The sequence below is a fragment of the Polypterus senegalus genome, chromosome 14, assembly GCF_016835505.1.
Source record: "Polypterus senegalus isolate Bchr_013 chromosome 14, ASM1683550v1, whole genome shotgun sequence".
Taxonomy (NCBI): Eukaryota; Metazoa; Chordata; class Cladistia; order Polypteriformes; family Polypteridae; genus Polypterus; species Polypterus senegalus.
The window spans coordinates 92030129-92102217 of record NC_053167.1 but is presented as its reverse complement, the minus strand read 5'-3'; the positions used below and the strand labels follow the sequence as shown (position 1 = coordinate 92102217).

General features: G+C 39.8%; 2 protein-coding genes across 2 annotated transcripts; both read right to left on the bottom strand.

The window, feature by feature from the left end:
* Positions 1-22516: 22516 nt before the first annotated feature.
* Positions 22517-43651, bottom strand: elovl8b (ELOVL fatty acid elongase 8b). Its single transcript, XM_039735679.1, has 8 exons — positions 43107-43651; positions 37454-37532; positions 36528-36715; positions 36219-36302; positions 36033-36089; positions 27026-27140; positions 25584-25711; positions 22517-22684 (listed from the first exon to the last, which is right to left on the bottom strand). The coding sequence occupies exons 2-8, from the start codon at positions 37509-37511 to the stop codon at positions 22517-22519; spliced, it is 798 nt and encodes a 265-aa protein (XP_039591613.1). The 5' UTR covers positions 37512-37532; positions 43107-43651.
* A 5358-nt stretch (positions 43652-49009) lies between these two features.
* On the bottom strand, positions 49010-69135 carry selenop2 (selenoprotein P2). The gene is made up of 5 exons (XM_039734598.1): positions 69025-69135; positions 66456-66677; positions 66157-66369; positions 56822-56933; positions 49010-51672 (listed from the first exon to the last, which is right to left on the bottom strand). Exons 2-5 carry the CDS (start codon positions 66656-66658, stop codon positions 51385-51387), a joined length of 816 nt encoding a protein of 271 aa, XP_039590532.1. The 5' UTR covers positions 66659-66677; positions 69025-69135; the 3' UTR covers positions 49010-51384.
* Positions 69136-72089: the final 2954 nt, after the last annotated feature.

Here is a 72089-nt window from a genome sequence, read left to right as displayed (position 1 = left end):
TCTCAAGTTGTATCTAAGATACCACAGAGGTGCAGATTACATTGGTGAGTGAGTGGGCATCTCGAAGGACTGGGGGCAGGTCCACACCTGCTGTCACTTTACTGTGAGGGACCCATAATGGAATAAGAAGATCTGTTTAAGCTCCTTCTTTTGTCCTAGAACAAAATAGAATACATTTTAAAAAATTAAAAAAAGAGTCAATGTGCTGCATTTGTATTTCATTTCTTTAAAACATTTCCAAAGGTGGACCAAATAATTGTGGAGAAGATGCAGAATTATGGCGTCAAGGATTCAGTCAGGGCGGCACGGTGGCGCAGTGGTAGCGCTGCTGCCTTGCAGTTAGGAGATCCAGGTTCGCTTCCCGGGTCCTCCCTGCGTGGAGTTTGCATGTTCTCCCCGTGTCTGCATGGGTTTCCACCCACAGTCCAAAGACATGCAGGTTAGGTGGATTGGCGATTCTAAATTGGCCCTAGTGTGTGCTTGGTGTTTGTGTGTGTCCTGCACCCCTGCGGGTGTCCCAACTGAGCTGCCACTGGGGACCACTGGTGGATAGAATTGTTCCCAAGTTCTGGCTTCCATTGGTCGATCCGACATTTTATACTGGCTGTGCACGAAGTTATCTTTTCACCCATCTTTTCACCCATCACCCTGCCCAGGATTGGTTCCTGCCTTGTGCCCTGTGTTGGCTGGGATTGGCTCCAGCAGACCCCCGTGCCCCTGTATTCGGATTCAGCGGGTTAGAAAATGGATGGATGGATGGATTCAGTCATCAACCAGGTGAACTGGTACAGAGAGCAAGGCTGGGTGAGTCGAGCAACACTAGAGCAAATGTTTGGTGTGGTCCGCAACTCTTAACAACAAACTTTATAAATATATGATCTAATAATAATAATAATAATGCCACTCTTGCCGACATTGTTAGAGATGGCACCATTACAGAAACAATGAATTCCTGCACAGACCGTTGTGGGCCCTCCACAAGCCTAGACCCCAGGACAAGTGTGCCCCACACCCACACCCTTCTGTAATACAGTCAGTCAGTCATTGTCCAACCCACTATACCCTAACTACAGGGTCACGGGGGTCTGCTGGAGCCAATCCCAGCCAACACAGGGCGCAAGGCAGGAAACAAACCCCACCGCAGGGCACACACACACACACCAAGCACACACACTGGGGACAATTTAGGATCACCAATGCAACTAACCTGCATGTCTTTGGACTGCGGGAGGAAACTGGAGCACCCAGAGGAAACCCACGCAGACAAGAGGAGAACATGCAAACTCCACGCAGGAAGCGAACCCGGTCTCCTAACTGCGAGGCAACAGCGTTACCACTGCTCCACCGTGCCGCCTTCTGTAATACACTAATGGTAAATTGTTAAACCACACAGAATTTCTATACATAAATACACAAATTAAGTTAAACACACAGTGAAACATAAATGATCACAATGATTAACGTAAATGAACATGGTACTATACATTTATGGGGTCATTATTGTCACAAGTACAGAGAACAGTGGAATTTTTATTTGCACGTCGCTACTCTCTAGCAACTTTACCTTGAAACATTTTGTTGTTCTTTCCTTAAATAATGCCTGTTACATTATAATTATGGCTGATGACGAAGGAAAGCAAAAAATCCAGTCAGCAGCAATTCTAAAGAAAATACATTTCTATGGCGGTGGTTCCCAGCCTTTTGCCTGGTACCCCTAAAAAATGTTTGATTTATGTTCGCACCCCTCTGGCCAGTAGAGGGCGTCAGACATCACCCAACCCCAGACACAACCTCACAGGCACAAGTGCCGTCCAAATAAAACCGGTTTACAGTATTTATACTAATACCTTCTCCAGAGAATCCAGTAGTGCAATAAACACAACTCTCTTCACTTTCCACCTACTTTTCTCCTGTTCTAGACCTCCCAGGCGACCTTTGTCCATTCCCCTTACGACTGACTTGCCTGGATGAAGTCGAGTGGCTTCTTTTATCTGGGACCCAGGAGTACTTCTGGTGCTAGGGCATAGCCCGATTTAAGGACTTCTGGGTTACGTGGGGATGAAGAATACCTGTAGCATCCCTTGGTGGCCCCCACAGAACCTGACAAGGCTGTTCTTGGGAACTACAATATCCAGAGTGCCTTGCAGTATTTGGCAGAGGTAGCTTTGCCCTAGGGGGGTTGTCTCCCATTGTGTCGGGGAAGCCCATAGTCCTGCCAGGTTTTCTAACCCTTCTTTCCATTATGTTGTCATCCTCGCTGGGTATTATACCAGGGTCCAACCCAGTCGGAATGCCAGTGTACCCACTCTGGAATTGGCATCTTTGCCCTGTTCCTTCTGGTCACATAGGGTTGGCATCCCATCTACTTTGGGCTGGGACACCCACCCATGCATGTCACTCATCACACTCCCTACAAAAGTAATATTATATCTGAAGTTGAATAAATCACATTTCAAATTTTTTATTCACCTTCAGCACCATGGGTGAAAAAATTGAACTAAATAAAAATAATCTTTTAACTGAGTGCATAAAATTTATATATAAATAGAGAATTTTTCATTTAAGATTGAAAATGTTCTTGTAAAAGTGTCACCCGTGGTGCTTTGACACTAGACTGATGATACTGAGGTTGGGGTATGCTGCAAAAGCATCAAGCGCCATGAAGAAATGACACATGATCAACAAACGAGGGATCTGGGAAATCGGAGACCCCCATGAAGCAGCGGGCATCGGCACTCTGCTATGCAGTAAAACACAGTTGAGAGCTTTGTCCCCTGATAACACCTGCACTGCAATTTAAAAAACAGATGTGCCGCACTGTTATATTTGCTGCGTTACTGCCAGGACCACCAGAAGGAGAGATGGGCTAAATATAAACAGCAGGTGTTGCATCCGATTCAGTTCCCCACCTGCCACTCCGGGCAAAAATGTCAATCAAATCTCGAAATCAGTGACATTACAAGATCAGGGCTTACAGAGAATTCAATACCAGATCTCACCCTTCTCTACAGATCACTGCAAGGTCAAAATCGCATTCTTTTAAAAAATGTTATTCGCCTTCACGAACTCTGCACCCGCAGAAAAGAACCCACAAGAACGTGCATTTCTGTGGCCCATTCACACATGCGTGCTGTCAGAACAAAAGGACAAGAAAACAAAAAAAAGTTTGGGGTAGTTAGTCGTTAGCAAGGCAAAGAAAACAAGTTAAACTGAGTTCAAAATGGAACTCATACATAGGTGACAAAATGACGGTTTTAAACTCTGGCAGAAGAAATGAGGTCACTGGGGCTGGAACCAAAAGTGACATCATCGGGACCAAAACCGGACATGACATCATTGGACCTGGAAATGGAAGAGATGTCATCAGGGGCCAGGCAGGATTTTCTGTAACTGTTCTGCAGTCTGGTCTGGCGTGGAATTACCCTCATTCAAGCCCCTTAGTTGCCTACCACACGCACATGTGTGACAGCATGTAAAGAACAGGAGCATGAACTAATAAATGACCTACAAATGACTGCACACTGCAAGACATTGACTGCACCACAATAAAGTCGGACAATGCACCTCAGTCTAGTTTGGTGAATCGTCCTCTTTGGTGGTTGCAGCCAACCCTGTTTAGGAGCTCCTGCTCTATGGGGTCCATGTTCGGTTATAGTAGACAAAGTTAAAGTTATTTTCATCTACGCCATCTGGCTGCCCTCCCTGTCTTTGGCACCCTACAATATCTGATATATGTGCTGCACAGTTTAATAAGAAGGAGAGTGAATCTTTTCATTATCAAATCCAAAACTCTCTGCTGTCACTTCCCATGGCAAAATGAAGAGCTTTTAAATACAATACTGGCATTAAGTGACACAGCAGAGAAATGAAAAGAAACAGGATGGACAGGAATTGTTCATATTCACTGTCAAACCTGAATTTCTGTGCAAATCACTAGCAAATGAACAGCAGCTCTAATCGTAGAGTACTGGATCAAAGTAGTCGGTCTGGACTCCAATGCTGGGACCAACAGGACATCTCCTACATGAGCAGGCAAATCACACTACAGCTTTGGGGTCCTGCAGCTAAAACCTTGACCTCCCACTGTTGTTTTATTTATCCTTCAAAACTTTCCAAGTCTAGCATCTAACATCATCTTGAATGTTTCTCTACATACAACACGTTATTAATAAGTCCTGCTAAGTAAGTAAGGCCTTGGCCGCTTAAAGCTTTGAATTGTTAAAAGGAGGATTTTGAAATCAGCCCTACAATTAACTGGGAGCCAGTATAACAACTTGAGGACAGGAGTTATGCAGTCATCCTTTCTAGTTCTTGTAATGATCCTTAACACTTTTCAGTTATGTGCTCTGTTAGAAAATCAACTCCTCTGTATTGTGCATACTTGTTAAACATCTTGGTTTTCTAAATTGTAACTGGGAAACTCTTTCTATTACTGGTTAAAGGAATTTAACATTTTTATCACTGAGAACGTAGACCTAATCCAGGTCTTCAAAATTCTCAAAGGCAGCAATCAATTTGATTCAGAAGAATTCTGTTGGTTTAGCAGTGAATCAAGTAGTCAGAGAATTGCCCCCAAGACCCTATTCTAGCAGCATCCAGTGAAGTAAGTAACTGCAGACAGCAATACTTCAACACATCTACTTGATGGCATTCTTCTTGACACACATCCATTCCAAGCGGTCACTTGTGGGTGCTAATCAAGTGCATTGCATTTTCATTTCAACAGATGGGAATGCAGCCAATATTATAACTCAATACAGGAAAATGTAAACAAAAGAAAATGCCAGGAAATAAAAAAGACTGATAGAGGACTGCTAATCCAAATCAAGCCCATTGACTCTCACACAGAGTGAAGTAGCTGATGATATGACCACCATTAAGTTGAGGGGAGCCTCAGACTCGAGTCCTAGAAGGCCAGCAGGCCATTTATTTCTGCTCTCATTTTTCAGATCACCAAAAATATTAAATACAACGACAACAGCAACAATTTCTTGTATAGTCCAAAAAAGCCTTCATGGGCTTTAATAGGCCCTATTTGTCAAGACAAGAAAATAATCCCAAGAAAACCTTATAGGAGTAAAAAAAATGGAAGAAATCATGGGAAGGCCAATTCAGAGGGACAGAGACCCCATTCCAGTTAGGGTCTCTCTCTTTGTAGAGCTTGATGGCCAATCTATCCCAAATGTCGGCCTCAGTTGTAAGGCTTTTGGTGCTAATCTCTAGAATTAAAAACATTTTACTAGTAAGTGTATCACAAAACTCATTCATACACAAAGGTTAGGGCTGAATACGCCTGATTTTCTTAGTCTTGGATCTTGGATCTCTAAAGCCAATGTCACATTAGAACATCCTAGATGAGAACAGGCCATTCAGCCCAACAAAGCTCACGAGTCCTACCCACTTAATTCTTCCAAAAAAAAACATCAAGTCAAGTTTTAAAAGTCCCTAAAGTCCTTCTGTCTACCATATTACTTGGTAACTTATTCCATGTGTCTATGGTTCTCTGTCTGAAGAGAAACCTCCTAGTGTTTATGACATAATGGATATGTCAGACTTTTGGATTGCATCTGCTGATCTTGTTGCTGGGCATGTCACATTTAGTGGCTGCGTGCCGACCTTCCAGCTGCGTTGTACTCACCCTTTTTTGAGACAGCAGATAGCGTGCTGCTTGACGGAGCCGGTGCTGTACAAAGGGTTAACCAAATCTGTCATGATATGTGAAACATGGGACATCAGACAGATATGTTTCTCTTGCATTTGTAAGGTCCAGAACATCCCCATTGTATATTCCTCATCACTGCATTCTATGAATTGTACATTCATTGGTTGTCATCTCTCTCACACACACAGCCCACCATTCACTGCTTTACTGTAGCATGCCACCGACAGCCTCCTACTCGCTAAGATTATGTAAATGAACGTTTAAAACTGAAAATCACTGGAAGAGTCAACAAAAGTGATATCACCTTAATAACTCTCACTCAGCCTGTTACTCCAGTAGGTTGATCTTTATTTGTTATTCATTAAAATGACTGCCATTTATCCATCCATCCATCCATTATCCAACCTGCTATATCCCAACTACAGGGACACGGGGTTCTGCTGGAGCCAATCCAAGCCAACACATGGCGCAAGGCAGGAAACAAACCCCAGGCAGGGCGCCAGCCCACCGCAGGACTGCCGTTTATTTGACTTCTAAAAATACTGTAAAATCACCAGTGTAAATCAGAAGAGTGGGCGGTGCAGTGGTAGCGCTGCTGCCTCGCAGTAAGGAGACCCGGGTTCGCTTCCTGGGTCCTTCCTGCGTGGAGTTTGCATGTTCTCCCCGTGTCTGCGTGGGTTTCCTCCGGGAGCTCCAGTTTCCACCCACAGTCCAAAGACATGCAGGTTAGGTGCATTGGCGATTCTAAATTGTCCCTAGTGTGTGCTTGGTGTGTGTGTGTGTGTGTGTGTTCATGCCCTGCGGTGGGCTGGTTCCCTGCCAGGGGTTTGTTTCCTGCCTTGTGTCCTGTGTTGACTGGGATTGGCTCCAGCAGACCTCCCGTGACCCTGTAGTTAAGATATAGTGGGTTGGATAATGGATGGAAATCAGAAAAGTCCAGGAGAATAGTCAGGGAGCCATCCAGGCCACCCCATTTAATCCTGTACGAAAGAAAAACAAGTGCACGATGGCACCTGAAGAACAAAACAAAAAAGACCTTCAGTGGCCATCTTTTTCTATCTCAGCAAACTAATCTCTTAAAAGTAAGTCATTTAAAGCGGGTCGGGATGGGAGTGACACCTCCTTCCAGGGATGGTCGTTATTTTACAAGGCTCTGACTGGAAGGGGCAGTTCATATGCTATCACTGGATGTCTATTCAGAGTTGCAGAGGGATGAGACAAGACAGTTAGCAACAGCACCCTCTCTTGACCTGGAGTAGTATTACATGTCTTGGCTGAGCCATCCACAGGCACCCACTTGTGACATCGGACAATCGATGTGTCGCCAGTGACTTTAATGGGCTTGTCAATAGTGGCGTATGTGGACAAAGGTTGCAGCCAGAGGCGTCTCGCAGTATCAGGCACAAGGCCCCAGTCCACCACTTGCCCTGTTTAAAGGTAGAAAATGTGTAATGTTCTTAGTGGCAGTTCTTTATGGCAGAAGGGTTAACTGGTCTGCTATTTTAATGCCCATAAATAAATCAAAATAAGAGTAAGTTGTAAAAAAAAGTCATGTGAATAGTTTCATTAAAACACTGGGAATGTAAACATTTGCTAAATCTGTTCATTCATTCATTTTATAACCTGTTTATCCAGTTCATGGTCATGGAGAAGTAAATCCTAGCAGCACTAGGCACAAAGCAGGAACCAGCTCAGGATAATGCACCAATCCATCACGGCATTTATTTAATTGCATAAGTAACTCTTTGAAATGCCTCCAATCATTATCTCTTTGCTTGAACAATAATCAGAATATGGCAGGGAAAACAAAAAATATCTGACCAAACACCAAAGAACACAGAAAGGCACCTCCGTGATGCAGTCCTCTAAATCCACCCAAGCACAAGTCTCAAAGCCATTGTGCATTTAATTGAAGCAAAATGTCAGTGTCCTGAAATGGAGGGCACACCCTTGCATGAGGGTAATGCAGGTGTAAATCAAGGAAAATGTCACATACTCAATCTGACAGGAAGCAGACTATCCCCTGTGGGAGCCATCTATCCATCATCGATCCTTCTGTGTATAGAAAGGGATTAGATTGTGCAATGAAGCTTGAGCCGGACAACTGAGGGGAAAAAAGGGGAAACATTAGGAAAAAAAAATCTATCCTCAGGTTCATTTGTATGTTGGTTTGAAGAGTAGAAGCATGTCAACGCTCAGACGCAGTCATTTTCACAGGATTTATTCAGAGAAGCAAACTCACAAGCACCCATCGTGTGCCAGCAAACGGGTCAAAAAGGGCCACGACTGAGCATGACGGACCAAGGCATCCAGTCAGAAATTGAAGAAACAAATAAGAAGAAGTCAATACCACAGGAATATAACTGCTGAAGTAAAAACACCTAAAAGCCCTCCTGACTTGTTCATCTACAAGGGAAACTGGATATTCCAAAGACTGCCGACAGTAGCAGAGAGATAGATAGATAGATAGATAGATAGATAGATAGATAGATAGATAGATAGATAGATAGATAGATAGATAGATAGATAGATAGATAGATAGATAGATAGATAGATACTTTATTAATCCCAAGGGGAAAGTAGCAGACAAGGTGACCAATTTTTTTAAATAAAAGGACCTTTTTTTAGTCAACACTGCCTCGGGACATTTTACAAGCATAGAGTGTTTTGTCTTAAATATCAATATTAATTTTTAACAGTACAGGAGCACAGGCAGATTGAAGGCCAAGGTGTGGGGATGGGACAGGCAACCCAGTGGTGCCGCTCTTTAGCCACTAGGCCATCGCTGTGTTAGCCTGTCATATACTCATAAAAAGATGAGGGACCACAACTAATAGATAACTGGATAGAAGCACAGAGAACAGTCATATTTGTATTGTGTGAATGGACTCCACAGGCGCTTTCTCACCGCAGGAACATGAATTTCAGCAACCAATGAGTTCCTGTATGATGTAGGATCTGGATTGGGCCACTTGTAGCTCCTGGACACTTTTTGTGTGTTATATTCTCACCGAACAACAGGAAATATAAACTTTATGCACGAGCATAGGCGCCTCACGCTAATCTGTGTATGTTGTGACTTGCTGTCAAGAAATAAATACTATACTAAACTATAAATATTGTGGACATTGGTATTCGCCTCTGATTTCAGTCACCTCTGCAACATCACTTGCCTGTATGTGTACGGATCTCACGCACTACATAACGTAAATGCTTATATGTTAACGTCACTTCATCTCAATTCTCTGCAAAGAAATTTCGCAAATATTTGTGTTGTACACTTGATTATTAATAAATAATTCATAGTAATTTTATACTGTGCCAGTTCCGTCTTTATGGCTTACCAATTGAGTAACATTTATAGGTTGAGTGTTTTGTGTTTTTCAAGGCTCATGTCATGTTGATTAATCTTTGCTGTACAGCATGTTTTTTAATGTTTAAACACTGATTTTGTTGGAAGTACCAATAAAACAAATATATGTTTAATTTTATCGACCATTTACATTTTTATTCCTGTGAGTGGTTGTGTAGGTAGGGGCCTCAGTGCACTGCTTTGCCCGGGGGCCCTGCCATCACCCCTCCCTTACTGCTTCACAGCGATAGTGACGTCACAACAGAGATTATTGTTTTTATGTGGTGCACCAGGGAGAGAGATATGAGGAGTGCGGCACAATCAGGAGTTCATGGGGGACCCCTCTGCCTTACTGCTTCAATATGGCACAAGGTGAAGGGTACACCAGGTTGGCAGTTATGAAGACAGTTATGGTGTGGTGCAACGTGATCGGGAGTTCACATGGGACCCCCTGTCTCCCACTCCCCTACCCATCTTATTGATTCAAAGCAATTGCAACTTCTTGGGGGACATCATCGCTACGATGCAGTGCATGGCATGGCGGATCGGGGAGGCAGCTGTGACGAATGCTGCATTGCAAAGTGCTACATGCCATCTTCACTGATAACTCTTCAAAGTCCAAACTACGAACAGATGTGTAAGATGGCCTGAGCTCCACCCAGGATAGGTTCTGGTTGAACAGAAAGCACACACCCTAGAGTAGGAGCTAAAAAAATACCAAGAACTACAAATGCTCTGAGTTCTGCGGTAGAAATGCTAGTTTCTGATGCTCTAAAAGTCCCTGATTCCTGAAAAAAGTTCCTGTGGTGGGAAAATGCCTCATGTTACCTGTAGGACACTGATCAAAACCTTCTACACCAAAAATAACAAGAACAAAACCCTAAAGAAAGCAGAAAAGCCAAACTGTAGAATATATTAAGATAATACATGAATTAATAAAACATATTAACATCATATACACCTATAAAAATTAATTCTTTCAAAAAGATGTTCATCTGCAAATTTTCTTACATTGTCTTCTAAGCAGCCACAGCAGTTTTTGTCACCGTTTTTGTCAGATGAAAATTTCCTTCCCAGCAAAATGTTTTTGAGGTTAGAAAATCCCACCTGCTGAGTACTGCTGGCCTGCTCATTGTCTCTGTTCCATAAGCTTTGCACATCTTTGTCACAACACTGAAGAAGCATTACTTGTGTAAGGTCACTCCATTCCATGCCCTCAAACAGAGCCACTGGCCGTGCACCCAGGACCTTTGAGTCACTAAGGTTCAGCTCATCCAGGTGAGCTAAAGGGAATCCCTTCACATTACACAACTTCAAGTCGGAGAGCATGTCAGACTTAACGACGGCCATTGCTGATCATGTCACCTTGAAGATGCTGGATGACATGACTAGAAGACAGAATGCAAGACGCAGTCATAACATTTCAGTACTTTTTCAAAGTTTTGTGAGTTTGCCACATTCTGACAGACAATTAACGTGCCATCTCACAATGCTGGCGGCCCCACAAATGATTTCCAGGTACTGTATGGTGAGTCTGTCTTTCTCCTTTTCTTCTGGTATGACAAACATGAGACTCAGAAAGACATGCCAGCCAGTCTTGTGTTTGTGGAGTTTAAAACACCCACTTTTCCTGTTTCTTTTCACTCAGATATTATGCATTGTACCTCTTGCTGAGCACTTGTAGGTTGTCACCTCACGCACACACGGGAGCCCACACCATGAGTTAAGACAAAATCAAACCAGCTTATGCTTTTGTGGCAAATTGCAGACCAGTCAGAGTCATCTGGAAAGTCACACCACTTGACTGGTGGAAGATTGTGCAAATGAAGATTACGACTAAAAAAATCACTGGACAAATCGTGCAATGTGATGCCAGCTTAATGAGGGTTTTGACTTCCAATGCAATTTAAGGATATCATTACACACAACAGCGGTTTCTCTCTCTCTCTCACTCTTAGCCTCAGTGCCACTGTCTCGCTGTACTCAACACTTTCAGCAGGGCCTTAAGTGACTTCTTGGTGGTGACCATTGCAAAAGTTAAACGTTAAGGCATGAAAACTGAAAGACTAAACAGAAGCCAGTCCTGCTGCTTTTGCACAGAAGTTTTGGGAGAGAGAATGGAGTTAGAAAATGGCATGGACATGTCCAAATTGAAGTAGGATCATAACCAGGAGGACCACATTTATATAACCAAAAATTAGGACATGTAGCCAGAATCGTGGTCCAGAAACCAGAAGCAGAAAAATGTTAGATGTAATTAGTAGTCGGACAGCAGAAATATTTCTTGTAACCAGTAACACTAACAATAAGAAAAATGTTAATGGTTACTCATTTGTACATCCAAATCTTGGTTGTTAAGGAAGGGTAAGACACTGACCTTAATGCAGTTGTGGTATTCACATCACGTCACTCACTCCTGGTCCTCAAGCCTAGCAATGGCATAGCATCTGTGAAGAAAACTCCCAGAATGGTGGCACCCATAAGAAAAATACCTGATGGAGGATCACAGGAATCATGGGAAAGAGGGGTCCTTTCATCGGATTGGCTGGCTGAGCACTGTTTCAGCCGTGGAATGGCCAAATGGGGGAGGCAGCTTGATGGATGAGGTCTCCAGGAAATATCCAAATCTTATTCTGTGATATCATCTACTGTTAAATTCTGCTCCGTACTTCTTAAATTTTTATTTTTATGCTGTATTGAGGATTGTTACGTTCTGTGTATTGTATTGTATTGACCCCCTTCTTTTGACACCCACTGCACGCCCAGCCTACCTGGAAAGGGGTCTCTCTTTGAACTGTCTTTCCCAAGGTTTCTTCCATTTTTCCCTACGGGGTTTTTTGGTAGTTTTTCCTTGTCTTCTTAGAGAGTCAAAGCTGGGGGCTGTCAAGAGGCAGGGCCTGTTAAAGCCCATTGCGGCACTTCCTGTGTGATTTTGGGCTATACAAAAATAAATTGTATTGTATTGTATTGTATATTTAACACTAGTAAAAACATGGCAACAAAAAATAAATATTAACAATAGATTCTTTGTCCTTCAAAACTCTAGGAACTATTGGATACATAAATAAGTTTTAAATGCCAAAGAACAGTTGTGAAAAAAAAAATTCAAGTCAGAAGCCTGATCATAATACTGTAGTACGGGTATGAGGCCTTCCCACAGTGTAGCTGTAACAAATATGGGACGTGGGCATTACAGTCAGTCTCAAAACATCTCACAGGGCAGGGAGAGCAGAAAGTTTAAAACTAGCAAATCATGTTATTGCGGTATATTAATCTGGACAACAAGGCCCATGGAGAGTCGTAAATGAAAGAGAGAGAGAATAGAGGTGCATGCTCATTCTGGATATTAAAGTGGAGAGAAGATGCACAGAACTGAATCAGCACTTGCCAAGAGTCAAGAAATGCAAATTTCAAACACTGAGAAGATCTCAACAGTCTGAAAGGTGATGATCATGGTGTGAGCAGCACTAAGGAGCATTCTGAAGTGTAGGATCAAACAACAACTCAATTTTGAATATAGTCTGAAATCTGACAAGAAAGCCATAGTAATGAGTCAAATGAGTGGTCGTGTTAATGTTAAATTATTACAGTCTGTACTATGTAAAATGAAAAGATGAAAAAAGACCTGCCAATGCTTAAAGGGAGGAGAAGGCCGATTTTGTTCACCTATGGCTCCTGCTAATTTTCACATCTTGCTTTCTCCATTCACTCGACTGGAGCTCCTGCTACTGCAAGCTGTGTAGGCTATCTATGTCCTGGCTAAATTGCCCACCCAGGCTTCATCCCCACCCCTTATTGGCTAACTATTTCTCTCACCCTTTCACCACCTAATAGCTAATGTGTGGTGAGTGTACTGCTGCCAGAATGGCTGCCATCGTATCACCCCGGTGGACCCTGCACATTGGTGGAGGTTAAAGTGGTACCTCACTCTCTATGTAAGGTGCTTAGAGTAGTGAGAAAAGCACTAAATAATGGAATAAGTGTTACTTTTTATTACACGACTGGACATGGCTAAATAGACACAAAAAAGTGCACTTTTCTCTGACGACTTGACGGATCACAAATGTGTTCACGTATCCCGCATTTCTGGTGGATTTCCTTCACAAAGCCAATAAACACCGTGTATGGTGTTGACATGGCCTTCTCTTCAGTACTGGAAAACAGGCGCACTGTGCGTTCAGCCCTTTCACTTAAATATTAAATGAAGAGTACTAAGAAAGAACATTAACATTCACTGAGAAGTATGACTTTGATTATTTTAAATTGGTTTTAATTGCTGCCAGCACTCAGACATTTTACAGCTACCTAATTCATTTAGAAATTCACTTATCTCTCTATTATATAAAAAAATCCAGCAACAAGACTTTTTGAAGAGATTTTTTCAAGTCCCGCAAAACTTTGGCCATGAGATTTTTTTTTCCCAAGTCCCACCCTCCTTTCAACCGTATTCAACCATGACACGATACTCTCACCTGTCATTCGTGTGAATGCTTTTGTCAGACACAGTTCCTGCTCTCTCAGCTTTAATAAATTTTAATGTTTTCCTCACTTTAAGTTCCCAATTAAAGAAGACGTATTATGTACAAACCTTATTGAAGAATTTCATCATGAAGGGTTATCAACAGGAAAAATGAGTACACAGGCAATCCTAGCACCGAGAAACGATGAAGTCAAACGAATTAACGCCAAAAATGTTGATCGGTTACACGGCAAATTGCTTAAATGTGTATCAATAGACTGTGCTGAAACATTATAATAAATAATACCATTTTTTCTTATATATATAATACACATTTGACTAATTTTTCCGGGGGTAAACATAACATTAAGGAGGCTATGGAACTTGGCCCTAATGAATTAAATTTGGAGGATAGAGGGGCGAAAAATGTTTACCGTTTCTAAGGGTCCAAGTTTTTCATAAAACTCCAGCTCCTTCCTTCTTGATGTTAACAGTAAATTCAGTTGAAAAACTGATATCCTCGTCTTTAATCTGTGACACTGTTTCCTGATTCGGCGTCATTCATATTGCATTATCTACCTTTGCCCGGCTGCGCCACATACTGTTGGGTTTGATTTTCACTTTGTGTCATCTTCTTTGGGATACCACTTTACAGTATGTGTAGTATTACTAATTAGCATGTATGATATTCTGCACATTATGGTGTTTAGTATGAGAAGCGCTACAACAAAATAAAAAGAGCCCCATAACACAATATCAAAATGTTTTACCTCTACTGTGTGGTTTGATTTTTTTCCCTTGCTATCTTTAGTTATTAAGTTAATGATTTATAAATTCTAAAATGACCTGACCAAACATGACTAAGGAAAACCCAGATTTGTAAAAATGTAACAATACAGTAATGAGTTGTTTTTTCACACTTTGCAACTCTTTTAGAAGTGCAGTGCTACTTAAGAAATGCCTTAACTCACTCTTTAAAAGCAACAAAGTACCGAAGGAAGAGTTCCGTGTGAGAAGGCAATTAACGCTTCAAGTTAAAAATAAACACTCCTTAGATTACGGGTGAACGAAGTGCTGTGTTTTTGCTAATATGTGTTAAACGCAACCAAAACACAGAGGCCTTGGGATTGCCCATTAAAGGTAAGATAAGACAGCGAAAGCAAATTCCTGGCTGGGTCACTTCAAAGCCTGCTGACATGGGAACCAGTGAAGAGAGACTGAGCACCGTGCCTAGTAGGCCGCAGCAGATAAGAGGCAGTCCTCCTCTTTTAACTTATCCTGAGAAACTTAACAGTAATTTGTCTGAAAAGTGTAAGCTGTTGATCATCGGTGAAAACACGAGTTATTATATTCTTGTACATTATGATTGATTTAATGGCTTCAAATAGCAGAAAGAAAACAGCCTGTCTCTTGTATTCACTGAAAAAAGCTACCTTTTATCTGTGAATATTCACCGTATGGAAACCTCTTGTCGTTTTTTCTAAATTACCTTCACATTGCACAATTTCCAGCTTTTGTATGCCTGCCTTCAGTCATCACCCGGCTCTGTGGGGTATTATCTATTGAGCACAGCCATGTAAAAGCTCTCTTGGCCCTTGGCAATTCTTTTTCATAGCTGGAGAGTATGTTGGGGTATGCGAAAAATGACAAATTCCTACTGCAAAAATTGTATACAACACATAAAATGAATTATTATTGTCATTATTATTCTTCACTTTTTGAATCACAGTTTTTACGTTTTCATTAAATGAAGTTTTCATTTCTATTGAGGTAATAGTTACATTTAACCCAATAACTGTATACCACAAATAAAATGAATTATTATTGTCATTATTCACTTTATGAATCCCAGGTTTTAAATCTTCATTAAATGAAGTTTTCACTTCTATTGAGGTAATAGTTACATTTAACCCAATAATTGTATACAAAAAATAAAGTGAATTATTATTGTCATTATCATGATTCACTTTTGGAATCACAGTTTTTCCATTTTCATTACAGGAAGTTTTCATTCCTACTGAGATAATAGTTACATTTAACCCACGTAAGCAATGCAAATCCGTCTGCTGAACCCGCTTTTCTATTACAAGGTGCCAGCCCACTACAGGGCACCCACCCCAGAATAATGTCGAGCCACTAACTGGACAATACGGACATAAGAAGAACATTCAAAGTCCACACAGAGGGGGACAAGGCTGGTAATGGAAAATGAGATGCCAGGAGCTCCAAGGCGTAAAGCACAGGCGAGAAAACCGAATTCTGCTCAAAAACGCCTGCCTTAACTTAACAAAGCAGTACTTGCAACTAACTTGTTTCTATTATTATTACATGGAAAACACAAAAAAATGCACCTGTTGTGATTTCTAAGATGAATGCTTTCAGAATGTTTGCTCCACAGGGTTCAAAGCTACCCAGGTCTTTGAACAAATAAATGCCACCAGCTTATTCTGAAGGGCTATTTTAGATGAACAATAGCTCAACAAACACACTCTTTCTAAGGTTAAGACCGTATTATGATGGGGCACACGGAAAAAAGCCAAGTTAAAAAAAAAAGAAAAAGTATCGAACAGAAAGTCAATCTTTTTTTTTAGCTGATCCTACAAAAACGAGGCCTATTTGGAAGACTATCAGGCAGCCATCGGCACGTAGTATAAGCACGAGTAAAGCTTCTGCCCTGCCTTCCATACACTGGGCTCATCGGGAGATTTCAAAGTGCAGTGAAGCACCTCTGGTTTTAAACAAGAGGAGTCCGTGGTCACCACATGGTCAGGCAAGGGCCTGCTACCTCTGCAAGTGAACCAATAATTAATAAGATAAATGAACTGTCACATTGAGAGATTAAATAAATAACTAAAGTGCAGTGTAAAAGCGCCAGTCTGGTTTATTTCAATTATCAAAGCTAGCGGAGCACATCAGAGGTTTCGACTCTAATGGCTAGAAGAGGGGGTTGGGAAATGGAAACTGTCCTTGAATGATGAGGAGAAAGAAAGAGCGAGGCAGACGGAGAGGGGAGCAGCGTGGCCGGGGTGGTTCAACGCTCAGCCCAGGTAGTAACGGGCACTGCACCATTTCAGAAGTAAACTTTTTATTATCTTCTTGAGTCTGTCAATCTGGCTCTGCTATATATAGCACCTTTCAAAGTGAGGCCTACCACAAGACACACTATCAATCAAACATAAAATGTGAAGTAAAACGTGCAGTTTAAGAGAAAACGAAAAGGAGAGAAAGTTAAAAACACAGAGTATTGGCTGTCTAGCCTTTTGTGACAATAACCTTCACGTTTCTGCACAGTTGCAGATGCACAGTTGTGATGCAGTCCTTCTCTCAGTAAGCTCCATGGTTGACAATTTAACATAAACTTTTGAATTATTTTCTAGGAAAAGATTTGTGCCTCCTCCACCCCATCAGGTTCAGAATATGAATTAACAAATGGAGATCCCATAGTGCTATAAGGTTCAAAAAGAGGCAGTGGCTTGCTGGTGCCATGTCTGTATTACACAAGAAATGCATTTAATTCAGCTGGATGGTGTATTGCCCTGTCATAGACTGGCACAGGAACCACAGTTGGCTCCTGCCCTATGTCTGAAGCTGCCAGACTTGGCTCTGACTTCTATAAGGGTTAAGCAGATTAAACATTGAATGAACAAATTTATGAAGACAAATCAATCGAACTGAAGTTAGAGGCACAGGATGGGCTGACAACGTATTAAAAATGGCAATAAAACACAGGTATGTTTGACATGCATTTTTACCCAAGGTGACTTAAAGAATCAAGACACATCAGCATTATTTGCTTATTTTTTTACAATGTGTGCACAGGAAGGTTAAGTGGCTTTCTCAAGGCCGCACTGTGAAGCAGGAGAGGAAAGGGAACTGGCAACATCCTATTTACTTTTAAAGGCCACAAAAATGTACCGACTGAAAGAACAAGCAGCTGCTCATTTTCTTTCAAATAAAAGCTAAATAAAGTTGCGATCTACCATCTTAACTGGAACTATTCTTTAATTGGATTTCCCGGTTTTCAGAATCTGAATTTAGTAAATTGGCTTTAAATCTTTCAGGGCTGATGTCAACTTTTGTCAAAAGGATGAGTAGATGATGGTACATTGTGACAAAACCAACTGTTATGTTTTAGTTGGACTCTCGTTGCTAGAAGAAAAGTTAACTTCATTGGTTTGACCAAGATTTCCTGCGCTCGTGTGAGTAGCAAGGCGAAACAACAGCAAAAATGGCACTGACATCTTGCGAGAGAACAAAGTGAATGCATAAAGCAAACTACTGCGTGGATGACATTTTCCTATTATCTCTGAACTGGACTATGACTTGTCGGACTCAATTTTGATACAAGTGATCGAAAATGAATGTGAGGTTCCAGCTTCAGTTGATTGGTTCCCAGCTAATCATGGTGCTCAACGGTTTCATGTAGCTGATACGCCTATGGGAATGTTGGCCAGGGAGGGTGCCACTTAACGATGATAAGAGGTAGAAACCAGACTGCAATGCCCTGCAACCATGATCGCTGCTGCTGCAGCCTCAACCACATGAAGCCAGCTTGGCAGCAAGCCTGTCGCACATTCTTGTCAAACTGGCTGCCACAGCATGCAGCAACAGATGTTTTATGTTGATTTCTGTGTGAAACCATTGCTTTTCAGAAACTGTTTTTGGAAAAAATATTCAGCCCTCAAAGAGTTAAATTAGAATGTGATGCCTTGCTATATTTTCTGTCAAGTTCTTGCTATTCCAATAATTTTCATTTAAATGCTTATTTAGAGCTTATTATTCAACCATTCACACGCAGGTTGACAAGACGCAGCACCGTTCTACATCAGCTAGGATGGACTCAAATTCGTGTATCACGTCTGTTTTGCTCGTTCTTGATTCTTTTTTTATGTCAATGTTACTTTTGTCGATTCTGTTTATGTATTTAAGCTGTCTGTGCTACTCTCCATGTACTTTGTCAGTGGTCTCCCAAGGTTCTTCCACAATTCCTGGTGGTTCATTTTGAATGTGCTAGTGAGTTTCCTTGTGTTTTCATCTTGCTTCATGATTTTTGTTTTATATTATTGCTCTGTCTTAGACGACTCTTTGATAACTGTATTGTGTTTTCCTTTAACAAGCTTTGAATGTCCTTTGTGCTCTTTGAAGCTTCATGGTATGGTATGGTAAATCTTTTTATATATATTAAGATTCTATGTTTGCCAGGTTTAACGGTTTCCTCCTCTATTGGGCATTTTTGAGACTACATGCTTTGGAACTTTATCACTGGACTCTCAGTTTTATAACAAGCGCCTTGATCATCAGTAGTAGTAAGGTACTGGTGTCTGCATTTAATTAAATTTGATTTTGTAATATTTAAGGTCGCCCCCACCAAAGGAAAAAACACAGGATGATGAATATAGTGTCAGTGGTGGAGGACAGAGGATATTAGGTCACAACTTTAAAAAATTAAACAAACCAGGAGGAGTCTACTTAAGTCAGTCAAGTGGGAGTCTTTTAAACAGTGTGGTCCTGGGCATTCTGGGATAGCCCTCGACTTATAAGTCTCTTGAGGGAATAATGAAGTCATGTACAATTTATTGAGTGTGCTCTATGGACATGGTGTGTGAAGACTACAGCTCATTGGTGGAAATCATAATGGGGCTGGAATATTAGGATAAGAAAAGTGAGGAGGTGCAGGGAAGGCATGGGGACTATTAACACACAGCACAGCATAGGAACAAGCCTTTGCATTTTTAGTATAGCTTAATGGGGAGGCAGCCATTTTTATTTTGTGTTTCACAATTTGCCACAAACTACTCTCTAGAGATAAATACTTTGACATAGGCTTTGATATCTCTAGGAGACAATCCATGACACATGTAAAACACATGTCCAACCCTAAAAACTTTCATTGTTACTTTAACAAATTCCATTACAGCATCACAGTCCCCTAACAAAATGAGCAGATATGAAAACCACCAAACAAGCCCTAAATTATATAAGCATATTTGAAATACAAACTATTCCAGTGAAAATGTTCACATCATCTAACCCCAAAAAGAGCACTCTTACAATACTTACTGTCCTCCTCCACTCACAGCAATAAGAAAACAATTAAAAGTGTAGTTAACATGTGAAACTTAGCATAATGGCTTTTTAATGTTTATTAAATGTCCAAAAGAAAAGAATTGTTAAGAATGGTGTGAAAATTAAAAAAAAAAAAAGCAGAGAAAGTCATTTGGGGTTACTGAGAAAGCAGACAGTGTCTCCAAAGAATTTCTGTAATTAATGAAGCTTTACTTTATAAAGCAAATTTAGTGAGTAATCTCACTAGGCACTCTACCATACACTTCATTATTAGACTTCACAGTAATCCCTCTTGTACTACGTACACCTTAACAGGGCAACATTTACTGGAAAGCAAAGAAACGAGCGTTGAATTATGAACTAGTTCAGGAATGTACAGGATGTCATAGACTCTTAATATATTTGGTATTTGTGCCATAACAGTGTGCTTATTAAGTCACTCGTTGGTTGTTTCATTTTTAGCAGCACTTTGGGGCAGTCAAATAAAAGCTATGGGGAAAAATGTATGCTTTCTAACTTCTACTGGGAGTCATTCTGTTAAAGGTGTAAATCTGAAACAGATTAGACTTGACAGACCTTGAAGCTAGAAGGTGTATTGGAAAAGGGGGAACGAGTTGAGCTACAAATACTTATGAGAGAAGTGTTGTCCTGGAAACAGAACCAGAGATCCATGGAATCAAAGCAGTACAACTCTGGGATGACAGGGAGCCGCTTGCTAGAAAACAGACAAGGGAATATTCACACTTACAGAAGGGTTTGCATGTTACTGCTTTTTTACCATAAGGAACAAATATGCAGTAAAGTTGTAAGTTTGGGGAGACAGTGATCCCTCTCCACATACTGCATATACAATACAATACAATACAGTTTATTTTTGTAGCCCAAAGGAAGTGCCGCAATGGGCTTTAACAGGCCCTGCCTCTTGACAGCCCCCCAGCCTTGACTCTCTAAGAAGACAAGGAAAAACTCCCAAAAAAACCTTGTAGGGAAAAATGGAAGAAACCTTGGGAAAGGCAGTTCAAAGAGAGACCCCTTTCCAGGTAGGTTGGGCGTGCAGTGGGTGTCAAAAGAAGGGGGTCAATACAATACAATACACAGAACAGAACAAATCCTCAATACAGCATAAAAATAAAAATTTTAGAAGTACGGAGCAGAATTTAACAGTAGATGATATCACATAATAAGATTTGGATATTTTTAGAGTCCTGGAGACCTCATCCATCAAGCTGCCTCCCCCATTTGGCCATTCCATGGCTGAAACAGTGCTGGGCCAGCCAATCCGATGAAAGGACCCCTCTTTCCCATGATTCCTGCGATCCTCCATCAGGGATGACTTTACCTTAGGCAGGCAAACAACTTGGCAGGTGGGCCACGGCACCGAGTGCCACATTTGAGTACCGAGAAGAGAAACAGAATAGGTGAGGGTTAGTATCCAATTATAACTATCATGTTACTTATGTTTTAGTGCTAATGACTAACAACAGAGATGCAGTCTGTACAGTTAATCAGCAGCTCTAGTCAGGATATGCTAAACTGAAGTAGTGAGTCTTCAGCCGGGATTTAAAAGCTGAGACCAAAGGGGCATCTCTTATAGAAGCAGGAAGACCATTCCACAGTTTAGGGGCCCTGTAACTAAAAGCTCGACCTCCCACTGTTATTTTATTAATCCTTGGAATCATAAGCAGACCGGCATCTTGAGATCTTAATGTGCGCTCTGGTTTGTAAGTCATGATAAGTTCAGACAAGTAAGCCGGACCTTGGCCATTTAATGCTTTATATGTTAAAAGGAGGATTTTGAAATCTGCCCTAAACTTAACTGGGAGCCAGTGTAAGGATTTAAGAACTGGAGTTATGTGTTCGTATTTTCTTGTTCTTGTAATAATTCTTGCAGCCACATTTTGGATTAACTGGAGGCTGTATAAAGAACAGTTTGAACAGCCAGTGAACACCGCATTGCAGTAGTCAATCCTACTAGACTATGTTACCATCATACATATTCAACAACATGTAGTTTATAAATAATGCAATCAAGCTTAAGCTGATTGCAAGGTAAGCATTTAAACAATGACCTAAAACTTGATTTTACATAAGACACTGTATGACCAAGAGTAATACATGCAATAAACCAAGGGGGCAAAGCCAATTCCACCCAAGGATCAGTTTTGCTACAAAAATGATGTTAATGACGGTCATTATTCACTCTTTTCTTCCCTGGTGCTTTTGTGACTGCACACAAATGAAATGATGTAACACTATGTTAAGTATTTCACTACATATTGTACTGGATGTATATGTTGTATGTGACAGATAAAATTTGATATGATTTTTGATTACATGATGTACAAAATCCTTTAGCAATTGTGAGACTCATTTTTAATTAACATATCCAAATTAAAATGGAGCATAGCTTTTGGTGTGCCTGCAGAATTAAATTGAATGACAAGATGACAAGGTGTACCACTGCACTTCACAGTAAACTCATAACATTGCTGCTCATAGTTTTTGCAAGAAATATACCAACTAATTAACAAGCAAATATATTACTGATGATTATTCCTATCAGAGAATATAAAAATCACACTGGAATTATAGAAAGCCAAGATAAGAATTAGTTACAAGATTTTCTAGGAATATTCTAACTTTGATTTGGGGAAAATGGGAAATGGTCCACTTTTATTACAAATTATCTAAGCTATTAGTGTAACTGGACTACTTGGCAATGTAGATTGACATTATGAGGAAAGGCCCACCGAAGGTTTTGGCTGCCCTCTGGTGTTAACATTCAGAAGTTTGGGCAAAATCAAGGTGGGAAATTTAAAATTAATCACAAAGATTAAGAAAACGTATATGTAGATCTACTCTGAATCTAATTAAAAATATTTAGCACAATTTATTGAAAGTATACAATATATTATTTTATGATTGTTTTATTACAACACAATAAAAAACCTCAATCAGCCATTTTTCCAGAAAAGTATCATTCCTCTTTTCTATTATGTCTAACATAAGACCGATAATAGAAATTGCTAAACAGTAAAATCAAGCTGACAATGTAAAGGCACACAACAAGATTGAATCCATCCGGATAATCACAGTCACTGAAGAGATTGTAGAACGTGTGAGCAGCAATTCCAAAGAACTGGACCTGTAATGACAAGACAAAAAAATATGTATCTTAAATTAGGCACCCTTGAGCTTTAGATTATGTTTGATTTATTTCAGTCTGGGTTCTAAGTGAGGATTTGGTTGAATTAAAAGCTAATGGCCCTCCAGGACTGTGATTGAGGACCCCTGAATTAGAGAGTGCTACCTTTTCCAATTACTTAATATGCTTGACGTACCCTCTATCATTAACGTGTCACCAGACAGCAGGATAATAACCCTGTGTTCATCTTTATTTATGTGCATTCTTAACAAACAATGCATTGGCTTTGACCTCAGTTTGAATGTACAGTGCAATTATCAACTTTCAGTCTTAAGTAATGTTTTTGTTATCATGTCCTTCAAGTGCATCTTTTAATGGACTCTATGAAGAGGACTACAATCGCACCATGTGGCATATTTGACACTTCTCATGGGTTTTCCATTAAATACATTAAAGAGGCGTCTTGCCCACTTTTGTTTACTTTTTTATTCCATATTTTGATCACCCCTTCATCCTTTAAGAAAAAAAGTTATATTATTGAGATTTCTTTTTGAAAAGAAATAACATGAACTAAAAAGTGCACCAAAATTTATTGAAATGGTTGAATAATTGAATAATTGTAACCATGCAGCGGAGACGTGTCTGGTGCTAAACAAACAATCTGAAAAACTCTCAGCTTTTTTGAATTTTGAACCTATAATGCAGTCATACAGTGTCATGAACAAGCATCTATCTATAAAAAATGCTAAGGCTTGTGTCTGTCGTGTGATTACTCATGAACCCCTAGGGCTAGAACTTTGAGCTTGGTTATAATCAAAAGCTTATGATACAATGCACGCTGGTGAATCAAAAAATGTGGCTGGTGGCAACCTCTGTGAATTTACACTGGATTGCATCTTTCCTACGGCAAACAGCATATGGAAACTGATCAAGAAGGTGACATGGCAGAATGAAAAAGATGAACAGTGACATCTGCTGAAGCAAATCACAGTAGCCAATTACGTGATAGGAGGAGGAAGAAGAAGAATGAGAGCTCTGGCATCTGCTAAGTATCAAGCATATGTGGTGTGGCAACCTACTGGTACTCACGGGGTACTGGGACTGGAACCTCGATCTTGGGAGGACTGGAGGTCTTTGTTTCTAGTTTATTATTATTTTCTGTATTACAGTCAGTGTAATTAGCTCTTTAACCAAACTCTTGTATTAAATAAAAGAGACCTTAAGCAAACAAATTACAGAAAATGTTATTTGCTTAATTTATTCATTAAATTTACACCGAAAAAAATATTTACTTATTTGAACTCATTAAGTTATTACTCAGTTTTTAGTAGCAAGATGTTTTAAAAGCTATAGTCCATTGTGCTGTGAAGGAATATTGGCCCATTGTTTCTTACAGAACTACTTTAACTCAGTTACATTTTTTCCCAGAGTTTCCAAGCATGATTTTCTTGTTTCAGGCTCTTCCACAGTCTCAATTTTAACTAGGCCATTTCAAAACTCTAAATGTATTTTTATTCAGCGTATTTTTATTCAGCTATTTTATGGTCTCACTAATTGACCAAGCTCCATTTAGCTTCAACTGACTAAAGGACCGTATGAAATTCTCTTAAAGACGCACAACAGAATTTATGCTTCCTTTGCTACTGGTGAAACTACTAAGTCCTGATGCAGTACGAAATCCTTACCAGCTCTACTATGCTATTACAGTTGGTATACAGTTCGTACTGAAGAATCGAATGTAAAATTTCTCTGAACATAGGAAGGACTAATGCTCACCGCAAAAAATCAATTGGTGTCACATATGAGGAACTCTCGACAATGCAATATGGGAAGCTGAATGTAGCAATCATGTTATTGGTGTTCAATGATTTCTGCTATGCACCCAAGCACTAACTTTACTCAAAGAAAGAGATACCAACAGATTTCTTGATGCAATTATAGAGTTTTTTTTTCTGAATTCAGAAACAATTTTAAGGACTGCTGTTGGAGAGATTTTAGCAGAGCAGCCATTTCGAAAAAGAATAACTACTATTTCAAACTACTTCATTTGGACAAATTGGCCCTAAATGCTATTTAGAAAAAGCTTAGAAATGGCTTTCTAATCCCTGGCAGAACACACTTGTAGATATTAAAGAAGAACAACTTGTTGGGTTGTGCGCCATACCCCAGTAGCCTACATTGTAAAGTCTCAATGAATAACATTTAACTTTAAAACACAATTTTGCACAGCAAATTCATATATACCATGTTTGTGAAGAAATAAATTTCACTTATAAAATACTGAACTAATCCTTCAAAATCTTTGGTCCAGATGTTCTGAGAACCTTCTTAAATTTATCTAGACCCTGTATTCTAACATATTGAATCTAATTCTAAGAGACAAAATTATTACTAATTATAATGAGCAAGACTGGCTTACATCAGATTGTTAACAAATGTATTTAAAAACTATACCTTGCAGCCACTTGGGACTTTAATAAAGACAAAAAAGCTTTTCATACCTGAAGATTGCATACGTTTGAGTACATTGATCATCAAATAAATAAAACAAGCAATCATACTTTTTGTCCCCCCCCAACACAGACAAATTAGAGATCATATTTCTGCAATTGCCCATGATACAAATTCATTATCTATTTAAGACAGTAATACAGAAGTATACCTCTTCTTCCCAGACATTTTGTATGGTAAAGCAAAGTAATCTAAACAATAAGGATGCCAAGAGCTAAGAAAAATTGACTAACATAATATCAGGCTAAAAACGTTTCTACTATGCCTTGTATAAATCACTCTTCTTGATTATTGGTGCAGAAAAGTTATTAAAAGTAGGAGCCATTAAGCACTCTACAGTCCTCAAAGACATTTAAAATACAGAATTTTAAAAACCTGTAAGACCTACCATCTGGAGGATAGTCAAGTAACGCTTCCACCAAAGGTATTTTTGCATTTGGGGTCCCATAGCAGCCAGTCCATAATACAGGTACATCACAACATGCACAAATGAATTCAGCATGCCAATAAAAAATGCTTCAAAAAGATGAAGAAAAGCTATAATTAAGTGGTGTCTTGCATTTAAATTCATTTTAAATAACACACATACAGTCAGTGCAAAGCCATTAGTAACAACAAATGCAATAAATCAGATGTCTTCACACAGTTTGGTTTTGGTTTGCCTTTTTCAAATGTGCTAATCCACAAACAACAAAAACAATTTCAGGGTTACAATAAAGATCTGTGAATAAGGCCTGTAATTTATAGTGGGTAAACAGTGAGTGGTGTGTATAAAAATTAATTGCTTTAATGCTTTGAAACAAAAAAACATTTTTAAACAACTCCAAAAGGTTATAAGCTATATGCTAAGGTGCTCCCAAAGTGCATTCCTTCATGCAGTGCAAGAGTGAACCACAATGCAGTCATTGCTAGAAACTGAAATTTCAGATTACCAGTACTACTGAAAACCAGAAAAAAAGAAGAAGTCATCCGAATATCTCCCTGCAAAAGTAATTTAAAGAGTAGGTACAAAAAACAACCTTCATCAGTTATTTCATGTGGTAGGATTAAAAGGCAATGCAGTTGAATATAATGCTGGAACAGAATCCCAGAGGCTAAAGGATAAGATGCTACCCTCTGGTTTCTTATATAAATCAAAGTAATTCACTAAACCAATATTAACATATTATGCTTCTACATAAATAAAAAATCTCTGACTTGGTTCCTATAATATAAAGTGTTGGCAGAATTGTTACCCAGGTAACACTTAAATAAAGATGAATTCATCCTAATTTGTAAGAAAACTAAAGAAAACAGACATAGCTAAGAACTAATTATGTCTTCAATGTGTTCAGGGGTCAGTGACAGAAGCATGTAAGTAAATACATCATCCTATTTATTTATGTTTTACCAAGTATAACTTCTAGATTCATATTCCATGGCCACCTGAAGCAAGAGGCATTTTAAAAACCCAGTCTTGTGTACTCAACTGAAGAGTCACCATTTCTCTTGGTCTGTCTTCACCAGAAACAAGGCAGGTGCTGCCACCTAGTGGAGTGGGGTGTCCCAAAAGTAATGTATGACAATCTTGATTCTTCGGTTCCCCTGGTAAAGTTTCTTCCACCCCTGGTGGTTTCTCTCTATGTTGAAATTCTGGAAAGCTCTCCTGTCAGCACTGTGGATTCCTCTTAAATTGAGACAGCTTCTGTTGGATACTTTTTTATGTCTCAGGAATTTTTTATCTTATCAGCCCCTTAAAAGGTTTTTTTTATTACAAAATTGTATTTTCACATCAGTAAAAGAAATAGATTTTAGTAAACTGAGCACAAAAACAAGGAGAGTAGGTCTTACACTGTCCACCAGCCACATATTTCACAGCAGCCCACCAATTAAAGATCATTGTACAATGATGATAAACATGGAGAAAGGTGATTTGGTTGTTTTTCTTCCTCAAAATGAAAAATACCTAAAATAAATAAAACAGTTAATACTTTCTGAATTCATAAAATGTAACAACTTATCAAGCATACTGCAGTCCATTAATCTCTGTTTTGTATAAAACTTGCTGGTACAGTGGCTAATGTACTACCACCTCACAGCTGAACAACTTTTGCTTAGGTATCCTCAGGGTAAACCATTTACCACCCAAATCTGCGATATATGCATTTTATTTTAACTAGTAACTCTAAATCAACCTGATACACAAGAGCATGGGTTTGTGTATGATGATTATACCATTGATGTATTGGAAAGGCATGTACCTAGAAGAACAGCTGCAGTATGTCAAAAGGAGACCTTAACTTGGAGGCCTGAGGGTTGTGTGACTGCTTTATGCAGTTTGCATTTTTTTGTGTATGACAAATAACTTTGATGTATTGGAGGGGCTTGTCCATTACCTAGAAGAACAGCTATGCTACTGGGACACATTTAATTTAGAGGCCCGTGGGTTGCATGCTTGCTGTATGATTATGTTGCTTTCTTAGTCTCATCTGACATTGATTAGTTAGATCACAGATCAAAAATTTAGAATATGATCAGTCCATTATTTCCTGGTTTTCCTCCAGGAAAAGAGCAAATTCTTCTCTTCAGATAATGGCAGTACACTGACCAAAAGAGACAGACAGATAGACACATAGATAGATAGATAGATAGATAGATAGATAGATAGATAGATAGATAGATAGATAGATAGATAGATAGATAGATAGATAGATAGATAGATAGATAGATAGATAGATAGATAGATAGATAGATAGATAGATAGATAGATAGATAGATAGATAGATAGATAGATAGATAGATAGATAGATAGATAGATAGATAGATAGATACTTTATTAATGCAGCAGCAGTAATGTATTGGAAGTACTGTCACATGTATGGCATACAATGAAATGAATTCTTAACGTCCAAATAACATGCAACATGTCACCTCACAAAAAGTCTCCAGCACAGGAGATGAAGTAAGACTTAATGACATTTTCAGAAGAAGTCTAATGCATTTTGTACAGTTTGACCATCAGAAAAACACTGAATTTGATTTTACTCAAACTATTAATACTAATCTGTGTTATAGGACCTATTTGAAAATGTTCTCTTGAACAAAAATCAAAACAGTGCCCAAAGGCTACAGCAGCAGTAATAATGAATTGATAAAGTTGTAAATTTTGGGAGAAAAAAAAAACATCAAAAAAGGAGACACTGGGCACACTTTGTACTGAAAAAGTAAAAGTACATGATGAAGTTCCTGATCCCATCCAAAAGGTTCATTTATACGGTGATCACTTTAGAACTATTTCAGATATTTCTTTGGACAGTTTCAAGTACTCTTACAAACATTATTACCACCTTGTATTAGAAAGCAGAGGCCCCACTACTACAGACACACCATACCAAAACTGTAAGTGCATTTCCTTTTTTTCCCCATTATTAGTGAAAATCAAAACGTGCAAAAATCCTTTAGTACACTTCTGCAACAAAAATTAATTTTGAAACAAGATGCCTCTGATGTCAGAGGTAATTAACAAAAATCGGTTTCAAGTTGGGTAATAGACCTAAAGCAAAGAGTACAAATAAAACAAGAATAATTATCCACATGGGGAGAAGGCATCAATGGTGTCCCTCAGGGGCCTGTGCTTGAACTATTAACGACACAGATTCGGTTATAATTAGTAAGCCAAGAAAATTTATTGATGACATTAAAACTGGAGGAATAGCAAGAACAGGGCTAACACATGGAAAGTGCAGATTAAAGAAGAAAAGTGCACATGTAGGCAAATGGAATATTACTTATAAATGTAAGATGTGTGATGCTAGCTTGACTCAACGTTCTCATTGGCTGGCAACTAAAAAATATTAGGTAAGAAATGTTGAATACAAATATAACATTATTGTGACACTCACTAATGTACTACAAACAAAGACATAACAGAGGTTGTGAATCATACCTGGTTTACTTTTACACACTATAACAAGTTCTGGTCACCAAAATTACATAAAAACAAAGACATAACAGCTCTCGAGGTTGTGAATAGAAGAGCAATGAAATGTATCCCAAGATGTAAGGAAATGTAAAGTTTTGTCACAGTTTACTACTGTCCTCTACCCCTGAATTTACACACTAACAGAAGAGTTAAACTTCTTTAGTACTGAACAAAGAGGGCTGCATAGGAACCGGATACAGATCTTCAAAATTTACAAATGCTTTTATAAAAAGTATCTAACAGAATTATTTCACTTAAACAGCATATCTAGAATGTGAGAGCAGTCTTGGAAATTAAGGGCAAATGTATTTAAAATGGAAGCCACAAATCACTACTCCTAAAACTTAATTATTTTTAAATTGCCACTTCCAAACACTGATCTTGTGATTGAATTCCAACAACAGTAAATTTTCTTGATTGCCTAAATATTTCACAACATTTCCGAACTTCTCGAAACATCTTGTTTAGCAGGGGTGCTTTGTATATCAGGCTTTATAGCAAAAAAAATAAAAAGCTTTTTTTATTCCTTTGCAAATACTGATTGTAAATGTGCATTAGACAAATGAAATTGCATATGCTGAATCCAAAAATGTCTGAATTTTATATTGGTGAAAAAGTGAATAAAATCAGAATAGAAAACAATAGTTTATGTTTGTAAAATGGTGGTTGCAATGTAAGAAAACAGATTTGAGATTACCGTATAGCTGTAAAATACTCTGCTTTTTAAAACCGTGTCGAAATGTCAATATATTTTCCATGATACACCTATTCATCTATTACTCAGTCCAACTAATTCAGTCTCATAGTTACAATGGCCAGAAGCTATCCCAGTAAAACTGGGCAAAAAACAGTAAACCACCCAGGATGGAATGCCAATCCAACACTTTAACTATTCACCTGTCCTTTAGTTTAAAAATCTGCCACCTGTGATGAAGATCACAATTTTTTGCTATAACTTTTCTCTTTTTTGTTTTGCATTACATACCATGTTTAATCAGTACCACAACTGTTGCTTTTTCATAATTTCACTCATTCGTTAATTTGTCTAAACTCGTCTTTCTGCACTGTTATACTACTCTATCATTCAGCAGTGTCACAGCATTTTATTTAATAATACTTAACTTTTTATTTTATCTCTTTGTGTTTTCTTCTCCATCAGTTTTTAAAATGGGAAAAAACATTTTTTTAATTTATTATTGAAGTACATTTTAGTTTATTTCTCATTGGTGACTAGCTTTTTTGTTTTACTCTTCATACTATTGTTTTTTTATTCATTGACCGGTTTACTTGAAGTATCTGGGATAATTATACTTATTATTTCAAAAATGTATTATTCACTGTTTTCAAGGGCAAACTGTGTGATCTAGGCACGTCAAAGGATATAGACTTTGAAGTGTCTGATCTTAGCCTCATCGCAAAACGCAAGATGATTTTGTAAGGAAGGCTGCTGGAAAGGACGCAAGAGGGAAAAATCTCTATTTATCTAATTCTCTGCTCACACTTTCATCCTGAGACATTGTTGGTCACATCACTGGTAGCAATGCATGGCAGTAGAGGATGTGGAACTTTGCTTAATGTCAAAATTTGAAAAAGATGTTATATTTCCTTTTCCTATCTTGAAGGATTACATTTAAAATACAAAACCCAAACAATACTAATTAATCATTAAAGTCTGTCAGTCAAAATATTAAAGGTCTCAATCATGAATTCAAGCGTTAACTTTACTTTTTATCTGGATGACCGAGATCTTATGCTCATGGAGGTTTTTCCACTTATATGCAAGACAAAATACGTTATTTTTGCCAGTACAGTAAACCTAAGTCCAGAAGAATTCCCATTTTTATATTAACTTTCAGTCCTCTCTTAAATCTTGGAAATATGATGCTATTATTATCTACTGAACTAGCGAAATTTGGGTTCATACCCAATACGTGTGCTTAGGTTCACATTACGACATTCACACCCAACACAAGTACTTTTGTTCAGATTGCTACATTAGCGTTTATACAAACAGAGCGCTCTGCTCGTATTAGCAGTAAATTACCACAACATACCAGAATTCATGACCGTGTGGGTCTGTACTTTATCACCAGTAGTAGGGGATCAAAAAGGAAGGAATTGAACAAAAAGTATGTCTCTTATGTTGCTATGTGGTGCTCTTTATCGCAAATTCATACTCATCATTGCCACTTGCATTAACTTTATTATATGAATTAAATACAGTGTTTGGGTTCAAAATTAACTTGAATTAGAGCACACTTTTCCAAGTGAATTGCATGTTAAACTACATCACTTTACATTGATTATTTTATAACAGTTCAGATATCTTGTAGTTGTAGTCACAAAATATTTAAAGATCTATGCTAATTGTATTTCTCCAGTATGATGGAAGGCAGTAAACAAAATTGTTTCATCTTACTTTGACTGAAAGAATGATTATTATTGTTAAAATGAATAACCTTGCAAAACTATATTTCTCTTTCAAGGTATTACAATGTTTGCCACAGTAATTATATTTATCTGAGTACAAAAAGGCCACACATTTAAAAAATGACTTTGCAAAGGCTTAAGGCATAGGGTGGTATTCCATTGCTTTACTTATATTTTTACTACTGAGATGCAAACATTAATGCTTTGGGACTATGTGAGGAATCGAAATACAACAGAGCTACACCTCCTTGGTTAGCAAAAGAAAGGAAATCCCAAACTACTCTATGTATGCTTAGCTGTACTCTCCTGTTATTACTGTCACCAATTTATTTACCATTATTTGCTCAAAATATGCAATCTATGTAGGAGACACCTTAAGATGTTTTTTTTTCTAATTGCTCCAATCCACAATAATTATATATTCATATATATTCATAGTGCCAGCAAAGCAGCGGGTCCAGATGGTGTATCACCACCACTGCTGAAGGCCTGTGCGTTGGAACTGGGGAGTCCTCTACAGTGCATCTTCAACCTGAGCCTGGAACAGGGGGGAGTCCAAAGGCTTTGGAAAACATCTTGTATCACCCCAGTCCCAAAGGTATCACGTTCTAGTGAGCTGAATGACTTCCGGCCTGTTGCTCTGACGTCACATGTGATGAAGACCATGGAGCGGCTGCTGCTTCACCACCTGAGGCCACAGGTCCACCACCACCTCGACCCTCTGCAGTTCGCATACCAGGAGAAGGTGGGAGCGGAGGATGCCATCATCTATATGCTACACCGATCCCTCTCCCACCTGGACAGAGGCAGTGGTGCGGTAAGAATTAGGTTTTTGGACTTCTCTAGCGCCTTCAACACCATCCAACCTCTGCTCCTTAGAGACAAGCTGACTGAGATGGGAGTAGACTCACACCTGGTGGCATGGATTGTGGACTATCTTACAGACAGACCTCAATATGTGCGTCTTGGGAACTGCAGGTCTGACATTGTGTTCAGCAATACAGGGCCCGCAGGGGACTGTACTTTCTCGGTCCTGTTCAGTCTATATACATCAGACTTCCAATATGACTCGGAGTCCTGCCACGTGCAAAAGTTTGCTGATGACACTGCTATTGTGGGCTGCATCAGGTGTGGGCAGGAGGAGGAATACAGAAAGTTAATCAAAGACTTTGTTAAATGGTGCGACTCAAACCACTTACACCTTAACACCAGCAAGACCAAGGAGCTGGTGGTGGATTTTAGGAGGCCCAGGCCCCTCATGGACCCTGTGATCATCAGAGGTGACTGTGTGCAGAGGGTGCAGACCTATAAATATCTGGGAGTGCAGCTGGATGACAAATTGGACTGGACTGCCAATACTGATGCTCTATGTAAGAAAGGTCAGAGCAGACTATACTTTCTGAGAAGGTTGGCATCCTTCAACATCTGCAGTAAGATGCTGCAGACAGTTGTGGCGAGTGCCCTCTTCTACACAGTGGTGTGCTGGGGTGGCAGCATAAAGAAGGACGTCTCACGCCTGGACAAACTTGTTAAGAAGGCAGGCTCCATTGTAGGATTAAAGTTGGACAGTTTAACATCTGTGGCAGAGTGACGGGCACTAAGCAAACTCCTGTCAATCATGAAGAATCCACTGCATCCACTTAACAGTGTCATCTCCAGACAGAGGAGTAGCTTCAGTGACAGACTTTTGTCACTGTCCTGCTCCACTGACAGACTGAGGAGATCGTTCCTCCCCCACACTATGCGACTCTTCAATTCCACCCGGGGGAGTAAATGCTAACATTAATTTTATTTTAATTTTTTTCTTTTTTTTTTTCTTTTTATTACTATTTAATTTAATATTGTTTCTTTGTATCAGTATACTGCTGCTGTTTCCCCTTGGGATTAATAAAGTATCTATCTATCTATCTATCTATTCTGGCTTTCTTTCTCCTACAATGTAATGAAATCATAACAGTCATTAGCTATTCAGACCTTTACAGAACTCCTTACTGAAATGTATACATCCTATGAAATACTGTGCAACTTTCCTTGAACACACAGCACTTCCTATGAAGAAGTTAGAAACTTTGCCTAAAGGAACCCACCCAATTTACTTAAAATTCCAACAGAATCTAAACTTGAATCTACATTAGCTACTAGTGATGAATGTCTCCATAGTATTTCCAGTCTCTATTAACTCATTTGAAGGTGGGCACCCCCAGACTATTTCAGTCAATGATGGGCAACTGATCTCACCGATTTATACTTCACGCTCAGAATGATATGTGCACACATCATGGCTGCCACACGTTCCCAGCGTTCATTTGACGCATCCTCTGAGCACATCCTTAGAAATTAACGCAACATGTGCGCGAGTTGCAGTACCAGCAAAAAGTCGAGGGGCGCAGTGTGATCAAGTTGGAACGTGACATCAGAGTCCCTGTTTACTATCTACATGTCACAGAAAGCCGCTTTGTGGATCCTATAGGATCGATGTGCATGCTGCAATGTTTGATGAATGGTTTGATGTGGTAAAGCAAAATGCCGACATACAGATGCATTAATGGTCACATATTCCCCAACGTAATGACACGATATGTTTTAAAAGTCTCGTATACCATCTTCTGTGCCGTCTTTTTTTTTTGCACCTTCACAACAGTATCAGAATGTACAGCAGCATACTTGAGCCAAAGAGAAAAAATTAAGGACACTGAAAGAGTCTGTTTTGTGAAAATTTAGCCTTCAACCTTGAAATGTCCACTTTAACCTCGTAGTTTATTTTACAATTAAAGTTGACTGTCATAAACGTCATCTTAAAACTGACTCAGTTGTTAATCACTACATGCTTCTGGGGCTTCCTCCCGAACTGACAGCAGCGGCAAACAGCAAAAGATCACCACACAGAACATATTGAATTTATGATACATTTAGAATCCTTAGATTTATACTTGATAACACGACACGGTGGCAGAACTGCCTCGCAGGAAGTCATGTCCCTGGTGTTCCCTGCCTGGAGTTTGCATGTTTTCCTGGTAGGTTTCTACAGTGTGCTCCGGTTTCCTCCCAAAGACATGCAGGTTTGGGTGATGCTAGTGTATATGTATGCTTGTGTTCACATGGCAATGAGCTGATGTCCCGTCCACGGATTGTTGTTGCCTCATGCCTGATGCATGCTGGAATGGGCACATCTCTGGATTGATGGATGTAATCATTAAACATCCTTATCAGAGATATTGTGGCAAGGTGTCCTCGGAATTTAATGGATGTTACAGGCAATTCACAACCTGTTCTCACTGTGATGATATCTCGCTCTGCCACCTGGTGGAATCTTCCAGATTTATGTAAAACACGAACACAAATATAAACAGTACAATGCTTGCGTAGCAGTAGCGTCTACTAGAGCACGTGCCACGTGAAGTATAAACCCAGCCTTAGAGTATGAGATAAGAAATGCAGTTTAAGCATTCACAATATACGTTTTTCTTCATTCTGTGAAACACACAGTGTATTTCTTCTTAAAACTGAACAATGCACACATCTATCTCATGCAAAAATTACCTCAAATCTATCAGGGATGGGATCCTAAATGTAAACAATGCCATCAAACACCGCCTTGTTAGGATGTATGTTTTGGAAATGTCCCACACTTGACACAAATCTGGGGGAAAATATTCATCTGTCCATCTGTCTATTGTGATATTCTACACTACATGGACTAAGTGGAAGAATCCCAAACAGCACTCTATAACACAATAGGAAACTGATGTTTAATGCTATGTAAAACTAGAAAAAATGAAACTTTTCTTACACTGAATTATCCAGTGCCTCTCCAAAATTTGGCTGGCCAAGCCTCTGTTTAATTGTTTTTTTATTTTGGTGCCTCATTATACAGGGGGACTGCTGCATAATGGGGTCTCTGTTTACATAGCTCTTTAAACAGGGGAGGAGAGCGTGAGTGTGAGTAAGATTTAATATAGTGTGATTTAACCATTAATACCTGAAATGTTGTACCAATTCTCTTTTGCACTAAATTGTGTTTTATCTATTGCAATGTGGCCTAAAAGCTCAATAACACTTAAAAAATAAGTTTCTTTAGTCGAAAACAAATATATAAAATGTTAGTTGTAATTTCTTCCATGTGGCAAAATCTAGCTGCTGTTCCAGAGCTAATAAGAAATAAGCTTTTCAAACTACAAATACAGATTTCTGTGATATTGGAACCTGCTGTGGCTGTAGCAGCTACTACCTTTGTTACTGTAAAAATTCAGACACACAATATATATTATAAACGAATAATTTCCAAAATACAATTTTTAATCTATATGAACTGAAAAACGTAAATTGTAATCCTAAAATCTCTTCAAGGTATGCTATTTAAACATTGTATTGAAGGCTAATGTAGCATAATCATACACTTATATAGTAAGATTCTTACAAAATATTTTTTTTTTCATTTTTACATACCGTATCAAGGAGCTCTACAACCTTGGAAATGTAGAACCACCAACACACTTTTGCCATCTAGGTTGAAAAAAAGAAAGAAGTACAATATATGTGAATTGCTAATTGAATTAAGCTACCACTCATTTTCATGAAAAATAAAGAAAGGAAAACAGAATGAAAGAAAGATCAACATTCTGAAATTCTTACTCGAATTCCTAGCTTGCTGCTGCTGCTGTAGTCAACGGGCTGGCACAGGTAGCTGTAGTTTGCTAGTAGCGAGGTCACCAAAAACTGAAAAATACCACAATGCTCAGAAAGCTCACCCAGCTAAATGAAGGTACTGTACACTCAATCTGAAAGACAAAAAGATCTGAAATACCAACATGTTACCATTCTCTGACACCTTGATGAACAACAATGCAATAAAAGCATCACTTTGAGAAACACACTAAATAAATTCAAGGTTCACTGGTTAACCTTTACAAAAGAGAGGACACTGAAATAAGATTACCTTACCTCATAAAACATATAGCTGGATAAACCAACTAAAGAAAAATTATAGGTGATTAACACAGCCTTTAGGTCAAATGCTTTTCTGTTTTCCATGAGCTTAGGCCCAAACCATACCACAAAAAGATACATGAAAAATACAGTCGTCACTGGAGCAGGACTGTAAACCAAAAACCATGGATCTGTTCGTTCGTCTGCAAAAGAAGATTTTCATTAGCTTTCCTAATAAAGAGATACAAAAACTCATTCACATAATAGTTTTCAAAAAGTGCATCAATACCTTTACGTTATCTCATTATTTTTGCTCATTCTAGAGACAGTTCTTTGTTTTAGATGACCAGGGGTAGAGTAAGAAGGTCCCAAGAAATCAGATCTTTCTTACACAGAGGCAGACTTAAATCACAAATCCACCCGATTGCATGACTTCAGACTTTGTAAAGAAAACCCTGCAACCTAGCCTTATAATCACAGAAACGCGTAAACTCCATATATAAATATAATTTAACTGAATGATTGAGGGTATGAGGCGGAGTGGTGATTCTGAGGCTAGGGATGTGTGCCGGCAATTGGAAGGTTGCCAGTTTGAATCCAGTAAACATCAGCAGTGACTCTACTCCATTGGGCCCTTAAGCAAAGCCCTTAACCTGCAACTGCTTTGTCCTGGGTATGACATTAATCTGCAGCCAGTCCTGCAAGCAGGTCCTCCAACTTACAGGGGAAACTCTAGGGTTGGTGGCAGGATTGGCACTCCAGCCAACGACAAAAAAAAAAAAACCTGACACTCTTTCCAGTGTGGTGCTGAGGTGTCACCCGCTGCACTCGGGTCCCAATCCTGGTGGTTCGTCATGTGATGTGTGCATGCTACCAACCTCACTGAGGGTATATTCAATAACTACATACAGTATATAGACAATATTTATGAATATTAATACCTCCATTTTGTAGAGCCCAGTCATAAAATTCCTTTAGTCTCAACCATGTAGACGCCATTACTTCAGAGGCATAAACAGCCTGCAAGAGAAAAGAAACAACAACGTTTTTGCCTCTCTAAGGTTGCGAGCAGACACAGAGTTTATTTATCTATAGCACACCCATTTATGCACTACTTTGTTAAAAGTGCTTATACTTTGAGCCTGCTAGAAACTTTAAACGTAGGTCTGGTGACATGAAAAAACATGAACATTTTGCTTTAAAATGTTGTACACTTCACAAGGATACAAGAATATGAATGGTTACTTTGATTATTTTAAATACTACTGACTAATATAATGTATGATTTTTGCAATTTTCTTCAGTTCTTTTTGGCCACATACAAGGTTTCAAACAGACATTTATTGAAAAGTTTGTATTAACAAATGCACATTTTTGTAAATACAGTTTATACTTTCAAAGCATGCACTTCAATCACAAAATCATGCACAAAGTGAAAAAGACACCAATGAAAGGTTGTTCCAACGATCATTTCTGCATGGGGATCATTGTTCTGCATGATGTTCTATAGGTTCTGGCCTCAGAAAACTGTATAGATAAACTACATCCTGAAAATGGAAGTATTGATAAATTAAAGGTGCAGTCGCCTCGGAGTAGTTGCTGTTGACATGAAAACTAACTTGCATCACGGCACATAAAAAGTGTCAAAGTGCCCTCTTCTATGTCCTGGTGTGCTGGGGAGGCAGCGCCTCACGCCTGGACTAACTGGTGAGAAAGGCAGGCTCCATTGTAGACACGGAGCTGGACAGTTTGACATCTGTGGCAGAGCGACGGGCGCTGAGCAGGCTCCTGTCATTCATGGAGAATCCACTGCATCCGCTGAATAATATCATCCCCAGACAGAGGAGCAGCTTCAGCGATAGACTGCTGTCACCGTCCTGCTCCACTGACAGACTGAGGAGATCGTTCCTCCCCACACTATGCAACTCTTCAGTTCCACTCGAGGGGTAAACGTTAATATTATTCAAAGTCATTGTCTGTTTTTACCTGCATTTTTATCACTCTTTAATATTGTTCTTTATCAGTATGCTGCTGCTGGGGTATGTGAATTTCACCTTGGGATTAATAAAGTATCTATCTATCTAATACCTTTTGCAAAGCACTAGAGCAGAAACATCAGTTGAATTAAGGTGTCATGATAACTAACTCCACAGCCTAGCTGGTACTATGCTTTTGGCATTCTAATTCTAGTTCTAATACAGTAGACTGGCATGCACACTTTTGACGCCTGCACTGAGCAAAGCGTATCACACAGGAACTTTCTTCAAACTTTTTTCTTTTTATAGCAAATCATCAATCAGGCAAAGAATATGTCATGGAAATTAAAATTCCTAGGTCTGATTTTGGTGCATTTGGTGTACAAATAGCATAATGTACATACACACAAATAAATTACGGTTTCTCAAACAGACCATGTGGTAGATAGGGGGCGCTCTCGCTCCCTTGAACCCCTGTCCACGACTCCATACACCAGGTAAAAGTCCAATTCTTGACTTTATTCTTCAGCCACAGTGTACAAAACACCCTCTCCTCCACAATACTCATTAAACTCACACAAATACCCAATAAACCAATCCTCCAGCTCCCAGACGCGTTGCCACCCTTCCACCCAGCTCAGCTCTCCAAAAGATGTTTCGCAAGGTGGTCAGTGGGGATGGGAGCAATTGGGATCAACTCCTCCCCCTCGTTCTCTTTGTCTGGGAGCTCCCACAGTCCTTTTATATTCCCTGACCCGGAAGTGTTCTCAATCCCCAGTCCATGTGACTCTCAATCACCTCCGGGACAGGTAAAAGTTCTTTTCCTCATCCCAGAAGCCCGTCGCTCTTCCCTTGACGAACTTCCGGGTCATAGGGCACAAATAAGTCCTTGGTCCTCCCTGCAGCTCCCTCTTGCGGCCCCCTGAGGTATCCAGCAGGGCTGAGGATAAAAACTACATCGTCCAGGATTCCCTGCTGGTCTTCGGGGCACCTCCATACTGCAGGGAGGGCTCCATCTGGCGGCCTGGGGGTATTGGCCGGGATGATAAGCCGGCCAAATATCACAACCACAAAAACACAATCCATATACCTCAGTCAATAGGAATCTGCTTGGCAAAACACAACAAGAAAGTTTAAATGGTATAGTTCAACAAGCCTTTAAGTTATAAAGCAAATAGTTCTTATTTCCAAATGATAAAAAAATGAATTAAGACTAGGAAACGTGTAAATAAATATATGCACTAGGGTACAATGACATTCTTACTTGCGTGTCCTACTAGAAAATATAATGTCATACAACATCAAAAGAGATCCAAGAAATATATTGGACAGATAATGTGAGTTCATCCCCATTTTGCACCGTTCCAAATGCAGTATGTTCGGCACAACCTTTTCAAGGGAATTATTCAACACCAAATTTCCTTTTTCTTGCTTACTCCCATCTAATCACTTATTAACTCTTCTAAGCATCTGTCAATTACTGCTGTTACAACAATATCAGGAATATGTTATGAACTATTGGTAGTTAGGAAGACCATGCCAAAAATCATTCAAATTACCAGAAGGAAAGAAAAAACTGAAGGCTTACTTTGTACAGGGTGAAATTGTTTATTTCAGAAATATGTACTGAAAAAGCTATCAGTAAACCCAGACCAATAAATGTACACAGAAATTGAACAGATCTCTGAATTCTTTTTTCATCTGTATTGTATGTTCTTGCAGTCTAGAGCTCTACTAAAGTCTCTATATAATAAAACAAGTTTTAGAAAACCAAGACACTTTTTGCATTCACTACTAGCCTGGCATGGATCAAACTTTTATTTATTTCCCTTCCATGACCGCAAATCACAAACCATACATCCAAGAAAGACATGAAATGGCCATATCAATTAATATATACATCTAGAACAACTACATTAAAATGCAAGTTGGACGTATTCAGGGAAAAACAGTAAAAAAAAAAAAACAACAAAAAACTAAAAGGCAACAGCAATTATAAATCCAACCAAAATTGGCTCCTAATATTCAAAAGAATAGAACCCTCAGAGAGGCTACAGGGATCTGTCTTGTAAACAGGACGTTTCTGCAAGCAGGACACATTTGGATCTTTTGATTTCTGCATTTAAGTCAGGCTCGCACAGGAAACATGCTGCCTCTTACAATGAAAATTGTAACAGTTCACCTAAATTAAAATACAAACATAGCTTTGAAGGTTAATTTTCATTTTTCATGTAATGTCACAGACACATATCATTACCAGCTCCTTACATCCCAGACTGAACATGAAATATATCCAAAAAACGGTGAACTATTCTGTCTAACTACTCTGGCTTCACTCAGCCTTACAGCCTTCGATTCAACCACCCACCAATTTTTTGACAGAAACATCTTTTCAATCTTATTTTAGTATCACATCTTTTCAATACAGCTGACAAGATTATTCTCCTAAGAGTATTCTTCATCATTTAGTAGGTGTAAAAATCCCAGCTAGCTATATTTAAATATTCATGCCAACATGTCAGGCATTCACAGACTGCTGGGTGAAACCCTCATATCATCTGAAGGGCTTAGAGTGCCTAACAACCTGCAGGCCCCCAGTGTTTAGTTCATGCAGCAGTAGAGTTTAGTTCATGCAGCAGTGGAGGCCCACAGCACAAAGCTGCACTTGCCATGTCCATGGCATGGGAATCAGTGGGATGAACTGAGATGCTTTGAGTTAGAAGAGATGATGTAGACATGTAGACAGACACCACAAGTGAAAGAATACAAGAGCGTGAAAAGGGAAAGTCACTGAGGTGAAAGGCAAACAAACCTCAAGTTCAACTAGTGCAGTCTCATGACTAAGCACTTCCCTTTAAATGGCAGACTGTCACCTCTAAGTGTATGATGCTGAGTTAGTTAAATATCGGCCTGTGCCCCTTGTGGTATGTGTGTGTGTGTGTATATATATATATATATATATATATATATATATATATATATATATATATATATATATATATATATTAATTATAGATATAAATTGAATCAATGTACTGTAAGGTATGATGTTTGCGCTAACACTTCACAGTGAATTGCTGCATTTGAATGTCAAATAGCTGTGTGTAATCAGACATTCCCCCATATTATTGCTTTGCATGTTACTTGAATCTAGAACTCTAAATTGACTCCGTATGAATGGCTGCTCTTGAGTGCTTTGTGCAATACATTACCAGTGTATTCAGAACTGGCACGCAACCTCCACTCAACTGAATAGACACCAGCCTCCTGTCACCCAGAACTGCATATTTAGGAAAGAGATGGATGGATTAATGGATGGATGGATGGCATTGTAACAGGATCATCTCCAGACAGAGGAGCAGCTCCACTGACAGACTGAGGAGATCTTCCTCCCCTACACTATGCGAGTCTTCAATTCCACCCCTGGGGGTGGTAAACGTTAACATTATAACATTATTCAAAAGTTATTGTCTGTTTTACCTGCATTTTTATCACTCTTTAATTTAATATTGTTCTTTATCAGTATGCTGCTGGAGTATGTGAATTTCCCCTTGGGATTAATAAAGTATCTATCTATCTATACTGTATATCTATCTCATTGCTCTGTACTGGAAAAACAGCATGGGATGTTGTTCACTATAGAACAAAATATGTGTTTGATGTTGAAAGTCAGGTCGATATAGAAATTACACTCTTCCTTTCACAAGAAGACAAAGTCAGCAAAGGGCAATGGTTCTGCAACACTGCAATAATGGAAGCCCCTACATGACATTTATCCTTCTAGAAGATAATGTTAAGGGGTGTCCATCATAAGCCTTAAACATTCAGCTACCAGCTTTAGCAAATTTCTTGCTTCCTCACTCTTATGTTTTGCTTCAAAGAGTCAAATACCGTTGCATGAGTACAAGTGGATTCCTCTCCAGCTCCAAAACCTCATTGAAGTTCACTTTGAGTACACTGTGCTCACATTTCCGGCCATCATTCGGACTATTTCAGGTGCACCCAATCTGACACAAAAAGCAGTCAAACAGTCAGACTTTAATTAAAATATTTCTGCCATGCCAATAAGGATTAGCAACCAATATCAGCAGAGGGAACGAATGACAAATTTTCTTCCAACTGTTTTATAGTAGAAAATAACGGAACATAGCGTACAACTTGAGGAACTTGAACTGCAAAATAATTTGGGCGAAGCAGTGTTGTATAGTGATAATGACCCTGGACTTCTTTTTGAAGTGTTATTCAAATATATGCATTATAGAAGAAGTGTTATATTATAACAGACACACGTTTCTAAGGCCTTGGACGTAAAACTGGAAACCTCCTACAAGCTCACTATGATGTGCTGTAACTTTGCGAACAATTAAATTGTATTCTGATCCTTTAAGTTACCTTGCATAACCCGTCAGCGAAATAAAGTAATAACAAATGTCAGTTAGACGCATGAACACAACGCTTTAAGGCAGTGCTTTAACAACCCCGCTTAGTTCTTACAGTTTATATCACCGATTTAGCAGACGGTTAGACTGCTACGAGCGTCTACTCCCCTCAAACAAATCGTTGATTATCGAAGTAACTCGCTAGACGCATTAAAGAGGCTACTATGCGACATTCTTACCTGTCCCGACAACTCAGTGTCCTCGAACTAACCAACTGCAGCGGCACCCACGGAATAACTCGGTAGTGAGAAAGGCAACTTGGACTACACTGGTGCATCATGGGTATCAGGGCACGCGCCGGGCTCCCGATCTTAAGCTATAGCTTTGGCAAGCACTACTACAGTTCAGCAAACATCATTCTGAAATTCAGAGATACTGAAAATCAAGTATTACCCTGTGCGGACATGTGATGAAGATATGGCAACTGTACGCTTGTATGACTGCGCTAAAATCAGACTTCGTAAAAGTACCACTCCTTCGCGCAAGGTGGCCCTGGGAGTTGTAGTTTTCGACGCGATAGAATGCTATGAATGTAAAAAAAAAAACAACACTTCCCAAGGCTGTTTTGTAATTCAACTCGTTTGTAAAATCTATAACTAATAAAGCACACATAGCAGTACAGTCAATAATGTCACTAAATAGTAATAAGGAACCTAACAAATCATACAAATGTTGAACGAAAAAACAAAATCCGTTGGAACCAAATAAAAATGTCGACTAATCTTAACTCCCCGAAAGCCCTACTCAACTTGTCTACCACTGCTTATCAGACACAACCTACATGTATAACTTAGGACAAAATGTGCCCTTGTTTTATGGAAGACATATCAACAGCAAATACGTTAATAAAGCGAATAGTCCTAGTTGCTGGTTGTGTCTGACGTCTGACCCCGCCCACATCAGTCTCCGCCCCATCCCGCGTCACGCGTCTAGAGACCACATGTTTGGCCTGGTTACGCGAAGGTGTGCAGCTGTGAACCTAAATGCCCTGTTGGGACAGTCTTCTCGAAAAACCGGCATAACGTCATATTTCTTTTTAAGTATAACGATGGTACGTGGCACAGAAGAATGGTTAATTTTAATGTACATCACACGCTGCAAGTACAAAACGTATCAGGCTGAAGATTGACTTTCTGAAACGTGAAACGCATGATAATCCATTTTGCCCAAAATATAGTAATATGATGAAAGTAAAAGGACGTCCCGGTTACATTAGCCGGCTCCTTTAATTTCGCTCGAGTGTGTCTTGTGATGGATTGCCTTTCCTCGGGACTAGCGCTGCATTGATAAGCGACCCCTCGACACAGAAGCCGATCAATCAGGTTCTAAAATCTTTACTGCAGATTATCGGGTTTATTGGCATATTGTCTTCTTTCCAAATATGAAAAGAAAAATGTACATCATTATGACTCTGCCTGAAAGATGCAAGACACTACTGTGTAAATTCTCCAAGTTCCTACTAATAACATTATTTTTTTATATAGGACAGGTCTTAACAAGATTGGAAGTAGACACAGTTTACGAATACAGTCGAAATGGGTTTGGCTACACAAACCAAATTGGTTTTACTTGATTGCTTTTCTCACCCAGAAGAAACGCTCAGATGATTTTCTGGAGTCTATGTTATCCTACCAGTCTCCCTGTTTGCACTTATTACGTGGCAAGGTACCAACAGCAACTGCCTACAGAAAAAACAAATCCAGTTCAGGGTTGCAGGGGCACTCCTACTGGCCAGCGTCTCCTTTGAGCTTGAGTGTCTTGAAAATGACTTGCAAACAGAGGGACAATGTTGACTCCTACACATGCGACTATCAGGTCGTTTTGAAGGACATTTTCACTTGTGAAATGTAAATTTATTACAATGGTAAAGAAAAAGACAGAAGTTTCAGTTGAAACTGCTTCTCACATTCACCTGTAGTTTTCACAGATTCCACTGGATGCTTTTTATTTGGCTGTCTTGGCTGGTAAAAAAAAAATTAATCTGTGTCAGAGCTGCAAGGCTTTTGCTTTTCAAATAAGTATTTTAACATTTCTTCGTGATTAATAAAAATGGAAGATTTATCAGTATTGAAGAACTTTGGAAGTGTTTAACTTCAACACATTTTTCTTGTGTTGCAAAATTTAATAATTTGTTGAAAAATTAGCAAGTGAATAGTTCACTTCTACACTGTGGAACACAATAATTTTAAACATACATTTTGATATACAGTATTTAAGCAATATTTTAAATATGAAACATTCTGACATTTTTGCTAATAAGGGGGGTGATTCTGTATATAGGGTTGAGATTTAATATTTAACTCCAGTTAGGTAAAAAAAATTGAATCATTTGCAATATCAGAGAGTCAAAACACAACAGTTAGTAAGTTGAAACCCATTTTTAAAAATCCTTAGAGCCTTGTGCAGGGATTGTTCCTGCCTTGTACCCTATGCCTGCTGGGGTAGGCTTCAGCTTCCTTGACACTGCTCAGGATAAAGCAGGTTTGGAAAATGAATAAATAAGGGACCAAAACTCATCAAAGCTGCTTGGCTTGTGCTCTTTCAAGGTTATAAAAAGAAATCTGTATACCTCCTTGCTATATGAGATGAGGTTAAAATAATGGCCTCATTTATGGAGTTTTAAATGCAACTACCATATTGTTGCATCTTACCATTACTCAGAAATCTTAAAATATACTGTATACACTCACCTAAAGGATTATTAGGAACATCATACTAATATGGTGTTTGACCCCCTTTCGCCTTCAGAACTGTCTTAATTCTACGTGGCATTGATTCAACAAGGTGCTGAAAGCATTCTTTAGAAATGTTGGCCCATATTGATAGGATAGCATCTTGCAGTTGATGGAGATTTGTGGGATGCACATCCAGGGCACGAAGCTCCCGTTCCACCACATCCCAAAGATGCTCTATTGGGTTGACATTTGGTGACTGTGGGGGCCATTTTAGTACAGTGAACTCATTGTCATGTTCAAGAAACCAATTTGAAATGATTCAAGCTTTGTGACATGGTGCATTATCCTGCTGGAAGTAGCCATCAGAGGATGGGTATATGGTGGTCATGAAGGGATGGACATGGTCAGAAACAATGCTCAGGTAGCCCATGGCATTTAAATGATGCCCAATTGGCACTAAGGGGCCTAAAGTGTGCCAAGAAAACATCCCCCACACCATTACACCACCACCACCACCACCAGCCTGCACAGTGGTAACAAGGCATGATGGATCCATGTTCTCATTCTGTTTACGCCAGATTCTGACTCTACCATTTGAATGTCTCAACAGAAATCGAGACTCATCAGACCAGGCAACATTTTTCCAGTCTTCAACTGTCCAATTTTGGTGAGCTCGTGCAAATTGTAGCCTCTTTTTCCTATTTGTAGTGGAGATGAGTGGTACCTGGTGGGGTCTTCTGCTGTTGTAGCCCATCCGCCTCAAGGTTGTACGTGTTGTGGCTTCACAAATGCTTTGCTGCATACCTCGGTTGTAACGAGTGGTTATTTCAGTCAAAGTTGCTCTTCTATCAGCTTGAATCAGTCGGCCCATTCTCCTCTGACCTCTAGCATCAACAAGGCATTTTCGCCCACAGGACTGCCGCATACTGGATGTTTTTCCCTTTTCACACCATTCTTTGTAAACCCTAGAAATGGTTATGCGTGAAAATCCCAGTAACTGAGCAGATTGTGAAATACTCAGATGGGCCCGTCTGGCACCAACAACCATGCCACGCTCAAAATTGCTTAAATCACCTTTCTTTCCCATTCTGACATTCAGTTTGGAGTTCAGGAGATTGTCTTGACCAGGACCACACCCCTAAATGCATTGAAGCAACTGCCATGTGATTGGTTGATTAGATAATTGCATTAATGAGAAATTGAACAGGTGTTCCTAATAATCCTTTAGGTGAGTGTAGTTCCTTTATGTAAAGCAGTGTTTATTAATTCTAATCTTGTAGATCTATAGTTTTATTTTTATCACTAATTCAATTTCTAATCTCAACTGATTTAATCATTTAAACTCTTGCCGATTACAAATAAAGGTACAAATAACAAGCTAGATGACATTAAGTAACTACTTGAATAAAATATCTGGACAGAAATGAGAGGGAAAATAAAGAGTGTGGGACTTCAATACATATTGGCATACATTACATTATATTGACTTTCTACGAATTAAAAAAAAAAAAATGGTAGGCACATCTGATGCACAAACAAGGCAAATAATGAAATGTCTGGCAGCCAGGCCTCCTAGTTAAAAAATAAATAAAAAGGACAGTATTTATTTATGCAGTACAAGTAAATAAAGTAACTATTCGATGTATTGCTCTAGGTCTGCTCACTGCATGATGCCTATTGCTGCTAGAACTGAATATTCACCCCGTTAAAGTGTGAGAAGAAGAGAACCACCAGGGGCTTCTAAGCACTACACGAGGCAGGTGGTCCAAAAGCACTTTGCACAAGGGTACCAGAGACTGAAAGTAAAGAGGATTAGCAAAAGACTTCCTGACAAATTGTGGCAGTACATTTAATGAGTTGCATACATCAGAGAGTTATCTGTTCAACTTCCCCATGGACACACGATGTGACCCTGAGCAAGTCACTTAACCTTACCATGATCCGACTACAAAGGGTATATCCACCCTAATAAAAACTTGTGTGTCTGTCCCCATTGCTGTGTCTCCGTCATTCCAAAAGAAGGTGCATCACCAACACTTCTAGTAATAAAGTGCATTGCATTTGTCATTCCAACAGTTGGTGCATCACAAACATTTACACTGCTTTTACGAATCCTGTATCAAATGATATATAACAGAGATTATGCATTGCATGGTGCCCTGCAAAGTTCTGCATCGATTACTTAGATTTCAACATGTCTTAGATGGGTGGCACAGCTATTATGTTCATAATAGTATTAGCTAATCATGGCAAGATGGAGTTCACTATATTGAGGGGCTGTAGTAAATAAAGTCTGTTTAGTCAATTACTCTTGTTGCTTGTGATGTTGTGGTAACCTATATTTACTTCCTAACCCCCTTATCTAAACTTTTGAGTTAAGAGGCATCATTGCCTATCCTGTCAGCCTTGGGCCCAGGACATGAATCAACACTTAACATGGCAACACTCCATCACAGGGTACACTCCCGCTCACTCACCTTTATCTGCTCAATCTAAAGCTGCCAATTAATCTAAAATGCACATCTTTGAGATGTGTGGGGAAAAGCCCTTTCAGTCACAGCAAGAACACACAGCCATGCATTTGGAGTTGTGAGGCAGCAATACAAACCACAATGCAAAATTGTGCCGAGGTCATATTGCATTTTCGATTCATGTTTCTATTGTTAAATTTATTGAGGTAACACAAATGTACATCTCTCGGCAACATATTGCATAGCACTGGAATCTTGTCCAGGGTTGAGTCCTACCTTGTGCAGGGCGATGACCAGCTTGGTTCCAACCTCCCAAAATTATGAATTGGTTAAGCAGATACATTTGTCACATGTATTTGTGTATGAAATATTGATACATATCAAAAACACTTGGAGGCACCTGTATTTCTTTGTAAGTGTTGGGAAAATGCACAATAGAGTTTAGCAGAAACAAATGAATTAAAAAAAAGAAATAACATTAAGATTATTTTGATCTATTACGTAACAATGAAGAAGTCATTCACTGGCATTTCCATGCCGGTTTCTCCTCCTCCGCAGTGTAGGAATAAAGACACAGCTGTACGCACTGGAATTTCTTGACGGCTGGCATAAACATGACATGGGGTCTTCATGGATGAGTCTCACAGAGGGCCCCATGAAGTACACTACCTCTCTGTTCTCGAATGGACACAGATTCATTATTCTTATAAGAGACAACATCCCAATACTCATGGAAAACAGTTTTAGAATATATAATATTGTGCGTATATACGGTACATACAGTAGATGCAGAATGGCAATGCAAATTGTCAAAGCTTGCTTTTTTAATGTTCTGCTTTGTGAATGAGTTACAGAAATGTCTTTTGTGACCAGTGTTGTAAAGGAAATATTAAGTGAACTCTATATTCCAAAGCACTCATTAAAGAAAATCAAATCCATGCTCCAAAAAGACTATTTTATTGTAGCAGAAGTATACAACAGCATCCTTTGACACATTTACATCCCAGCCTTTAAAAGACTAGCTTCCATATTAAGCGTGTGAGGTGTCACAAACAGCAGCTGCGCTCGGCTTTCTCTACGGTACCATCTGTGTGTGACGTTGACCTGGGACGATTTCAGCACACTACCAACTAATCAGATGGCCCAGATAATACAAGCTTTAAAGTATTTGAAAAGCACACGTGCAACTTCATTCCACTCTGCCAGTTCAAAGTGAAGCAGGTTAGCTGCTTTCTAACTTAAGTGTGAACAAACTCAATGCGCCACCAATTTCAGCCCACTAAAACAACCTCTCTCCTTTTTTTGTGGGCTCAGAACGCAGCCATTTGTCATTTTGGCTGGCATCCGACGGCTCCTTGCCGCTTGCATCTCTCCACAGCTGTTCAGTTCAGTTTATCCACAAACCCACGGCTCCCACCTGCACAGCCATCAGCCTCCAGCCACTGTGTGGCACAGGTTTGACTGCAGGATTCATTTAGTGCAGGGAAGCAGAGAGGTGTCAGATACTGGACTGGAAAAACCGGAGAGGTGCAAGTTCAGAGAGACACTGAGATCACCAGACCAAACCGCTCACATGTAAGGCAGGGATACTGATATACTGCGTAAAGGCGCCTACTGAATAAAGATTAATCAGAATAAACAACACAAAAAGGCAGCATATTACAGATAAGACAACTGCGTCAAATCACAATTCAGTAATGGCACATTAATTTGGGCAAATTAAACACATTCATTTAAGGCCTACGTTTTTAGCACTGAATTAGTATTGAATTAAATTAAATTATGGGAAAAAATACAATTTCTGACTTAGGATAAGTGACACAAAGAGAGCACCTCTGTACACTGATGCCCTACAGTAACTAACACCACAGGAGTTTAAAAACACCTCACTAACACTCCGTTTTAAGGTCACTTTAGCAGCACTCAGTGTAACATTTATCAGAAAATTTCGTTCCGCAATCAAGATGAAACCCAAGTTCAGTCACATCAGCCTGCAATAAGCAATAACACAAATTGCACGCGATTCAAAATGTTTAACCAAATCTTCCAAGTGTTTTACTTTTCTGATGGTGGTGATAAACTCGGCAAGCCTGACTTTTCACTGAGGTAGTTTTGTCCTAAATGTACGCATTCTTTTCTTCCTTATTAATACATGGATGGAAACTCAGACTTAATTCTATCAAGTAACAGCTTAACAGGGTGTGAAATTTAACAATCAGACTTGGGAGCTGCAAGGCTTTCTCCATCTACAATGATCAGAAAATACGTCTCGGGGACTAATTTGGAGAACTGGCCACCCTGAACTAACAGATTACAGGGTTTAGGTGCTGCAGAACTTAAGGAATACCAAAAACCAAAAAAAAAATGGAGTAGTATTTAAATTTTATGAATTTGCCTAATCCAGTTTAGGGGGTACAGCAAGTTAGTTGTTCCACTTATGTATCTGGCCATTACCCACAGAATAAGAGGATGACTTAGTTGAAGCAGGGCAGAACTAAAATATAGATCATTCATTTATCTTCTAAGCTTGCATATTACCCTAAAAGTGTTGAAATGTCAGAGGTCATCCATAAATCTACACTAGACATCAGTTCATTTCATGGCACATCCACATAATCCTACTTTTGGATGTGGGAGGAAGCTGCAGTCCCCAGAGACCGGCCATGTGGACACAAGGAGAACATTCAAATATCAAGCTAAAAGTGACCAGCCTGGCATTTAACCCCAGGCAGCAGTGTGACCGACGGTGTCACACTGAAGAGGTAATACTATCTAATTGTTCAACTACTCTGCCGTTTTTCATTCATTCATAATTCATACCAGTTTTATCCAGTTCAGGGTTACAAATGGGGTGGAGCCTATCCTTGCAGAGTGATGCCTTACAGGATGGAGGACATGTCCATCACAGGGCAAACTTGCACAAACCCTCACATTCAATGATATGAGGACAATTTAGAGTCTCCAATTAACCCTAACGCACATTGGGATGTTTGTATATAAACAGTATACGTGTAATTTGTTGTTTTTCTAATACTACTTCACTAATTGGTTCTGTCTTTGTATCATCCACTAATCTTTAACAACTAGTATGGAAAACTGTGGCTAAAGTAAGGATTAAAATATGCACATTAGGACATATTTAAAAAAAAAAATGAAATGTTTTTCTTCAGTTAATAAAATGAGACACATCTTGAAGTAAACAAAGGGTAAAAGTTACTTATGAAAAGATAACCTTAAGGGTTTAAATGATGCACTAAAATATATATTTTTAAAAAGCACTCCAATCAAAAGATGTATTCTCACGCAGCACCTTAAGTATCTTTCACATTTAGATGAGTTCGTTGAGAGTCAAGATTCGTGGCTTCATGACCGTTAGAGTTCTGGATATCAGTTTGAGTTACGGCATGATGAAGTTGGCTGTCACGTTCGTCGTGATGACTGACATTTGCAGTATGCTTGGGCACCTCATGCAGTGTTGCATTGTTTCCTTCGTCTGGCGATGCTGTCTCTACATTACTAGTGGTATTCAAGTTAAAAATCATTACAGAATCTCCTGCAGTAATATTTCTCTTATCTTCAGCGGTCGAGTTCGAGTCCAACTGAAACAGAAGAATAACAGCTTTACATGGGAGCTCAATCCAGTCTGTCATATACACAATGGGGGCAAAATGTTAAGATGCAAAATGTTAAAGAAGCATCCCACAACATCTGTAATGATTCATGCTGTCCACACTCAAATTATAACATGCACACATTTAATCGGGGGATCGGAACAGCCCCCTAAACCTACCCCCTCCATCTTTAGATGAATGGTGACTCAGATCCTAAGTGGGGGAGAGCAGAAGCCAATTATTGTTGCCATTGGAGTAGGCTTCACAGCTTCATTTTAAGAAGTAATCTCAAACAGCTTCATTTTAAGAAGCTTTTTAACTAGCTATCAAATAGAAATTAAGTCAAAATAACAAAAATGCCCTGCCAATTTGGTCACATTTCAATAGTAAGGGAACAGGGGAGTGGGAAAAAAAAGGGGAATTCTCTTGGGTTCACAAGCCATTTGATGGTGTTCTCACAAAAAGAAAATCTAAAAAACGTGTGACATGGCAAAATAAGAGCATTAAATGGTAATAAAAGTAAATCTATTATTTAATTGGCTAGAATTAAGTTTGAAAATTTAAAACTCCCTCCTCTTAAAGATGTGTGGTATTTTTCAAGTCAAAGTTATTTCTTCACAAACATGGTATACTGTATACGCATTTGCCACAAAAAATTGTGTTTTAAAGTTAAGCACTTGTATGTCTACAGTCTATGTAGCAGGGAGGAAAAGCTGAAAAATGTACCAAATATGCTCATTTTTCAACCAAGACTGTTGTCAAGTGCTGACCCTTGTCTTGCGATTACACACATATTGTAAAATAGTTTTTACATGTCATTTTTGGATAACAACAAAAAAAAAAAACAAGAATATCATAAGATCCAGCCAATTTTAAAAGAAGACAAGCCATGTGCGATATCTCAGCACTTAGTCCTGGGTAGTTTCCTCTGAATAGACCAAACCACAGTAAACCTTCTTGCCACACTGTTAATGTTTTGATTTACTTCTGTATTACTCTGAAAACTCACAGAAGCGAATAGAAAATGTATCTTCACCTCGAGAAAAATAATACCAGGAGTATGCGATAAAATGATTATTTCTGGGTCCCTTTTGTTGTCATGAACATGCATTGGAAAACATGGAAAGCACAGATCAATACTTGACAACTGTCTTGGCTCAAACAATGGATGTATTTGCTAAGTTTTTAAGCTTTTCACACATGCCTCACACCCTCTATTGTAAAGCGTTCTTGTGGGCAATGTATCTTTTTTTTTTTAAATATATAGAAAGTGCTCAACTTTTGATAACAATGCCTGCCACAGTGGTGTGAAAAACTATTTGCCCCTTCCTGATTTCTGTTTGTCACACAAAATGTTTGATCATCAAACACATTTAACCATTAGTCAAATATAACACAAGTAAACACAAAATGCAGTTTTTTGATGGGGAAAAAATCCAAACCTACATGGCCCTGTGTGAAAAAGTATTGCCCCTTGTTAAAAATAACCTAACTTTGTATCACATAGTTCAATAGCCACCCCAGGCCTGATTACTGCCACACCTGTTTCAATCAAGAAATCACTTAAATAGGAGCTGCCTGACACAGAGATAGACCAAAAGCACCTCAAAAGCTAGACATCATGCCAAGACCAAAGAAATTCAGGAACAAATGAGAACAGATCTATCAGTCTGGTAAAGGTTATAAAGCCATTTCTAAAGCTTTGGGACTCCAGCGAACCACAGTGAGAGCCATTATCCACAAATGGCAAAAACATGGAACAGTGGTGAACCTTCCCAGGAGTGGCGGCCACCAAAATTACAAGGCGCACGACTCATCCGAGAGGTCACAAAGACCCCAGGACAGCGTCTAAAGAACTGCAGGCCTCACTTGCCTCAATTAAGGTCAGTGGACTCCACCATAAGAAAGAGACACGGCCTGCATGGCAGATTTCAAGACACAAACCACTGTTAAGCAAAAACAACATTATCTCAATTTTGCTAAGAAACATCTCAATGATTGCCAAGACTTTTGGGAAAATACCTTGTGGACTGATGAGACAAAAGTTGAACTTTTGGAAGGCAAACCATACATCTGGCGTAAAAGGAACACAGCATTTCAGAAAAAGAACATCATACCAACAGTAAAATATGGTGGTGGTAGTGTGATGGTCTGGGGTTGTTTTGCTGCTTCAGGACCTGGAAGGCTTGCTGTGATAGATGGAACCATGAATTTCCTGAAGGAGAATGTCCGGCCATCTGTTCGTCAACTCAAGCTGAAGCGATCTTGGGTGCTGCAACAGGACAATGACCCAAAACACACCAGCAAATCCACCTCTGAATGGCTGAAGAAAAACAAAATGAAGAGGCCTAGTCAAAGTCCTGACCTGAATCAATTGAGATGCTATGGCATGACCTTAAAAAGGCGGTTCATGCTAGAAAACCCTCAAATAAAGCTGAAACAATGCAAAGATGAGTGGGCCAAAATTCCTCCAGAGCGCTAAAAGACTCATTGCAAGTTATAACGCTTGATTGCAGTTATTGCTGCTAAGGGTGGCCCAACCAGTTATTAGGTTCAGGGGCAACTTTTTCACACAGGGCCATGTAGGTTTGGATTTTTTTCTCCTAAATAATAAAACCATCATTTAAAAACTGCATTTTGTGTTTACTTGTGTTATATTTGACTAATGGTTAAATGTGTTTGATGATCAGAAACATTTTGTGTGACAAACATACAAAAGAATAAGAAATCAGGAAGGGGGCAAATAGTTTTTCACACCACTGTATAAATATATATATATATATATATATATATATATATATATATACATACACACATACAGTAAAGTTTGGACACACCTCCTCATTCAATGTGTTTTCTTTATTTTCATGACCATTTACAACACTCCATCACTCTCCTTCTTGGTCAAATAGCCCTTACACAGCCTGGAGGGTTTGGGGTCATTGTCCTGTTGAAAATAAATGATTGTCCAACTAACCTGATTTGCACAACACAACTACTGGTCCCAACCCCATTGATGAAATTCCACTAAATAACCCTGATAAGGCAAACCTGTGAAGTGAAACCATTTCAGGTGACTGCCTGTTGAAGCTCATCGAGAGAATGCCAAGAGTGTGCAAAGCAGTAATCAGAGCAAAGGGTGGCTATTTTGAAGAAACTAGAATATAAAACATGTTTTCAGTTATTTCACCTTTTTTTGTTAAGTACATAACTCCACATGTGCTCATTCATAGTTTTGATGCCTTCAGTGAGAATCTACCAATGTAAATGGTCATGAAAATAAAGAAAACACATTGAATGAGGAGGTGTGTCCAAACTCTTGGCCTGTACTGTGTGTGTGTATATATATATATATATATATATATATACACGTTCGTGGAAAAATAACTTGGACTTCAAAGTTATTCTTTTAAGACTCCCCTACTACAGACACCCCGAACTTTATCATCAAAGCTCTAGTTTCATTGTATTGGTTTATTCACAAGGACAAACACAATCCTCACTAATGGTAGGGATTCATGGATACATGACATAGGATAACAATCCACTGCACAGAATGAATCTGAGGTTGTATTTTCCCCGTAAGTAACCATGGCACCTGTGTGTGGTGACATGTTGCATGTTTAATCATGGTATAAATGAGTCTATATAAACACATTCAAGATGGGCCCGTTTATTGTCTCTAATTAACTTGAAATGGACAGCTTTATCATTTGAGGGGAGCTGAAGATTTGGCAAATCCACATGAGGCACCTGACTAACTCACAAGGTCATTTGTTCAAATATATTGAACAAACTGTGTGATTAACAAAAATCACTTTTTTTTTCTGCCGGGGTTGTAGAATACCTCTGCATCTATAAAGCGCATGAGGTGGTGCTCCATATAGAAAGACACTACCTCAAATAAAAATTGCTTAGCTGCCAATACTCCATCTGAACTAGTGCGGTGTTGAGGTATCACCCATTGCATGGCTGCACTCGGGTCCTAATCTGGATCCTAAGTTGGTTTGGATCCGGCTGTAGACTCACTACTTCAGTTTAGCATATCCTGACTAGAGCTGCTGATTAACTGTACAGACTGCATCTCTGTTGTCAGTCATTAGCACTAAAACATAAGTAACATGATAGTTATAATTGAATACTAACCCATACCTATTCTGTTTCTGTTCTTGGTACTCAAATGTGGCAATTGGTGCCACGGCCCACCTGCCAAGTTGTTTGCCTGCCTATGGTAAAGTCATCCCTGATGGAGGATCACAGGAATCATGGGAAAGAGGGGTCTTTTCATTGAATTAGCGCTATATCAGCTGTGGAATGGCCAAATGGGGGAGGCAGCTTGATGGATGAGGTCTCCAGGACTCTAAACAAATCCAAATCACATTATGTGATATCATCTACTGTTAAATTCTGCTCCGTACTTCTAAAATTTTGAATTTTTATATTGTACTGAGGATTTGTTCTGTTTTGTGTATTGTACTGTATTGTATGGACCCTCTTCTTTTGACACCCACTGCACACCCAACCTACCTGGAAAGGGGTCTCTCTTTGAACTGCCTTTCCCAAGGTTTCTTCCATTTTTTTCTATACAAGGGGTTTTTTTTGGGGGTGTTTTTCCTGGTCTTCTTAGAGAGTCAAGGCTGGGGGGCTGTCAAGAGGCAGGGCCTGTTAAAGCCCATTGCAGCACTTCTTGTGTGATTTTGGGCTATACAAAAAAATAAATTGTATTGTTTGTCGTGTGGTGGGTGCAGCAATGCACTGTATCAGCGTGTGCTCCTAGCCTCTCCTCTTCTTCTCCAATACTAAATATGTGGATGGTCTTTTGTCCCATTTAAAGGAACAACCTGCAGAACATCTGCAGAATCTGCGTTGACATAGCATTTGAGGTTCTTTGTTCAACACAATACTGCCATCAGCTGGTTGACAGCTCCTCAATACTGTATTTAGATTTGATAGTTTAAAGGAAAAACAACCTCAAAAACAGTACGCAAGCTGTACTTTTATAAAATTACCTGATTAGATCTACAATCCTCCAACCTCAAGGTGATTGTGAGAAAGTGAACCTTCACAAGGGTGAAGCCTGCTCCATTTGTTTTATGGCCCTCCCCAGAACCCCCCCAATTACACAAAGGATACTTACACTGCAGTTTCCACACACATCTCTTAAATATGTGACTCGAATAGCAGCTTCAATATAAGGATAATGTAGATAGCTATATGGTAGCACAACATGAAAAGTCAATTTTCCACATCTGGCAAGAGGAAAAAGAACAATAAATCAGATTTTAACCCTTTTGTCTTAAATAGCTATAATTCTGTGGTATACCAATAAAAAATATTTTTGAAGAATAGGTCATTCGACACAAACACATCTTGGTAGTTTAGACGGTCTTTATCACGGTTCTAAAATCTGCCTCCAATGCCTTTCCTCAATATGCTTGAAGTAACCTCACCTAGCATCAGCATTATTCTCTTTCCTGGCCTTTAAAAGCACATGTTCAGGGTGATGCACGAGTCTAAGCTGCCATTTTGCCAAAGGGTGTAGGTTTTTCTTGCTCTGTGACAGTCTAGTTACCATTCTATGTAGAGTGAGCTCTTGCTTTACCTCCATACTCCCTTTAACCGGCCATTGATCCCGCATCCTTAAATCAGATGCTACATGTCCCGCAGGATTCCTCTACATCTTAGTCTGCTCCTGATGAAAAAGATCCCCATCCATCTCTTCCTTAATTTCTACTTATTAGAATGAGTTAATGCCTGCAATTTCTTTAATTCCAATAGGAAAAACATCACCCAGTATACCAGATGTGGTTTCCGAAGCACATTAAATTATATATCTTACTTGACTTTGCAGTCCATTCACCGAGGCTGAGCTGAAGCACACAAATGCAGATCGGACAATTACACAAAAAAAAGCACACCCATGCTAACAACAATGTATCGACAAGCTTCAGCTGAGATGTAGTAATTACTGGAGAGATAAGTCTCTCTATTATAATAAAAAAAATAATCTTGTGATGAGACGTGATCTTTGGAAGAGAGAGACAGAGAGAAACTTTCACGTTCCGCGAGACGGTCAAGTCACGTCACACTTACAACCTTTGGAAGCAAACCCTGTGATACACATGCAGAGCAGGTTAGAGATAATGGAAGTAGGAAAATTTGAAAGTCTCAAAAAAAAGGGAGTAAAGATTGCATTAGCACAAACAAACGGAAAATATTATTTGATGAAATAACGGAACAGCGAAAAGAGATCACATAGTGTTTGAGGATGTCTCACGAAAAGGACAGGTGCTGTACAGGCTTTTAAATGTTCAAAGCACCATGCAAAGTGCAGATCAATCCAGCAGTGGATAGAGCAAGGAGGAGGTAAAAAAAACAACTGTTATTTGTTTCCTATTGTATCACCGTTTAAGAGGGGTTTCAGAGGGGTAGTCTTTATAAATTTACACATTTTAATAATTACATCTTAGTGAAAGTTGTTTAGTATGGTATGTAGGCTCTCTGAAAATGCTAAATTTGAATAACCGGGGTCTGAAAATGGATGATTGGATCATCTTGTTGTGTCTATTGACACACATGCATCCCCTGACAAGCTTGAGAAGGTCACCAATGCCACTTTGGGGCGAGATGGGGCACTGTTGCTAACAGTATCCTCTTCTTTCTCACAACTCGGAGAAGACACCCACAACTGAAAGTGACGAGCCAGAACAGTGTGGTCTTCTCCCTGATCAGGAACTGCACATGGCGAGACTGATAGAGCAAGCGACATTAGAGAAATCACAGCAGGCTGACATGGTTTCAGCAACTTTTTTCTTATTATTTTGTAATTACTTGCTTTTGTTGGAATTTTGTTTCAAATAAATGGGATTACTGGGATGGTACTCCATCATTTTCCCTGCTCTTGACTGCCTCCTTGCCGCCTGCCACAGTATCTAACAATCACATGGATACTCTGGAACTGAGTAAAAGAGCAAAAACCAGAAAACTTTCACAGACAGTGATTAAAAACCAGTCTTTTCTGCTGTAAGGCCACTGCCCTCATAATATCTTCAGTAGTTCCATTTTAGATTTGTGTTATTATACTCCATTGCTGATGGCATGGCAGCCCAGTGGTTAGTGCTACTCTTACAGATTCAGCATCTAGGGTTGGCTTTCTATGAAGTTTACATGTTCTCCCCATACCTTCATGGGGTTTCCCCCCACATCCCAAAGATGTGCCTGTTTGGTTAACTCACCCTATGTGAGTGTGTGCAGCAGTAGACATTTATAGCTACTGGATAGGTTCTGGATACAACATCCTGAATTAATTTAGGGAGGCTTGCGAATCAAAAGTTGTAACTTGGAATCCACTTAAAGAATTAGATACTTGATGATACAATGAATTCCCAGATATATGGATTGATATTAAAATGCTTGTGAGGGTTAAAAAAACAAGATAACAGAAGGCCAGAAAATGTCAGCTTCTGAGTGCATTAATGACATTATACAGATAAGAGGGCGACACGGTGGCGCAGTGGTAGCACTGCTGCCTCGCAGTTAGGAGACTCGGGTTCGCTTCCCGGGTCCTTCCTGCGTGGAGTTTGCATGTTCTCCCGTGTCTGTGTGGGTTTCCTCCGGGCGCTCCGGTTTCCTCCCACAGTCCAAAGACATGCCGGTTAGGTGGACTGGCGATTCTAAATTGTCCCTACTGTGTGCTTGGTGAGGGGGTGTGTGTGTGTCCTGCGGTGGGTTGGCGCCCTGCCCGGGATTGGTTCCTGCCTTGCGCCCTGTGTTGGCTGGGATTGGCTCCAGCAGACCCCCGTGACCCTGTAGTTAGGATTCAACGGGTTGGAAAATGGATGGATGGATACAGATAAGACACATGAAAGAATAACAACAATAAATAAAACACCAGGGCAGAGTGTCAGAGTATCAAAGAAGCAAACAAATCTTTCTAGGACCTTCACGATGAAATTATACTTCTCTTTTGTAGCAGACAAGTAGAGCTGGCGTGCTAATTTTGTGTACTTGCTAAATGATAAAAAAATCTGCTTTATTGTGTCGACTAGGAAGTTACATTATGAAACAGGACTAAATTATGTGCGCCCTGTCCAGGTTTGTTCCTGCCTTGTGACCTGTGCTAGCTGGAATAATCTCCAGCCCTGACGCAACCCTGGTCTGGATTAAGCGGGTTAGAAAATGACATGACATGATTAAGTTATTGTTGCCTGATCCAAAGTATCTACAGAAATTATCAGGGTGCATAAAAGATCTAGAATTGAAATGGCAATGATGGATACTGCATACATACAACCAGGTCAAAATTGAAGATGGCTCTGAATGTAGGTATGATTCATAATCAAGACACGCTTTTATTATTGTTGTGGATAAGAAAGTATCCATTTTCCAAAAATCACCAGCTTCACTTCAGAGTTGTTGGAATCCAGGGTGTAAACCAGAGGAATACCGCACAAGGCAAGATCAAAACCTGTACAAAAATCGTGTCTTTTAAATATTTCCAGCCAATACTCAAAATCTTTGGGCAGTGTGAAAAATCCACGGAAACCTCACATGAATATGGAAAGCATGTGTAAACTTCATACGGATAATGAACTGGTCTGGAACTGCAGGACGTAGTAATTCTTTTGTTGCACGTGGCATGTATAATTCCAGATGTAAAGTACTAACAACCACTGCAAATTACACTAATTTAGCCAAGTTTCTCAGTCATGTCCATGCAGTTTTCTCACCATGAACAAATTCTTGTTGGACTTATATAGAAAGTGGTATATTTCAAGGCTTCAGAAGAAAATTAATTTTAAAGCAAGTTAGTTGAGCACCGAGTGCTTATTTACTCATGATAGCACTACAATAATCACAAACATTGATACAATGAAAAGTCAGTATTTTGTGTGGTCCGCTTGAAATGTCAAATGCAAAACTCAGTTTGGTGCACAGCTGTACGCTTTTCCCCCCCAAGAAGTTCTTTAGAAAACTCTTCCAAGCTTCTTGTAGGATTTGCCATAACTTTTATTTCAACTTCAGCTGCTTTTTGATCTTCTTCCTGTCCGGGTGATCCCTCCCTGCTTCATTTACAGTATGTTGTCTCTGGGGCTCTGAGGTGGTCATTCTAATACAGGTAGGATTATAGCTGCAGACTTCAGTTCCATGTAGATCTTTAGAACAATCTAGACAAGAACAGGCCATTCAGCCCAACAAAGCCTCACCAGTCCTATCCACTTAATTCCTCTAAAAAAAAAAAAAAACCATCATGTCTCATTTTGAAAGTCCCTAAAGTCTTACTGTCCACAGTCTTGTGTCTGCAGTCTGTTAGTGATTGTTAGCATATTAAACAAAATGAAATCTATGCCAGTAAGTGGTTTCCCTGAAAGTAGGCAGTGATGAGAAATTAAAACATCAGTCATTACTTCTATTGATTGACCAGATGCCCTTCACCATCGGCTGAAATCATCTCCCAGACTAGAGTGGAGCCACCATCGTGCTTCACTGATATCTGCAGACAAGCATCAACGTACCTTTGCCAAATCTTCAGATAAAGTGACATCTTTGTAAATCACAACATTTCATCGTGGACTTGTTTTTCCATCAGACTTTCCAAAACTGGCAGTCACTCAGTGCTTTATGGTCTTTTGTACACTAACATGTCTTCTGTCTCTTCCACTCTTCACAAGGCCGCTTTCTTTTACGCTTCTTTCATTTATCAATGCATGCGCCCCGGCGTTAAACAAGTGTTTCGCTGTATTTCCTTTTGTTTTGAACTTTAGGTAGTGTATATCAGATACAGACAGCTCTCTGGGTCATCCACTAGGTTTTTCTGTCTTCAACCTGCACAGCTTCTTCAGTTTGCTTTTTTTATGACAGTTTGAACAGCACAACTTGAAAATCCAGTTTGGTGTTCATTTGTTCAATGACAATAAGCTGGTTGATACAAAGCTAGATTTAATGTCTGTCAAATTGTGCTACCTTAGCAATTTTCTTAGAGTTGTACTTACTAAGCTACTGGAGTTAAAGCTTGTTTCATCAACTTCACAATCCTGAGTTAAACAATAATTCTTTACATACAAAGGCACAAAAGGATTCAGTTTGATGACATCTTCTCCTGTCAAAAGGTTTTGCATATTCTTGCTTTTGTTTGTACATTTCTCTGGTGCAAAGTTTTTCCAAGCTCCAGTGACGTTATTTGTGGGTAATTTCTTTTTAGGTCAGGTGAATCTTGACACCACCCCAGCAACACTGGCGTGTATGGCAGGAATCTCTCTTGGATGGGACAACAGACTTTTTTTTCCTTATTTTTTGGCTAACTCAGTTCCCTCCAAAGGGCCAAAGAGTTGTCATTCAACCTAAAAAGCTGCCACATCTATGTGATGTGAGTGGTGACCAGATCAATGAAGGGAACTGTTTTGAACATAGGGAGATTCTTTACTCAACACAGGTCGTGATTAAGCCAGAAATTAAAGCCTGGAGCTGCGAGGCAACAGTACTAAAAATGGGGACACAGTTGGAAACTCGTTAAGGGTAAATTTCACACAAACATTAGGACGTTTTTCTTTACCCAGAGAACAATAGGCACTTGGAATAAGCTACCAAGTAGCGGCCTGTTTTCTAGGCATTGCTCTAAGCAAGCTGCCCCTGCTGCCTTCAAAATGGATCTCCTTGTCTACAGCGCTCTCGTAGATAGGGCTTCCAGCGCCGAGGCTTCCTATCGAGGAACCGCATTCACCTAGCCAGTTTTTATAACTGCTGACAGTCTGGGTCTAAAGCACGGAACCTCAAAACCAGCCCGTTCTCCGGCAGGTACGGTGACAGGCGTCGACTTGAGGGCAGGGAGAACTCAGGGCCTAATAGCCGATCCTACAGCCCTCATGTGCAAGCTCCCATTGCTGTTAGACCGTCTGAGGGACGTTGGAAGGTTGTTATTGGAGCTGAGGACTAAGGTCAAGCCAGTTAGCAAACCCCAGCTACGGGGCGAGGAGACTCACACCCCGCTGTTTGCCGGCCTCGGTTCCCTCAGGATCGCCGCTTGGGCGGTCTCCACTCCGCTGTGTTCGGCAGTGCTCATGGCGGCAGAAGGAACTCCTCTAAAGCCGGTCGGCTGGTAGACAGTAAGACGTTAGGGACTTTCAAAACTCGACTTGCTGTTTTTTTTAGAAGAATTATGTGGATAGGACTGGCGAGCTTTGTTAGGCTGAGTGGCCTGTTCTTGTCTAGAGTCTTGTCTAAATCCGTCTTTCGGCCAAGAATCGAGTCCATTCTACCACCAGGAAAGCCATCCAGCTGGGCCGCGGTCCTGGACTAGCTCCAGCAGTTGCAATGTTCTTGCTCAGTCTTATTGTGTCAGGTTACATGTGCCGAGGGGTTCAAGAAATTTGTTTGAATGAGGTCGCCTTGCAACGGCGAGATCCTGGGGCTATCACGTGACGCATGCTCCGCATGCAGTCAAACATTTTCCCCCAACATGTTTATTTACAATTGTACAAGTTATCGTGACTCACGAAACCCCAAGTCCAGGCCCAGTTTATGCCTTCCTGGCCGCCTCAGTCCTTCATTGCTCAGTCCGTTTCGACTTCCTCAATGGCTGAGGAGCGCTTCAAGCTCCGGATACCTCAGGTGTTCAGTCTCAGCCAGCCCCAGCGTAGCGAATTCGCTGTCTTCCAGCCTCGGTGCCACACAAAGCCCGCACTCCAAGCACGAGAGGAGACCTCGGAAGTTTGCCGACACTGGGGTTCCAACTGTACCACCTTGCTGCCCTTGTCAACGCATAAAGAATTTGTTTAATGGTCCCACTACATCCATGGGAGCATCCCCCTATCTTTGGCAAGGAAGCCCGCAGCAGGTGCAATTTCACCAACAACTGTTCTCAATTATACATTAGGCACCACGAACCAAAGTTAGCCACAGTCTTAATTGTCCTCTGGCAACCTAACAGTGCTTCCTAGGCAGTCAGACCATGGAATCACAGAGGCTGGAAATGCGCTAAGGTGAAGGGCTCGGATAGGCCAGATTTCTCCGTCATAGTAAAGCTCACGTCAGCTTCAAAGTTTCGACGTCTTCCTGCAATGCTCTCGATAGCCACAAACCTTCTGGGCACTCCTGGTGTGCCGGAATGCGGCTCCGAATTGGCTCCGAAAGCGGACTGGGATATAGCCCTAGAGGCAGGCTTCGAGCCTCAACGAGCCCTCTCAACAAGGACGATCATTTATATTGAGCATCGCCTCTCGTTAATCAAAATGATTCCGGGGCTCCATTCCGCCGAGAAATACCAATTCTTTTTATTCTAGGAACTTTGCATAGGATACTTAAGTAGTAGTAGGGTGTTGTACCGAGGTAGCTTGCGGCATAGCGGGTCCGCAGCTGAGAATAACAGGCCAGTTTTAAATAAATAGTCGCCACAGTCACGGCTTAAACAGGGGGCCGTGGTAGTGTGGCCAGAGCGGTTCTCGGACGCGATGTGGTGCGGGAGTTTCCTCACTTAAGTGCACAGGTGAAGAAACGTCCGCATCCGTAATTGATGCCGGGAGCTGCTAATCACCACACCTGTGCCACATCCCCATTAGTGGCCAGAGCGGTTCTCGGGCGATGTGAAGCCGGAACACGACAACCTTGAGGCGGATGGGCTGCAACAGCAGAAGACCCCAACGGGTACCCTCATCTCCACTCCAAATAGGAAAAAGAGGCTACAAATTTGCACGAGCTCACCAAAATTGGACAGTTGAAGACTGGAAAATGTTGCCTGGTCTGATGAGTCTCGATTTCTGTTGAGTCATTCAAATGGTAGACTCAGAATTTGGCGTAAACAGAATGAGAACATGGATCCATCATGCCTTGTTACCACTGTGCAGGCTGGTGGTGGTGGTGGTGGTAATGGTGTGGGGATGTTTTCTTGGCACACTTTAGGCCCCTTAGTGCCAATTGGGCATCGTTTAAATGCCACGGGCTACCTGAGCATTGTTTCTGACCATGTCCATCCCTTCATGACCACCATGTACCCATTCTCTGATGGCTACTTCCAGCAGGATAATGCACCATGTCACAAAGCTTGAATCATTTCAAATTGGTTTTGTGCATCCCACAAATCTCCATCAACTGCAAGATGCTATCCTATCAATATGGGCCAACATTTCTAAAGAATGCTTTCAGCACCTTGTTGAATCAATGCCACGTAGAATTAAGGCAGTTCTGAAGGCGAAGGGGGTCAAACACCGTATTAGTATGGTGTTCCTAATAATCCTTTAGGTGAGTGTATAGTAGGAGCACGAGTGTGGAGTGGAGAGAAAAAGATTGAGAAAGTGAATTGAGGTTAGTGGAGAAAGAAGAAGAGAAAGCTACAAGCTGAAAGCCAGTGTGAGAGAGAGAGCGAGTGAGCGAGGGCAGGCTCGCTGATAATAGCAGGCAGCCGAGAGGAAGAGCCCCTCAGGAATGTTAGGCCGACACTTGGGGGGCAGCAAGTAGTGGTCACTCCTGCTGAGTGTTTGTGAGGAGCAGGAGTGACCAGAAGGTGGTTGGCTCACCATATAAGGCCATGGGAGTCGGAGGTTTGGGAGGAGGAAGCCCCAGTGTGAGCGCTCTGTTCGCTGGGGAACCCGTCTCAGTCTGGTGAGAGCTGAACAAAGCCAGGGATCGGGAAGCTACCAGACCAGCAGAGGAAGAAGAGGTGCATGGCCCGGATGGGAAAAGCAGGAGAGCCGCCAGCAGAAGGCGGCACTGGGTCTTGCTTTTAAAGAACTGCTTTCAGCTATTGTTTTAACCTCGCTTTTAATGGAATTATTTATTGGATTTTAACCTCCACTGTCTCACCCTGGTTTTAATAGATTATTTATTTAATGGCGTTTTGGAGCACTGCACTTTATTTGAACACTTTGTTGTTGGTTTTGTCTGTTTTTATAATAAAAGTACTGTTTGCACTTTCCACCTTCCCCTTGCTTTCGTTTGGTGTCCTCATTGTCCAGCTCATCCGGTTACATTACAGACAGTGTCAGGTTCAAGAAGCACCCTAAAGGGAAGTGGGAGACATGGAGTGAGACCCGCATCGTCACATAGCTATTATGGATGCAATGAGAAGTCAAGCAAAATGACACCTTTTATAGGCCAACTAAAAAGATTACAATAGGCAAGCTTTCAAGGCAGCTTAGGCCCCTTCTTCAAGCAATAAAAGGGGTCATTTTGCTTAACTTCCCACTACATCCATAATGGCTGACACGGTAAAACACCCTAGTCTTTAGGCCAAGAAAAACCCAGAGAGTAGTTGCAGTAATTCCACACAAACAGAATCAAGACTGGGTCCCTGCAGCACTGAACATTAGGTCACCACGTCAGCCAATAGTTACTTTACAGTTCTTAATTTTCCTCAGGTTAATAAACAATATGGACATAGTTAAAGGGGGCAAAAGGAAATAAGTTAAATGGAAATAAGAGGGCACTGAAATCTGCTAAGGGGTGATGGGGGTTTCAAAAGGATACACGATTTCTACATACCTGTCATAGATTAAAAAGTCATCTTTGTCACCTTCCAAAGTTTCCCACACATCTTGTTGTAATATGCTCTGCTGATACACGGGAATACCTTCTGGGGTTTTCCTTTTCAGCTCCCAGTACATAGCCCTGGATTGGGAGCTTTTCTCATTTACAATTAAAAAGACAACTTGCGAGATATTACTCTTGAACAGCTTCTCACGCAGGCCTTCAAGTCTGCCAAATCACATACATAAAGGACTTTGTGAAAATTACAGATTTAATATTTAGTACAGCTAATACTTAAATAAACAATAATTTACCTGGAGGCCTGCATTAAGCAGAACTGTCAGCTGGCCTTGAGAAGAGCCACCACCACCACTTTTCCCAGATTCTCCTTCATAGGATTGTGCCCTTCTATCTCCCAGTGAGGGGCCGACTTGCAGATCCGAGAGAAGCCCTCTGTGCCCGATACTATTAAGAACATACATAGGAGCAAAGGAGGGAAAAGGGTCCTGGGACCCATCTCCTTTGATCTTCCACACCTAAAAAGAACACAAATGGGGAAAAAGAAAACAAAATCTTGATTTTTAACAATGAAAATGTGGCACAGCAAAAACAAATGAGGTTTTTGAAAGGCAGGGAGTATCTGCTTATTCTTGATCTGTAATATGTGTTTAAAGCAGTCTTTAATCTTATTCTTGGCAGATGGATGTCCTTCTAATAGAACAAATGCCAGGAAGACTTAAGTACTAACTGGAAGCAATAAAGTTTCTAATATGCCTTTTATTGGACCAATTTAGGTTTCACAGCTAAAGCACAAGAGCCATGCTTTAAAAAGAAAAAAAAAAAAAAAAAACTCCTGCCAAAGGGAAATGGCCGCCAAATGGTCATTAAATAAATCTAAATTGGCTGATTCATGACATTAGCAAAAAGGTACAAGAAAGATTCATGTGAAATTTCTGTCTTCATTTTGTAAATTGGTTATGGGCATCCCTCATAGCTCAAGTGACTAGCAGTTTAACCTCAGAAACTCAGTTAACGTTTACTTGGATTGTTTCACTACCATAGATAATTCTTACTTTAATATAATAACAGTAGAAAAAATATATACACATATACATATAGGCTTAAAAAGTGTACTGCAAAAATGAGGGGAGAAAGGCACAAATAAATAACCTGCAAGTAGAACTTTCAAATGAACATCTCATTTGACTTTTTCCCAGATTCATTTAATTGTCCCCATGCTTTTTATAGAAGCTATAAGCATTATTCATAATAAAGGTGGCATATGGGCACAGAACTGTGTGAAGAAGCTGGAGGAATGGATTGGAGTTCAAATATCATCCCCATATTCATGTAACTTTGTTTTTTTACCCAAGCCATTTTTTATCAAAGCCAAGAGAGCAAAGGGCACGAACACAGGCTTCCACGCTTTCTGATTCCAAGTTTGCATTACCTTCTGAACATTCTGTGGCAAAAAAATCTCCATATTCTTAAGCACAGCACAGCACAGCTTGATATATAATTAGTAATTATCAAATAAGGTAACAGCCTTACTGGCAAACCCAAAAACACACTGAACAGATAGAAATATACATTAACACACTTAATCCATCAGTCTCACAGTATAGAGCTACCACAAGTAAAAGTTGTTCCTACATATTCATCTGCATTCACACACAAACAGGGCAGTTAATTAGATTATACTTATATCTAAACTTAATGAATTTAAAATAAAGCACAAAACCCGTTTTGACACGTACATAAGATAGCCAAACTTGTACATAAGGCAGATGGTGTGGTGGTGTTGTGGGAGCGCCGTCGCGTTGCAACAGAGAGGCCGGGGTTTGCATCCCTTGTCCTACATGCATGGATTTTGCATCATCTTTGTCACAATGTGGGTTTCCTTATCCTTAGGGCACTCCATCTTTCTCCCACAGACCAAAGAGATGCAGGTCGGGTGGACTGGCAATGCTAAATTTGCCCTTGTGCATATGTGTGTGTGTTTGCTCTGCAGTGGCAGCCTGTCCGGGGATTGTCCCTGCCTTGTCCTAATATGCTTCTTTTTTTTTGGAATTTGCATATATTTTATTTTCCAGCGGGTGTTAAGACTTCAAATGGTAGGAACGTAAGAAAAATAACCATACTGATAAAAAGAAATTCTGTTTTTCTTCCAAAGTAAAAGACATGCAATGCAAGTGCAAAGTTATGAGCGCACGCGCCTCTATTTTATGTCGCAATAAACCGTGTCGCGCTCTTCAGTATGTGTGCCATCTACACTGAAATAGTAAGCGATTCATATTAGCGTGGGATCTTTTTAATCGACCTGTTGTTTCATACAGGAAAAACACAGCAACTGTTTAATATTAATTTTGTTTTACAAACCTGGAAAAAATAAGCAAAAAGTGAGAACCTTTTTAATGTAGACTTCATATTTAAATCCGAGAGTGAGAACAAAGAAAAGCAACCGCTGCTCGAGACTGACCTATTGGACCATTTTTTGTTTTAATGTTTACAAACACAATTCGTTCATCCAACCATTTACTAAATTATATTTTAGGGTCTTGCGTGACTGCAGCATTTGGGTCGCCAGATCATCGCAGTATAAAAACTCAGACCAGGAGGATTCGTAATTAAAATCTTATATGATGCAAAAACGATACTATGTATGCATTTCATGGTCTCTTTTTTGCTTATCCATAAAAAAAAAAATTGTCGAACCAGCAATCAAGGTATAAATCAAATCATTTTAGACAAGCGTAGAATATATTAATAGCAAGAAGAAAAACTGTAACAAAACGTGAAAAAATGTCATTTATTTTAAATCTTTGCAAGTATAGAATACATGCACAAAAACAGTTATTTGCATATTATTTACAATAAAAATACCTTATTTTAAAGTTTTGAAGTTTTCCTTTTCTGAAACCAAACGCTGGTGCTCCACCTTCTCACCCGCGGCCACTTTGTACGAAGCAGTCCTGACTCCGCCCCTTGAAGCGGGAGGCGGAGAATCGCACATGGGACTCTGAACGATGATTTGTCCTTTGAACAACATGTAATCCTAAACGAAATAACAAAACGGGGGAAAAAAAAAAATCAAAGAAAGGACAAAGACGTAGACTGCGTCAGAGACCAGATACTGACCACCCGTAGTCCCACTCTGTTAATGGGAGGTCAAATCCTGTTTTTAAAATAACATCCTTGTTTATTTAAATGTACATTGAGCAAAGGAATTCGTTAGTGGGATTTTATGGTTTTGCTTCTAATACAGATTTAGAGAGATTTAAATTCAAATTTTGCTTCTTGTATATTTATATTATATATATGTGCTCACATATTTATATGATGCAAAACTGCATGACGGAGGTAAATTTAAATTATCACTTTATTAGGGAGCATTACTTTGCCATGAAGCAGCTATTTTCACTTCTGTCTTTATCAATGGATTGGATTTAAAGCATTTTTTAACAGAAAGACACGGAATGCAATACCACCTTTGCTTATTCAACTAAATAAATAAAAACATTATATTTGACAATTTTAAGCACAACGTGGAAATGTTGAGACAGCTCACTTAGGGCTTGGGTAATGTAATTTCAATATGGGTCTTAAACAAGTTTCTTATAAAGATGTGAAGTTAATTGACAATTCTTATTTGGCCATGTACGAGTGAACAATGATGTGCCCAATGTTGGAATGGTGCCCTGTTCAGGTTTGGCTCCTGATTTGTACCCAATGCTATTTGTATATACAATAGCCACTGCCATCCTGATGCTAATTCGGCAGGTTTGGTAATGGATGTACTGTATAAACAGATGGGTGGACATGAGCAGACTTGATCACAATAAAAACAAGTTCTCTAGAGTATCCATGCCATAAAACACATCCATATATCCACACACACCAAGAGAAATTTTAAATCTTCAACTAACCAGGATGCATGTCCTTAGTAAATAAATGGCAGACAAATAAAGTCAGTGGAAGAAGTCACTAGCATCACAGAGAGAAGATATGAAGCTCACACGGAAAAAGGAATTATGATCACCCTCTCATTTTGTCTTGATGTTTCTCTTTTTCTCACATGGATTTATTCATTGCATTTCATTATTTGTGACTCGACTTTCTTCCACTCTAAGGGCCTGTTACTTCATACTCTGTTTTACTGGATTTCTCCTGTTCATTGTTTAATCTGTGCAGGGAGAGATGGCCTCACCATTTAGGTATTGTTTATTGTTATGCAAGAAAGAACACAAGAAGCTGTGTTTTACAAACTAGTAAGATAAAAGAGCTTTTATGCTTACAACAATAAACATGAACTATGTCAGATCTTTGTCCATTCAACCATTTCCTGAATCTTCTTAATCCAAATCAGGGTCAAGAGGAGCCAGAACCAAATCCAGCAGTATCGGGCATTAAGTAGGAACCATCTTTAAAAGCACCATTTGTGATTTTATTCAGTATCTATGAATCTTATATCTGTGTTACATGTATTGATTTCGTCAACGTCATCTTAAAAATCATCACTGCATAAAGGCATTTGTAATGGAGCAACATAAGCACTAAACCATACACCCTATACTGAAATTTTCACAACAGAAGAAACTGTGGAAAGTATACAACTATCTAATGTAACACAATGAAATACAGAATACATTCAGTTTACTTAAAGTGTCACCAATATGAGCCAGTAAATGAAAATGGCAGAAAAACAGCTCTTCATACTGGAGGCATTGCGATGTTAGGCCTCAGAAGTTAAACAATGTCTGATGGTAAGAGCATAGTACTGGATACAGTAGAATATGTATCAAGGAATGTAAAATCCTTATTTTACACTTTGGATACATTAATAGCTTAATTCCAAATGCCTGTACGGTTCTGTCTACCCTAGTTTGAGAGGCCGGCTGGCTCTCCTTTCCACAGTTTGTTGCTGTCTTGCGGCCAGTTTCACTAGGACATGCTCACTCAGACTCTGCACTAGAATAAGCCGACCCAGAAAACAAACAAAAGCATGAACTATTTCACAGCATTTTAAAGAGCCTGCACTGCACAATGGCACTTTACACAATAGATTGTTTCCGCTTTGCCTTTTCAGTCTACACATTCATAATCCTACAAGTGTTTAAAAGCAACTGAATTACGTGACAGCAGCTGAAAGTCTCACCATGTGTCTATCCATTATCAAAACCACCGACTCCAGCTGAAGATCATGGGGACTGGAGTCGAGTAAAGCATTACGCCGACCCTAGAAAGGCATCATCATATTGCACGCTCATTCATATGGGGCCCAATTACAGTTATTGACTAACCACTGTGGTGGACGGCTGGGGCACCTGTATAATGGATGGGCCGGGGGAGAGAGTGTCTTCACGTCTTTATCTCCACTGGGATGATAGAGGGAAGCCCCCCTGGTTTGCTATAGCAACACGGTTTCCCACAGGGTGTGCTGGGAGCTGGAGTTTGCTAGAGCCCTTTTGGGTTCAGTGGGCACTGCCAAGGGGTGCTGTACAGTCTGCGCAGCCCTACTATGTTGGGTTTCCGCCACACCCGGACGTGCTGCCGGAGGAAGATCACAGGACACCTGGAGCACTTCCGAGTATAAAAGGAGCCAGCCGCCACTACTCTGAGAGCCAGAGTTGGGAGGGAGTGAACGAAGCTTGAGGGAGGAGTGGAGGTAGAAGAAAGAAGGACTGTGTTGAATTGAGCTTGGCACTGCACTTTATAAGGTGGGGTGTGAGGGAAAAGCACTACCCTACTGAAATAAAGCATCTGTTGTGCTGGCACTTGTGCCTCCATCTGTTGTGTCGGGTGTTTGGGGAGCTGTCCACATCACATACCTTTGTATTTAAAAGCCAATGCAATACTGCAGTCTCACAGTCGCATGGTAGAACACGCCGACTCCACATGGACGGTGACTGCATCTGAAAGTAAGATGTTGAAATCTCCTACTGAGGAGG

What these genes read in the sequence shown, in the direction of transcription:
- elovl8b (XM_039735679.1), bottom strand. Translation starts at nt 37,511, where the DNA reads ATGGCGTCTACATGGTTGAGACTAAAGGAATTTTATGACTGGGCTCTA. An exon ending in GCAGCAAGCTAGGAATTCGA is followed by an intron (nt 36,090 to 36,218) that starts GTAAGAATTTCA and finishes TTTTCAACCTAG; the next exon opens with ATGGCAAAAGTGTGTTGGTG. An exon ending in ACTTGACTATCCTCCAGATG is followed by an intron (nt 22,685 to 25,583) that starts GTAGGTCTTACA and finishes TTGTCATTACAG; the next exon opens with GTCCAGTTCTTTGGAATTGC.